We start from the raw sequence: 71,427 nt of genomic DNA, 5'->3' as shown, positions 1-71,427 counted from the left end.
GATCAATAAATACTAAATATATTAAAATAATAAGTCTTTGAGCATCTGCTAAACATTATCGGGACAGTTGGTACAACGGTTTGCCAACCGTAAGGCTTGTTCACGAGTCAGGGTGATACGGTTCGTGAACCGGTTTCGCCAACCCTACTAGGCTACCGATGATAATGATTGTTCAATTTCATCATTTAAATTTTCTGCAATCTGCTCATCTGAATCATCCATTTTTCTATTCCTCTCCATTGGAGCTTTCGAACTTTTGTAGTTTTAAAAGCGATTCCTTTACTTTGAATAGACTATGATTCATGATCAAAGATCTTTATCTTTCCAACGAGTATGCTTCGTGAGAGTGTTGAAAGATCATTTGCTTCTATGATTGCATGCTTCTTAGAATCGTATCTAGATCGCAACGATCTGAGAATTTTGCATACTATATCTTTTTCAGAAATAGTCTTTCCAAGAGAGAAAGAACCATTAATTATCTCAGAGAGTTTAAGATGAAACTCTTCAAAAGTATCGTTGTCATCCATTCGAAGGTTTTCCCAATCGGACGTAAGAGTTTGAAGTCTAGATTCTTTCTCTGATGTGTTTCCTTCGAATACGATCTGAAGATTATCCCAAGCTTCTTTCGACGTTTTACATGTTGATACATGATGTTGTAGATAACGACTTACAACATGTATTATAACATTCAAACCATCTGAATTCTGCTTAGCAAAAGTCTTTTCTTCGTTTGAAAAGTCCACTAAGCGTTTAAACTCGGTTTCCGAATTTTCTACTTCCGGGCGATTATAACCATCGACGACTAATAGCCATGTATTAAAGTCTCGTGATTGAAGAAAATATCTCATAGCATATTTTCACCATAGATAGTTTGTTCCCTCAAATCTTGTAGGTACGTTAATTTAAGTCGATTCATGAGAACTCGAGTTCATTTATTATAGGTTGGATCACACCAAACACAGATTGTTATATCTTTTCACTTTTTCCTGCTTTGATACCAATTGAAAAGACGAGGGTACCCAAATATACCTCAATCTAAAACTTTTCCACCTATAAGTTCTTTCTCCGAAAGTGATTGTCTATGGACTGAGTCGAGACAATACAACTAATCGGTTCACACTTCGTGTGATCGTCTATGGATACGAGATCGAGACAATACAACAACAAGATAACTTGTGTGATTGACTATGGATACAAGATCGAGACAATACAACAACGAAGTATGTTTACTTGATAATAGGTTCAGACTTAACCAAACACAATAGGATTGCTATCAAGTAAATATGAATTAACGTTTGTGTATTTTACTTCTAATTATAATAAAAACAATTATAATTGCGGAAATATAAAAGTAAAAGACACATCAAGATTTTTTTAACGAGGAAACCGCAAATGCAAAAAAATCCCAGGACCTTGTCTAAAATTTAATACTCTCAGGATTAAGCCGCTATACAAAATCTAAACAAACTTCGTATAGTTGAAACCAAGCAACTAAACCTATAGTTCACCTAGTTCTGTCTGTATCCCTGCGCCTCCAACTTGCAATAAGTCACGCACTTGGAAAAATTTCTTTGGTTCGTATTCCAAACAGTAAAGGAACAACAAATTTGTTCGGTGACAACTCTTTTCAAACAATGTGATATGAGTTTGACAAAAGGCTCTTCCGTTTATCCCAATAAACTCATGTGTCAGGTTCTTAGATCTATCCAATAACAATTACAAAAGTAATTGTCAAGACTTTGCAATCAATACTTCGAATCACAAAGAAACGTATTGATGCAAAGAAATGTATTGATGCTGATCTACTCTACTAATCAATCAAGGTTATCACAAAGATAAACCGATTATAGTTGGATCCCCAGCCGATCAAGTTTTGTGCACACCAAAAATTGTGAACCCAAATTAGAAATCTTCTTCGTCTTCAAATGTTCTTAGATCTTCAATAAACACATGCACACAATCAACTTGAATCTATTGTGATCAATCACACACATAACGGAGTCTGTTAACAATGGATTATCACAAGACGTCTTTATATCTAGAAACAGTCTAAATATCCCCGTCGAAACTTCGATCTAGTTTGAGTGAATCTTATATCAGAAGAGAAGATTCTCAAGCATAAACAAACTAGATGCAATCAAAGTTCAACAACCGTTAGTCAATCAAATCAATCGAAAACTAATAATAAACTACAATTATCTAGTTTCCCACCAACGGTACTCGTAGAGCTTCCCAATCCCAAAGAAGTCTTTAAAACGAGCGGTCCTAAGAGATTTCGCCTAATTAGGGTATTTTCCTCTCCGAATAGACGGCTCCACCAGTAACAAAACAAATAGGTAGTTTTGATGGCTCTGAGGATTAGTTTGCTTGAAATGCAAACTTCAATATTTATAGACCAAGGAAGTTTGGACACCAAGGAATTTCCAAAACCGAATATTCTCAAAGATATGCAATAAGGCCAAAATCGGTTTTCATAATTCCTGGAAATGCACTGTCCAAATATTGACCGAAATCTCAGTAGAAAATCTCGAATTAGTAAATGCACATCACTAATTATTATTTTCTAAAGATATGTGTTTTAATTGCTGGAAATTAAAAGCATATAAAACTAAAAACCTTAATTAAAATATTCTCAATTTATTTTGATATGGGATTCTTTCCTTTAGCTATTAAGGAATATCTTTGAACAATAGAAGGTAAGAATTACTGCACATGTTCAAAGTATGTCGACATCTTTACTTTGTAAATCATTTTTCATATTTACAATTTTGGAACCGATTTTCCACACTTCCAAACGAGTTTAGAATTGGTTCATCTGATTTCCAAGAACTATGTGATTGATCAAAAACATCCAATCACCATTCATGGGTTTAACGGTTCTACCAAAACAAGTTTCGGTTCCACCTCCATATGGGTACTAGGATCGGTCACACTAGTTACCAAAAGTTAGTTTACTAGGTACTAGGATCGGTTACCACATATATATGGTATAAACTTGTATTCGGTTGCACAAGTTATAGGATCGGTCACACCAATTACTAAAACTTGTTAACCTACTACAAGGATCAATTACACATCTTGTGATTAGTCCCAACCAAGTTCTAGGATCGGTCACCCAATGACTAGAAACGGTCACACCAATTACAAATATCTATCATATCATCTCAGGTGATTACTTAAGTTCGGTTTCACTAATAAAAGTCACACCAATACAAAAGTCAGGCATTGTGAATAGTTTTACCAAGATACATAAACAAGTTATGAGCGGTTATACTAAACACTATTGGTAATCCAAAGATTTGCAATAAATAACAATACCAATAAGCCTAGCGATTTCCTTTTCGATTTATAAAACAAGTTCATGAATTTACTTCTTTTAAACGAATGTAAAACATTGTTTCCTAGGACGAAATCTTCACCCATACCCATACATAATCACAATAACATTCATATGATTCTGTCGATGTCTTGTATACGAAGTTCAAAAGATAGACGTTATATTTCGTATTGTAATTCCTTAATACTATGTCTAACTAGAGTATAATCATTCACAGCTTCGCAGTTATGTTTTCAATATGCACGACTTGAAAGATACGTTAGGAATGGAACATTTCAAGTCAAATATTACTAACCTCAAGTGGAAGGATGATGTCGTCGTTGTAGTTCTTTACTTACTCACATTCTTCAAGTCTTCACGTAATACTTGTAAGTCTCATATCCTAGTAACTTTCTAGCTAACCTATACGAAGTTGACTCTAGTAAATAATCAAGCGACTCTTTAAATGAGTTTTGATCACTAAAATATGACAACCAAACTTGACATACCAACGCTTGGTGGGTTCAACCGAGCTATGCTCTAACATCAAGATATAGTTTTAATCACCTAACATTGAAAAAAATCTTGAGATAGCAAAATTTGTGGATTCAATCGAGCAATGCTCTAACAATCTCCCCCTTTGTCAATCTTAGTGACAAAAATATTCAATTCATATGGATACAATAAATAAAACTTTTGAACTCAATCCACTATGTTTGATTTCCTTGGTTCTTCAACACATGTCTTGAATTCTTCGTACTTCAAGTTCTTCTAATGTTCTGAATGTGTTCATTCAGCACTTTGTTGTTGAAGATCCGTAGTGATAACAACTTATGATAATACTCGTTAGAGCTTTTATAGAATGAGATAAACACACTCTACTCATTAGTTGTTATACAAAAACATAGTATTGTTGCTTTCCTTAAAATTCAATTGTACCATAATTTTGAAGCAATACTACGGTGATATGTTCTCCTCCTTAGTCAATACATACTACCTTTGGAAATAGGTAAAACCTATAGATAGTAATTCACACCCCCTTACATGATGCTTCGTAAAGCCATATGTATGTAGTAATATAATACTTAATAATTCTAATCTTTTTTCAACAAAATTGGAAAAGATGAAAAATCAGAATAATCATGAATTAATCAAAGAATTCAAGACTATATACCAACCTTTAGTTTAGACGATTTCAACAAAGAAATTTTGGTTTGTGTCAAGGAGACATAAGGCACAAGCATCTCCTATAATTCCATATCCGCACTCCCCACAGAGATATTACCATTAATCACAAGTTCAAAAAGAACTCTCCCCCATTTATATCATTCCCAAATTAAAGAATAACATGAGCGACCTTAATCTAGTCACAAGTGAAGGATTTTCTTGGACTTAATTTAGTAGGCCAATTACGAAAATAAAATAAAAAATCATCCAATATTTTTCGCTCTTCTCATCGGTTATGAACAAAGAAGTTAAAAATGGCGATCTTAATGTTAGAGGCACTAAGATACAATATTTTCGTAAAAAAAAATCTTCAACACAAACTATTTTCTACGCCAGTTATGAACAAGAGAACAATTAATGCGATATGACTCAACATAAGAATTATAACTTCTCTAGTAATGTAAGAATGTAGAGATTCCCAAGTGGAGACACAATCAAGGAAGTAAGTCGATTCCTAAAGAACATCTTACGGAATCTTGTAGCAGTTTATTCACAAAAAGTGTAATCGTATAGAGATCAAAAACTGTCATTCTCAAAATAGTTTACTCCTCTTTTGCAAGAGCTAAAGAGCTTAACCTATGAGAAAATATTGGATATATGTTTTAACCACCAATAATGATAGCAAAGAACAAATCTCACAAAATAAGCAATACATATAAATATAACCATGAAGATTATGATATTGCAAGTCATCCTCCAAAATAAAATTTAATTAATAAACTTTAACCATGCAAGATAATAATATTTGGAATAGCTAATGTACGTAACACATAAAAACTATTCCAAAAACTAGTGTTCCTCCATAAACAATAAAAACTAAATCCCTACAAGGAGTTAACTAGTAAAAAAAATCTTTGACGAAAGCCTGATTATTCTGAACTATTCATCATCAACAGACATTGGAACATAAGGTTTATGAAGAAGAGCATTGGATCCTTCAAACCTGTTAGGCGGTTGTTTGACAAGTGATTCTTGAATCTCCAGAGATTTATGCAGGATACTTTTAAGACCTTGCATTTCCATCTTGGCCTTCTTAATCTCTTCAAGAATATTTGCAAACCTTTGTTGATTGAGCAGTTTTCCGTAGGTTTCTTCACATTCTTCCCTTTTCTCTTAAAAAATAAATATTTCTCCTTAGAAATAGTAATATCAACACCTTTTGTTGTAGAATCAACAACCATAAGTATAGATGGTATATCAGAAGAGATCATACTTGAGGATACCATAACTCAAACTTGAGTATGAAATAAATTGTGTGAAACACAATTATATAGATCTTCAAGTCACCTTAAGTTTTTGAAAAATTTCAATACTAGTGAAAATTTGAATAGAAAGAATAACCATTAGTTCATGAACCGACAGAACATAAGAGGTTCGTTCACGTACCAAAAAAAATCAAACTAAAAAGTAAACTACAATTTTACCCTTTCTTAAGGTTTTGCATGGGTAAGCCTTAATTTTCAAGATATAAAACACTTTGAACATTCCAGGATTTTCCATATGGAAGTGAGATTAAATTTCGACCATTTAATACTGAAAAAGTGGCGGTCTAACAACCACATCCAATATTTCGTTAGGCAATCTGTATGGACTAACTCCAATATAATTCCGAGAGAATCAACTAGACAGTCAGACTCAATCAAGGAAATATATTCAAGAGTTATATCTCTGTTTCTCAATGTAATCAGCAAATAATACAGATAGAATCCGTGAGCCTGCTTATTATGAGAAATAACTTGAACGGTACCAAAGACCAATGTTCAAGTGTCAATCAATTTCAATCAACAACCAAAGGTTGGATTTACCAATTGATTGAACTAAGCACAACCTGTGATATCTCAATTATATAAACAAATATAATGCGGAAGAGAAATAACACATACACCAGAAGTTTTGTTAACGAGGAAACCGCAAATGCATAAAAAACCCGGGACCTAGTCCAGTTTTGAACACCACACTGTATTAAGCCGCTACAAACTCTAGCCTACTACAAGTTAACTTCAGACTAGAATGTAGTTGAGACTTAACCAATCTCACACTGATTAAGGTACAGTTGCATTCCTTACGCCTCTGAATCCCAGCAGGACTCTACGCACTTGATTCCCTTAGCTGATCTCACCCACAACTAACAGTTGCTACGACCCAAAGTCGAAGACTTGATAAACAAATATGTCTCCCACAGAAAAGTCTATTATGATAGGTAAATCTGTCTCCCACAGAAATACCTACGAAGTTTTTGTTCCGTCTTTTGATAAATCAAGGTGAACATGAACCAATTGATAATATGGTCTTATATTCCCGAAAAACATCCTAGAAATATCAATCGCCTCACAATAATCTTAATTGTATGGTCGTGAAACAAAATATTGTGGAATCACAAACGATGAGACGAAGATGTTTGTGACTACTTTTTATCTTGCCTATAGGAGATTAAATCTCGAGCAAATCTTAGAGAAGATAGTACTCAATATGTTAGAATACAACAAGATCAGAACACGCAACTACAGAGAAAATAGTTAGGTCTGGCTTCACAATCCCGATGAAGTCTTCAATCCGTTAACCTACATGGTTTTGGAAAAAACCTAAGGTTAAAGGAGAATCGACTATAGTGGAAACTAGTATCACACATGAGGTGTGGGGATTAGGTTTCACAATTGCTAGAGTTCTCCCTTATATAGTCTTCAAATCAGGGTTTGCAATCAATGTTACCTTGGTAACAAAGAATTCAATATCCATCGTTAGATGAAAACCTGATTAGACTCAAGCTAATATCTTTCAACTATTAGATCGAACTTAGCTTGTTATACACAAATGAAAAGTGACTTCATTTATATATGAGTAACCGTACTAAACGTGTACACCTTGTTGGCTCAACAATAGTTAACCGAAGTTATCCATATGAACACTTTCATATCAACCTTACTCATCTTAACCATAAATAGTTCAAATTACTCAAATGAAACTAGTTCTAGAGTTGTTCAATTGTTTATATTCTCATAGAAGTATATAAGACACAATTGAAGCAAAATCGATTTTGATTCACTCGAATCAATTCATGCACATTATAGCCACGGTTTGCAAAAGATTTCATTCCTTAATATATATATATATAAATGTATTAGTTCATGAACAAACCGATTATAGAACATAACCTACTCAAGTATGCAAACGGGTACGCATACCTAAGTGTCCGAACTTAGTTTGAGTTCGCCAATGTGCAAACGGGTACGCATACCTCCAAACTCAGTTGAATTTCCGGACATGAACTTTACCCCCTTACGCATACGGGTATGCATACTAAGTTCCCGGACTTTTATTAAACCAACCAATACGCATAAGGGTATGCATACTAAGGTTCCCGGACTTGGAATAACTTGGAACAGTTAGCACACAAGTACACATACTATGCTATATCCAATCATTGTTAATTGTCATAAACTCCCATTTCAATCGTTGAAACATTCTTAGAAGACGACAATAGCTGTCTCTCACAAACTATTAGCTTCAAAGCAATTTTCAAGTGATCGAATGATCAATACGAAACATTATGAGTCTACATCAAATGATTGTATCAAACAAATCATGTAAGATGTTACCAGGCGATTTTCACATGATCATCTTTTGACTTTCGTCAAGGATATAAGATGAACTTGGTTAAAGCGAAAGCTTACCAACACATATTTCGAGAAATATGTAAGCGAGTTAAATTCAGCTCGAAATATCAAATGTGTATAATCGAGGTCTATATAGCTATATGACTTTTGTGTCAAATAAGAGATATAGTGGGTAGCATTTTGAGTGATAGATGAGTTCAAGTCTTCATATACCTTTTGTTTATGAAGTTCCACAATCTCCCCTTAGTAATTATTCGTCTTCAATCAATGAACGTCGTGAAGTCTAATGCTCAACTACACTTACTATCCTAATTCGAGACTTAGCTATAAGTAGACTAGAAATCAAGACTTAGAGTTTTGGAAACTAAACTTGAAAAACAAGCTTGAGATAGCAACGCTTGCGAGTTCAACCAAGCAGTTCTCTAACAATCTCCCCCTTTGTCAATTTTAGTGACACCACTATCAATACATATGAATTAAAAAATAAATAAACTTTGTAGTTTCTCATCCAAATGCTTGATTTCCTTGGTTCTTCAACATTACTCGAAATCTTCGTCACTTCCAAGTACTCCAGTGATTATGAACGTGTTCAACTTAGTATCATAGTTGTTGAAGATCCGTAGCTATAACAATATATAAAAACAAGATGTTTTCGTATTGTTATACAATGTCATAGTATTATTACACAACATCAAAGTCCAATTGTATCACAACTTTGACAACAATACTATGGTGATATGTATCACCCCCCTAGTCAATACTTCATCTCACATGAAAACCACCCCCTACATAATGATCGGTAAACCATATGCATTTGTATTGTGAGCTACACACATTAATTCTCCCCATTTTTGTCAATATAAATTGGCAAAGGTACGAAAACTAGTGGGATCATAATGAAATTCTCATAGAGATTCTTCATGACTAAAAGAAAACATATCAACTTTGTTTCAATGATTTCACATAGTCGAAACTTAGTGTATTCATCAAGAAGTTTATAAAGATACAAGAAAACTCCTACATCCACAGCCGCACTCCCCACAAAGATTTCGCAATTAAGCACAAGTTCAATTAAGAACTTTTCCCCATAAAATGTCATTCCCGAAAGAACAACAAGAACGACCTTACTTTTGCAAGAAAAGAAGGATTTCTTTGGGCATTAACAAATTACATGAAACATGAATTTGTATCCGGAAAACTCAATTAAATTAACCACAAGAGAACCTATGATTAATTTAATCGGAAATTCTCAGCATAAGAGAACTTACGGAGCCGCACAATACTTTCACATAGAAGTGGATCAGGGAAAGATCAATACTGCGGAATATTCAAAGATTCATTCTATTTTTGTCAATATTTGCATAATGATATCATAGACTTAATCTTTGTAACCCAAAGTTCATCATATCTTCCATCAATATTTGCATAATAACACAATAGCCTTAACTTTTGACATATATGGGACAATCATAGTTCACGGACGCAAACACACATATCCCATAACAAAATTTTTTATAAATAATATTTGAGTGATTACCAAACGATAATAATGTTAAGAGGTTTTTCAAAGACAAACACAAAATTATCAAAGTTATTACACCCCAAAATGATCAAACAAAATTAATCTATCATGTCATAATAAGCAATATCAATTTCTTCAAACTTTTCAATTCGATTTGGATGTTCTGCTTCAGCATAATCCAACTGCTCTCTCATGCACCCAACTTCATGTTGAAGACGGACAAGTTCAAAGTTTGCAGTTACAGAAGTACTTGTTGAGGCTCTAGTTGAAGGTTGCTTCATCTTTTTGATGCTTGTCATGGTCATGAATTTTGTTCCTCCAAGATCGTGGCCAAAAGGGATGATGCTAAAATGACTGCAAATCCTTGAAATGAGACAAGGAAAGCCTGGAGTTTTCTTCGAAGTCTGTTTCACACATATCATCTGATTAATAATAAGTCCACAAATATCAATGTCTCTCCCTTCAACAATATAACAGACCAATTCAGTAAGATACCTGGTCCATAACATTTTTTCAATAGTGCTTGGCATCATGTTGGCCACAATCAGTTTTCCAGCAACTTTGAGAAACAACTCAATACTATGAATATCAATCTTGCCATCTCTCCGAGAAATGTCTATATTAAGAAGACGATTTGACATCACTTCTGGAGTCAACCTTTCTTTCTCAGGAGGAGGGAAACGGATACTACCAATATGAGTTATTCAACAGGTATGCAATAACATGACGATCCACGGTGAAAATTTTATCTCCTATAATTGTCTTGAACATGCAATTGCCGGGTCTGTATCATGAATGGTTGCATAAAATTGTGCTGTCATATCAATGCGAGCAGTTCCCATTGGTTTGTGAATTAAACCCCATGTGTTATTTTTGAAAAAAATCAGTCAGGTTCTCTACCTCAATTTCAGAATCATTATAATATCTTTCAAAAATATGTTTTTTATTCTTATACTCCAAATAGAGGTCCCGAGCAGCAGGGTTAACAAACCTAGCACGAATACTGGGATCATAATAAGTATTATCACCAACTTGACCATTTGATCTCCCACCATGACTAGTCCTCTTTCTATATGCCATTGTTGAAAAGAGAAACACAAAGGAAGAAGAAGAACTTACTCGGATACCCGAACTGTTAGAAATGGAAATATGCTCCAAGACGATGATTAAATCGTTCTTGACCCTTTGGAACAAAATCTTCTCTTAGTACACGAATTGATGCTAATGGTGAAACTCTGGAACTGCAATGAAAATAGAAAGAAGGACCAACCGTGGAGTAGTTTCTTGTTGTGATTCCAATGATACCAAGAACGCCCAAAAAGATTGAAAATTGAGGTTATGGTGATCGAAGGTACACGAACTTTTGAGTTTCTTTTTCGCACTCGAACTGTGAAGAAGAAGAGGCGAGGTGAATGAAGAGAATTCTTTCTCATTTTAAGTGTCAAACGGTGGAAACCGAACCGGTTAAGTTTGTTTTGGAACGCGGTTGAAATACACAATAGATACGAGTTCAGGATAAGTGAACTGTACGTGTGTGTCAAGGGATCATTTGTTTTATGAACTGTTATTAAACAAGTTGAAAAAAAGATTGGAGCAAAGCTCAAAAATTCTTTACCAAGTAATTCACAAAAACACAACTTTCCACACCGTGACACCAAGAGAGAGTTTCTTTCCAACAACTCTTACGTCTCACAGTAAAGAGAGAAACCCAAGAGAATGTTTTTACAAGTTTTTCAAAGAACATAAAAAAGCACAAAATGATTTGTGTTCTTGATTTCTTCGTTTACAACTTATAACACACAGTCTCTGCAAACAATGTCCAGTACTGCACAGGGAAACTCTTTTGATAAAAAGAGACATCCTGACTTTCTCATAAGAGGGAGAAGTATCATTATCTTGAGGAGGTGTATCGGGGTTTGACTGATGAACATAGTCAAATTCAGAGATGGAACTGACTGATAGATGAGGTTTAGATACTTCTTGTATTATATCCAATTTGTCTGAGACACGGGAAAGAGAATGATTATCCTTACTGATAAGAAGATCAATATCAACCTCAACATGAAAATTATTCATCATAACTTGATTAGGTTATTAAGAGATTCCTGCTCTTTTTGGAGATATAACTCAACATCAAGGGATAAGCTTTCAAGTTTCTTTTCAAGCCCTGAAAACATTTCAAGGGATTTTAAACCTGGTGCAGGCTTAGATAGAATTTCTTCTATAGATTTTATTAAATCAGTCATGGAAGAGAATTCTGCAATCCCTGGATCTGGTGGTGCATTTAGTGAGATAACACTTCTGTCCATAGAGTTAGATTGCTACAAACACAGACTTATAAGGTCTTAAACGTGTTTGTCTGCTCTGATACCGATTGAAAAACGGGGGTCCACAACCACACCCAATATTTCGTTTAGGCAATATGTATGGACTAACTCCAATATAATTCAGAGAGCACCGACTAACAAAGCGAGCTCAATATATCCAAGAGTTATATCTTTATTTCTTAATGTAATCAACAAATCAAACAGTTAGAAATCCGTGAGCTTGATTATTATAAGAAACAACTTGGACGGTGTCAAAAACCAATATATAAGTGTCAATCAATTCTATCAACAACCAAAGGTTGGATTCACAATTGATTGAGCTTACGAACAACCTGTGATATTTCAATTGTATAGAAAATATAATACGGAAAAGAAATAACACAGACACCAGAAGTTTTATTAACGAGGAAACCGCAAATGCAGAAAAACCCCGGGACATGGTCCAGATTTGAACACCACACTGTATTAAGCCGCTACAGCCACTAGCCTAGTCAAGTTAACTTCGGACTGGAATGTAGTTGAGACCTAACCAATCTCACACTGATCAAGGTACAATCGCGTTCCTTACGCCTCTGAATCCCAACAGGACTCGGTGCACTTGATTCCCTTAGCTAATCTCACCCACAACTAAGAGTTTCTAGGACCCAAAGTCGAAGACTTGATAAACCAATATGTCTCACACAGAAAAGTCTATTGAATAGATAAATCTGCCTCCCACAAAAATACCTACAAGTTTTGTTCCATCTTTTGATAAATCAAGGTGAACATGAACCAATTGATACATCGGACTTATATTCCCGAAGAACAACCTAGTAATGTCAATCACCTCACAATAATCTCGTATGGTAGCGAAACAAGATATTGTGGAATCACAAACGATGAGACAAAGATGTTTGTGACTACTTTTTTATATTTCCTATCGGTGATTAAATCTCGAGCAAATCTTATAGAAGATAGTACTCAATACGATAGAATACAGCAAGATCAGAACACGCAACTACATAGAAAATAGTTGGGTCTGGCTTCACAATCAATGAAGTCTTCCAGTTGTTAACCTACATGGCTTTGGAAAAAACCTAAGGTTAAAGGAGAATCGACTCTAGTCGCAACTAGTATCACACAGGAGGTGTGGGGATTAGATTTCCCAGTTGCTAGAGTTCTCCCTTATATAGTATTCAAATCAGGGTTTGCAATCAATGTTACCTTGGTAACAAAGCATTCAATATTCACCGTTAGATGAAAACCTGATTAGACTCAAGCTAATATCTTTCAAATGTTAGATCGAACTTAGCTTCTTACACACAAATGAAAAGTGACTTCATTTAGATATGAGTTACCGTACCTAAACGTGTACACCTTGTTGGCTCAACAATAGTTAACCGAAGTTAGCCATATGAACACTTTCATATCAACCTTACTTATCTTAACCATAACTAGTTCAAATTACTCAAATGAAACTAGTTCTAGAGTTGTTCAATTATTTATATTCTCATAGAAGTATATAAGACACAATTGAAGCAAAATTGATTTTGATTCACTCGAATCAATTCATGAACATTATAGCCACGGTTTGCAAAATATTGCATTCCTTAGTATATAAATGTATTAGTTCATGAACAAACCGATTTTAGAACATAACCTACTCAAGTATGCAAACGGGTACGCATACCTAAGTGGCCGGACTTAGTTTGGGTTCGCCAGTGTGCAAATGGGTATGCATACCTCCAAACTCAGTTGAATTTCCGGACATGAACTTTACGCCAGTACGCATACGAGTATGCATACAAAGTCCCCGGACTTTCATTCAACCAACCAGTACGCATACGGGTATGCATACTAAGTTCCCAGACTTGGAATAACTTGCAACAGTTAGAATACAATTACGCATACTGTGTTATATGCAATCATGGTTAATTGTTTTAAACTCCCATTTCCATCATTGAAACATTCTTAGAAGACGGCAATAGCTGTCTCATACAAACTTTTAGGTTCAAAGCAATTTTCAAGTGATCGAATGATCAATACGAAACATTCTTAGTCTACATCAAATGACTGTCCCACACAAATCATGTAAGATGTTACCATGCGATTTTCACATGATCATCTTTTGACTTTCGTCAAGAATATAAGATGAACTTGGTTAAAGCTAAAGCTTACCAGCACATATTTCGAGAAATATATATAAACTCAGCTCGAAATATTAAATGTGTATAATTGAAGTCTATATAGCTATACGACTTTTGTCTCAAATAGGAGATAGAGTAGATAGACTTTTGAGTGATAGATGAGTTCAAGTCTTCACATACCTTTTGTTGATGAAGTTCCACAAGCTCCCCTTAGTAGTTCTTCGTCTTCAATCGATGAACACCGTCAAGTCTAATTCTCAACTACACTTACTATCCTAATCCGAGACTTAGCTATAAGTAGACTAGAAATCAAGACTTATAGTTTTGGAAACTAAATTTGGAAAACAAGCTTGAGATAGCAACGCTTGCGAGTTCGACCGAGCAGTGCTCTAACTGAAGTTGTGGGGATTAGGTTTCCCAGTTGCTAGAGTTCTCCCTTATATAGTCTTCAAATCAGGGTTTGATAACTTTGTAACAAATCAATTAATATTCATCGTTAGATGAAAACCTGATTTACGATTCAAGCTAAGTTTGCAAAAAACCAAGGCAATATCTCTCCACCATCAGATAGTCTTAGCTTGTTACATACAAACGAAATATACCTTCATTTAGATACGGGTAACCGTACCTAAATGTGTATATTGAGTTGGCTCAATAATAGTTAACCGAAGTTAGCCATATGAACACTTTTGTCTTAACCATGTTCATCTTAACACTTCTAGATCAAATGATAATCAAATGAAACTAATTGTGTTACTCATAAAGTTTTTAAATTATTTATATTCTCATAGAAGTATACAAGACACAATTGAAGCAAAATCGGATTGATTCAAAAGAATCAGATCATGGACACTTTATCCACGGTTTCATAAGATTGCATTCCTTAATATATCAATGTATTTGTTCATGAGTATGAAATCATACTTCACCGATTTTATAACTTAACCACATAAGTTTGCAAACGGGCACACAAACTTAAATTCCGGACTTTGATCTTTTCCGACAGTTCGCAAACAGGGACGCATACTGTTGTTTCAGAATGCATTCAGGTGAAACAGTTTGCAAACGGGTACGCAAACTTAGTTCCCGGAATTCGATAGTTAGAACCGTTGGTATACGGGTATGCATACTTGGTTCCCGGACCTGAATTATTCTTACAACAGTTTGCATACGGGTATGCATACTGCGCTATATCCAGACAATGATGAATTGTACTAAACTCCTATTTTAATCATTGAAACAATCTTAGAAGACGACAATAGCTATCTCACGCAAACTATTAGTTTATAAGCAATTTTCAAGTGATCGAATGATCAATACGAAACATTCTGAGTCTACATCAAATGACTATCTCACACAAATCATGTAGATGTTACAAGGCGATTTTCACATGATCTTTTTTTGACTTTCGTCAAGAATAATGATGAACGTAGTTAAAGTTAAAAGATTTCCAACACATATTTCGAGAAAGATATAAGCGAGTTAAACTCAGCTCGAAATATCAAATGTGTATAATGTAAAGTCTATATAACTATACGACTTAGTCTCAATAGGAGATTGAATAAAATAAACTTTTGAGTGATAGATGAGTTCAAGACTCCACATACCTTATGTTGATGAAGTTCCTCCAAGCTCCCCTTAGTAGATCTTCGTCTTCAATTGATAAACGCCGTGAAGTCTAAAGCTCAGCTACACATTCTATCCTAATCCGAGACATAGCTATAAGTAGACTAGAAATCAAGACTTATAGTTTGGACAACTAAACTTGTCAAACAAGCTTGAGATAGCAACGCTTACGAGTTCGACCGAGCAGTGCTCTAACAAGTATTATAACCAAGTCAAAAACCTGAAAACTGGACAGAACTCAATGGAGCAAGGCTCAACATGAATTAATGTTATTCTTGTTTTAAGCACGAAATATCGAAGAAGGTTTAATCTCGAGTTTGTGAAAAATAGATGGAAATTCAAGTAATAAATTTCAAGACACAGACAAGAGAGTTTGTCCCAAGGTCCTTTGGAGGTGCAAAGTTCTTGTCTCCTTTTAGGGCATATGAGACAACATGACACCATTTTCAACACAATTAATTTGTGTTGGAGTGAGCTTTAATAATCTCACCACTTGGTTCCTGTACTTGTTTGACAATTTTCGTTTTCTTCGACCGTTTAGACCGTTATCTCTTCTTTACCTTTGAAATAACCTTTTCTTCGGGAACAATAACACTTTTAGATAAAGGGTAAACTAAGTTACATACCTTAGCTTGGTTTGGCTTTTGAAAGAATTTAAGCACATTTATCAAACGACTCGCCCTCCATTGTAGTTAATTGACATACCTCACTTTCTGACTGTACTTGAAGCATTGTTGAAGTTCATGACCTTCAATAGTACAATAAGGACAAGATCGTCTGAGAATAGGATCAGAAATACTTCTAGTTTTAGTTGTCGGATATATTAGAGATGTTTTCGAAAGATCAGTAATATGTTTTTCGAAGGAGAAAAATCCATTATATCCTCAAACGTGATAGATGGTGGATCTTCAAACAGCTTGTTAAGATTGATGTAAGTATCACTACTCTCATCAAGATTTCCTGTTTCAGCTAGAAGTGCTTAACTAGAACCTTTTTTTTTTTAGCTATTGAATCATAATGATCAGTAGTTTCATCAAGAGTTGTAGCAAAACCCTTGTTGCCAGTGTATTTCCGTCGATTTGGACACTCATTAGCAAAGTGACCAAAACCTTTACACTTGAAGCACTGAGGCATATCCTCTTCATCACTCTCATCATTATCCTTCTTAAGAGTAATACATTTATGAGGTTTGGCTGATGATGAAGGACGTTCTCTTGAGAACCGCTTATTCCTATTTCTGATAAGATCTCTAAACTATTTTGTAATAAGAGAAACCGAATTTTCAAGATCTTTATATGAAAGTTCAACTAAGTTATCATTCATATAAAACTAAATTGTAAAACTCGTTCATTAACATCCTCATTTGCTGCCCTGCTGGTGGTGGAGCATCCGGGCAAGAGAACGAGTTGTACCTGTGATGTTATCTAAGAATTTTGAAACATGCTTTGAAAGCAAAAGTTTTTCCGTTAGTTGACTGCCGTGTCGTGAGAGTTCTTTGTATCAGTCCAGCTTCAGTTTCACTGTTGCTTCTGTTGAGATTAAACTGCATTACCATTCCTTGGAATTGGTTAACGTCGTGATTTATTACTTGAAAGCGATGTGATAACACAATAGCATCGCACCCACTCGTGTTTCCCGTCTCTAAAACGAACGTTGCAAAAATATCTGCCAAAAATAGAAAAAAAACTCTTATATTTTGATGACCATACAAACTTTCTCTTGTTCTTGAAACATAAGCTATTCAAATATCTAAATCCTCTTCTTGAGAATACTTCGTACCATGAACTTTGGGAGGCACTGGTATTGGTTATATTAAGATTAGTTAGAAATGAAAGAGAAATTATAGGAGATTTAGGGTGAAGAATGTGTGATTTTGGAGTTGAAATTGATTGAATTTATAGGAATTTATATGATAACCGTTGGACTGACCTAACCGATAACGATTCAATTGAGGCCCATCGGCTCACTTTGAAACGATCCTCGTCCCGTCAACCGAGTGTCATCCTTGTTAACACCGATCATCTTATGTTAAGATTATCGGTTCAATTTGAGAATGGATGAGAAAACTCTTATATTTTAGCCTTTGTCCATCCATTTCCTTGGTTTGGCAGTAAAATTATGGGGTAAAAATGGGTAAATCTGGACATTCTATCTACTGAAATTTCCCTAGTATAATAACGGATAAGTTAGCAAAACAAGCAAAAAAATTTGCCTGCACTCTTAATTGGGATGCTATCCCACCTTAATGTATTACTTTTACATTTTCGATAAATAAGTACTAGGAATGACATCCTATCTTCCATATTAGATGACTTTATTACAAATATATCTCATTTTTTTTTGAAGGAACATACAACAAATAATGGAAAAAAAGAAACCAGAAAACCTACAAATGAGGAGAAGCTTCACTCTCAATGAGAGAATGAATACACGAGGGAGGAGAAGATAACTACACATCCGAAGTATTGGCCTCCTTTTTGACAAATCTAAACTCAATAGAGTTAAACTTAGGTAGACAATCTCTGATTCCGCTAACAATATATTGAATACGCTATGGGAAGGAAAAAATGTCTGTACTTTAGAGCATTGATGATGTTCAAAGTGTCTCCTTCTAGCACAACATACTCCAACCCTTGGTAAGATCCAGTTTCTTACCCAACAATGCCCCATAAGCTTCTACCTCTATTACAATGGAGAATTTAAGATCTTGCTTTGACAACCTTGAAACCCTACCTTACTGTCTCTCGCAATAGCACTGCACGCATAGTCTTTGACTCCAGCAGCACCATCAAAATTAATCATAATTAATTTGGCTGTAGGAGGTTCCAAATTATTGTTTTGAGATTCTAAAAACTCTAGCTTCTAAGGCCTATTCCGATGCACGTGCAAAAAAAATCTGTTTGACATATTAGGTGGCATGGCAAACTAGTTGGGCCACTATGGGAAAACCACTGAGTGACAGAGTTTGTAGCGATCGATATTGATAATATCGCCAGCGCTACCTTTCATATCGCTCGACATTGAGTGTAGCGCCAACGGCTAGTTCTTTATTGCCTATAAATAGGTAATTTTCAAACTCAAAACTATTCCCAAATTTTTTGTGTAATTTTTTTCCTCTATTTCTCTCTTTCCCAGTCTAATTTCTCTATTTCTCTCTTTCTCAATCTAATTTATTTTTTCTATTTTTCCAAATGACACAATTTCAAACCCAACTTGATTCGGCAGCGCAACTTGATTTTTCTGGAGTAGTGCTTGAAGGTGCCGTTAAGAAGATACGTGATAGTTATAAAGAAATAGGTAAAAAGCAAAGAAGTCTTCAAGTTTTGGATATTAACCAAGTCAAAACTGTAATCGATATTGGGCAATGGTTGGCCGAATGAAATATAAGTAATGGTTTGTCATTTCCTATCACCGAGGCCTTTTCAGCACAATTGGCTCCAGAGTTGGCAGAAAACTCTGCAGTTAAGCGTGCTCGGGCGGGAGTAATCCAAGGATGGGTGACCATCCGGGAAGTTGATGCTGGATTACCACAGCATTGCCCGTTGAAAACCCCACACTGCCGGATATCCGCAGTGGCTAAGTGGGGACAGTATCGGTAGAGGGACGGGTCATTACAAATGGTATCAGAGCCGACGACGGGTCACCTGCCGAGGGTGAGAGAGTACGCTGGACGCGATAGGTCAGGTACTGGTCTCATGAGGGGCAGGGAACGTCGGAGATCTGGGCTTGTGTACATATTTCGGAGCCGAGGACGGCTCCCATTTAAGGTGGTGGTATTGTAATACCCCGATATTGGGCAATGGTTGCCGAATGGAATATAAGTAATGGTTTGTCATTTCCTATCACCGAGGCCTTTTCAGCACAATTGGCTCCAGAGTTGGCAGAAAACTCTGCAGTTAAGCGTGCTCGGGCGGGAGTAATCCAGGGATGGGTGACCATCCGGGAATTTGATGCTGGATTACCACAGCGTTGCTTGTTGAAAACCCCACACTGCCGGATATCCGCAGTGGCTAAGTGAGGACATTATCGATGGAGGTATTACAAAAACCGCAACTAAGAAAAGGCAAAGAAAAGTTCAAGGCAAAGAAAATCAAGGCAAAACAAATTTGAAGCCAAAGAAGAAGATAAACAAAGAAAACTCTGTTCATGAGCACATGGATTGGAAGTTTTGTGAAATGAAGAAGATTAACAAGATGAAGAACATTGTCCCAAAATTTAATTTTTAAAGTATATATTTCAAATTATTATTGTCTAGTTTTATGTCTTGTAAAATGACTATTAATGATTATATCGAAATTTAATGAATTTGAAAATTTGACGAGTATGGTTGAAAATTAAGCTTAATTCTATTCTTAATCCAATCTTGCATTTTAAAACAAATATTAAAACTTAATACTTAGACTTAAGTGGACAGTTAAGAAATTAAAACATAAATACTGGATTATACTTGGGCAACCCTATTAAAATCTCGAAACAACTTCCAAATTCGAAGTCTTTTTCGTAGATGCAACGATATTCCGCACGACACCTTCTTCATAGTTCCATCATGGTTTCACCATCCCTCATGTTTGGAGCTTCTTGTTGAAGTAAAGCAACATACCTAATAGCTTCCTTATGGTTGTAGTGAAGCGATGACTCAGCCCTAAAACATCACGATTGTTGGGGTTCATTGTTTGTTCTTGAAATTTCCCAAAAATCATTTCCCAAAATGTTTGGGGACTAAATTCATCTGCGAATAAAGTCCCGGTAAAAGAAACAAAACTCCTGCAAATACATTCATCTTCCTCAGTAGTAAATTTTGGTACTCGCCTCCTAAATCGACTTCGCACATTGGAACGATTAACAACTCTTTGATTTTCGGCAGCATGTTGGTTTGCTACGAACTCAACCATGTTCGTATTATCGGCCATGCTCTTTGAGGAATTGGAAGAGTGATGAAAAGAATTGGAGATTGAGAAATTCTAGAGAGATTTAGAAATTCTGGTGTAAGTTGGAATAAGTTTGAAATTGGGTATTTATAGACGGGAAAAATTGTAACCGTTGGATGAGGAAATGATAAGCGATGATCAAGTCAGCGAGCGACATAGTGACCATCGCTGGCGCTGGAATGACCAACAAGCGTTTGTTTGACCATCTAGCGATGGACACTTTATCGCTCCCTGGAAAGTCTGTCGTGTATTGTTATACCTAACATATAGGCACAGGGACGGAGCCAGAAATTCCATATAAGAGGGGCGAATTTAAAATAAAATTTATTTAGGAGGGACTTATTAAGAGATTTTTTTTTAATTAGTAAGAATTATAAGGGATCACCAATGAATTAACCAGAAATAGGGGGGACGGGGACCACCCCTAAGCTCTACTTAGCTTCGTCCCTATATAGTCATATATGTTTGGCACTTTCACATATACCCATAGGGAATGCATATATGGCAAAATCTAATGTCTGACATGTGCCCAAAGGATGATAGAAACGAGGTACGGATGAGACCTGGCATCACCTGTAACAAGATGTGTTTCTTGCTGACTCATTGAGTTTTAGTTGGGATTGGTTAGTAGTACACAATGCTGGTTTCAAAAAGTTTCTCAATTAAATCGCCAAATCCAACCTTTCTCAAGTCTAAAAATTCGAACTACTTCACACCCAACACAATAAACAGTCACTGACGAAAAACAAACTAACCTCAGTTTCTCCGCCTTCTTCTTCTCTCTCATCTCCCACATCAATAAAACTATCTCTCTCATCTTTTCTCACATTACTCTCTTCTTTCTTTCTCATTCTGAATCTCCCGAGTAGAAGAAAATGGCGACGATTTTACAAGGAATTGGAACCACAACTTCATTATCTTCCACTTCTTTGGATTCCAAAAGATTTGAGTCTTCTTCAGGTAAAATAATGATCCTAATTTTTTGGTGTTTTATTTGAGTTTGGGATCTGATTTTGATTTTGTTGGTGTTTGAATTTACAGGAAAGGTTTTGGGAGGTATCAGATCTGATTCAAGAGACATTTCTTTTGGATCATCTAATAATAACAAAGCTCGTAAATTAGTAGCTACTAATGCACTTACAGTTACGCATCTCTCAACCTATTCTTTTGAATCTCTATGTAATTTTGTATTGTTTATGTCTTTAATCTTTACTTGAAAAGTTCATTTGGCTTTATACTTGATTCTTGACCTAGTTGGTAGAGTAGATAATGCAAAATTCTTGAGAATTTGACTCAATGGTGGTCTGGTTTGAGCAATTTGGAATCTAATAATCACTTTGGTTTTGCCCAAGTAAGACTGGAAATGGTACCTCAATTATGTGGTGTAATTCATGATTTGCGAGAAACTACCTTAGTTAGTATCAATAAAAGGATTATGTGGGGTGTCTTTTATGGTAGTTGAGTTAGGCGTGTGGTTGTTAACTAATATCAAGATGGTTTGGAATTTACCTTTTTATTTTATTTTATTTCTTCTAGAGTTTAAAGAGCTCACAATGTGGCTTCATGGTTGGAAGTGGGGCGATTCTTAGTCAGAAAGTACAAGCCAGTCATTTAAGCAGAAAGTCAAGAAGACGTGCAGGAGCATTGAGTGTGACATGTCGCGGTGAAAAGATTCTTGTGGCAAATAGAGGTGAAATTGCTGTTCGTGTCATTCGAACTGCTCATGAAATGGGCATACCATGTGTTGCAGTTTATTCAACGATAGACAAAGATGCACTGCACGTCAAGCTTGCAGACGAGGCTGTTTGCATTGGAGAAGCACCTAGTAACCAATCGTGAGTGACCTCAGTATTCGTCTCTTATTCTACTCCATTATCCTGAAGTTCATATTTGTAGCCAGTAAATTCTCTATTGCATTTCAGATAGATACATCTACCTAGTATTAGGCACTCTGATGTTCTGAATTTGATTTATTTATCTGCTCCGTGGTAAAATTTCCTTATTTTATTTTTGTTGGGATATGATCCATTTTAATGCTTAGGTCGACACCATCGTGACATTTTGATGCTATTTTCTGGAAAGTGCCCAAATGAAAAGTAGTTAGGAGCTAGTGTTTTTGTAGAATGTTTTTTTTTTCAGTACACTCGCACCAAAGAAAAATTCAGCGCGTTTCATATTGTATAACCTTACAGTCTATCTGCTTGAATATAGCAACTAATTATGAGCAGGTTAAGATTCAAACCGTTAGATGGTAAGGTTACATATAATGTATCTCCTGATTAGTTTTTATTTGGGTGTTATGAAGAAAATAGTGTCTAAATGTTAAGATTTAGTGTAAATATAAGCATTTCAATGGATCTTACCTCCGTATTTTATCACTTTTTAATTCTTTTGTCGTATTATTACTAGAATAGTAGAATGACATGTTTTCTCTAGCACATTGAATTATGTAGGTCAGCCTTGTTAGATTTTTCTTCAACACTGCACTCACTTAACAGTTTTATCATTTTCTAGCTCGAGTTTGTGTTTATTGGAGGAGATATTGGTGCATGTATTTTTTTTCTTAAGGTTTTGTTTTAATTCTCATACCCAGTGTGCTGCAATTTATGTACCTTCTTACATGTTCTTACAGGTATTTGGTGATCCCAAATGTTCTCTCTGCAGCTATAAGCCGTGGATGTACCATGCTGCATCCTGGATATGGATTCCTTGCTGAGAATGCTGTTTTTGTGGAAATGTGCAGAGAACACGGAATCAACTTTATTGGACCTAATGTAAGTACAATTGATCAATATGTAGAAATTGCTGAAAATGTTAGCCTCTCATGAGTAAAGCATTAAATGGAGGAACAAATTTACTTTCACCATCACCTTCATTCTCTGTTCTCTCACTTGCTTTAACTGTGTGCTGTTTTGGATGGATATTAACATCTCATTAACTATGTTCATTAAAGACTTGATATCTCATGTTATTCACAGCCGGACAGCATTCGTGTTATGGGTGACAAATCTACTGCCAGAGAAACAATGAAGAAAGCTGGTGTTCCAACTGTGCCTGGAAGTGATGGATTGTTACAGGTATCAGATGAGATGCTACTTTTATTCATCCATATGCTTATTGTTGGAGAGTGATAAAGTAAACCTTTGCATTTTAAGATCAGGATATTTTATTGGCAAATCTTAGGATCCATTATGCTTTATTTATTAAAAGTTATGGTACTTCTTTTCTGACTGGCCGATGCGTTAATTGATTACAGAGCACAGAGGAGGGAATCAGACTTGCTCATGAAATTGGTTTTCCTGTGATGATCAAGGTATAGTCACATCTCTTTTCTTGTTTTGTAATCTCCATTTTAATGATTATCAGGAAAGAACAAGTTTCCATCTTTCAACTAATATAGAGCCGTATCTTTAGAGAGAGAGGCACTTTCAATCTTCAAATCTGCATTTTTCTTATTTGTTAAATAGAATGTCAATAGCTTGCCCGAATCTTTGTTGATAACTTGCCATGTTAAATGTAAAGACTATAAGACTACTGTTCGCAAATTTCTGTGAATCTTTTATCGTAATTTGGAGAGTTATCAGTGCTTAAAACTTATCCATATTACCCTTCGTTTTGATTTGTTTAGGCAACTGCTGGTGGTGGTGGACGTGGTATGCGTCTCGCAAAAGAACCCGAGGAGTTTGTCAAGTTATTACAGGTACTTTCTGGAGCTTAGTACTGTTTATTACTAAATCGGTCACTGGAGCTTGGTGTTGTTACTTCTTCTCTATTTTAATACTCCTACTAACTTTGCTTCAACTTTGCATGAAAAAGAAATGAAGCTACATCGATGCATCTTATCTTTTGCTTCGTATTAAGGACCTATTTTTTTGTATTTCTGTAAAAGATACATTATACTTCACTAACACATGCACGTTTTTCTCCGCGATAACAAGATATACATGTTGCAAGGCATAAATTTCTGACAATTCAGTCATTATCTGAATTTGACCTTCAAACCCACCAACAATATAGGTCCTTCAAACATATTTCACTTAGTTTTCCTTCAACACAATTCTGTCTTCAGGAAAAGCATTTTGCCTAAAATTATAAAATCTCGATTTTGCATTAAGGTTGTTGTTCGACCAATCAACCTTTATTCCGTTTGAACCCATTGAACGGTTCTGTGGTGAATTGTAGAGATTTCCTGAATAATGCAATCTAATGAGATTGGTCAGAATACAAGATATAATTTGTTATTTTGCTTGCAAGATTATAGTTTTATTTGGTTCATATTGCTAATCTATTTAACTTTGCGTGCACTGTGTGTTATTTGAACAGCAAGCAAAAAGTGAAGCTGGTGCAGCATTTGGAAATGATGGAGTTTATTTGGAGAAGTATGTTCAAAATCCACGACACATAGAGTTCCAGGTAACTAATTAAGAAATGTTTATTTTGAGGTTGATGTCATCCGTTCTTTACAACTTGAAAATTCAGTGTTTAAGCTTGTGTTTTACCCATGAATACCTTGCATCACAGGTTCTTGCGGATATGTTCGGTAACGTTGTTCACTTCGGGGAGCGTGATTGCAGCATTCAGGTAAAATCAGTCTTTGTTTCTTTACTTGGTTTGTCAAATCCAGAAACCTTATTGACTTAGTTTGTGTTCCAGGTAAAAGTTATTCCTTGCCATTTTGTAGTTTCTTCTTGATAAAAAAAAAGTTAGGTAACTTGAGGTTTTATGAGGCTAACTTAAACAAAGATTTATTACTAAAATTCTTATGGTTAAATAGTTGTTTTCTTAAATATCATGACACCCTCAGAGGTATTCGAAACCCTAATGATGTGGCTCTGAGCATGCTGTGGTGAAAATGTCTAGTTATTAACGAATACATAAGAAGCTAGATTTTGTGGCAAAAGTTATACTGACAGTCATAAATCTATTTAACAGCGAAGGAATCAAAAGCTATTAGAAGAAGCCCCATCACCGGCGTTGACCCCAGAGCTTAGAAAAGCCATGGGTGACGCAGCTGTTGCAGCTGCTGCTTCTATAGGTTACATTGGTGTTGGAACTGTTGAATTCTTGCTGGACGAAAGAGGTGATTTCTACTTCATGGAAATGAACACTAGAATCCAGGTAATGGATAAATCACACATGTGATTCCTTGTAAAAAAATATATAAAAATGATAAGTTTTCCTTGCCATTTTTATGAGTCAAAAAAGTTATTTCTTGGTATAACAGGTGGAGCATCCTGTGACAGAAATGATTTCTTCTGTTGATTTGATTGAGGAACAAATCCGTGTGGCCATGGGAGAGAAACTCCGTTACACACAGGTAATTTTTTTTTTTAAATATTATCTTCAGTCTACACTTCAAAAACCTTTTCTCTATTCTGAATTTGCCACAGTTCATGACCTTTAATGATTTTTGTCTACAGGAAGAGATTGTACTCAGAGGACATTCAATAGAATGCCGTATTAATGCTGAAGATGCATTTAAAGGATTCAGACCAGGACCTGGTATGTTTCAGTTGTTTAATACATGTTTACACAGTAGAGATGAAAATAGCAAAAAGAGTTTTATTTGTTTCAATCTTGCTTCTAGTGTGTCACGAGGTGTAACCAGTGCCTTGCTGCACAGAAATACCTCTGACATTTCCTCCATCTGATGATTAAATGGAAAGTAGACTTTATCTCAACTGCCAACGGAAAGCTCAAACATGAAATATACGATTGTAACCTTCTTTTCGTTTTATTTTAAGATGCCATAGTACTCTGATTCTCTCTTTCCTTTGTCTATCGAGAGATTAATATAATATATTTTCTCTCGTTTAAAATTGAAACAGCTCCCTTGTTAGGGGATATATGTGCATGGGTTTCTGTGTGGGTTGTTTTATTGGTTTGATAGCTTAAAATTAGCCGCACCAGAGTTTTGATTACCTTTCTCATGGAGCTAATATTGTTTTTAATTCATTTTGAGCAGGCAGGATAACAGCATACTTGCCATCTGGAGGGCCATTCGTGAGAATGGATAGCCATGTCTATCCTGATTATGTGGTTCCCCCGAGCTATGACTCCTTACTCGGAAAGGTTATTGAATTTCTTTTTGAATAATTACTTGTCAATTGTTTTTAAACTCTATTTACCCTTGACCATTGCCATCGTATTTGAGGTGTACTTGTTATCTATGCAAGTTCAATGAGTTTCTACATCCTTGCGAAAATTACTAGACATTTTTTCCACTGATTCTCACTTTTGTTCATATGTTTTCCTTTATTTCAGCTTATTGTTTGGGCTCCAACTAGGGAGAGGGCCATTGAACGTATGAAGAGGGCTCTCAATGACACTATTATTACAGGTAAACAGTCCCTTCCTTAAGTCAAAATATGGTCAAACCAAGACAAAACGCTAAATCATTTGACGATCCAGTAGTGCCCTCCTTTCTGTTTTGTTGATTATTTCAACATTTTCTTCCTTTTGCAGGGGTTCCTACAACCATCGAATATCACAAACTAATATTGGAGATTGAGGTATGTAACTGCTCTTTCAGATAAATATATGTTGCATCTCTACATAACCTGAAAATTAGATGACCTAAAGACTCTTCCATTCTGTGTAACAGGACTTTAAAAATGGCAAAGTTGATACCGCATTCATACCAAAGCATGAAGAAGAGTTGGCCGCTGTAAGATGCTGGAGCTTATCATTTTCTTTGGTCTTTTTTTTTGTTGTTCTTTTTCATTAACTTGATTTTGGTATCACTTCTTTCTTGTTTGCAGCCACAACAAAAACTGGTGCTGTCAATGCAGCCAAAAGAGGCAGTGAACACAACTTCCTAGAGAAATATTTGCCGATCCCAACTTGATTGTCACCTACATATTTGGCGGCCACAGTTTTCCCCGTGAGATTTCTCCTTGATTTCATGAAAGAGTTAAATTATGTCTGTCCCCTCATTTGTTCTTGGTTTAAGTACTTCTCTTCTTTATTTTTGTTAGTTTGTTGTTATTATTATTTTAGGAGATGTAATTTAAGAACAATAAGCAGTATTGGTATTTACTCCAGAGATTTCATTGCAAACAATTTGATTTGAAGTCTAGCAAAAGATGAAGACCCTCCTAATTAGATTTCGTCATTCAAGTTAAACCGTCTTTCATGAATCCAATTTATGTAGGAATCTTACAATCACATAAAACTAACAATGACTGGCTATTTTTATGGCGCTCAATTGCCATTTCCAGGACTCGCAGAAGCCATTCCACAAATGTCTTCCAATCTGAATTGCACATACTGTATCAACCACTTCAGCTCTCGTGTCTCTACAGTGCGGTTTATTCTGATATAAAACTGGCTAGGATAGCGCTGTACTAAAGCGGCTTATTCTGATACAAAATTCTTTGACGATTACAAGAGCAGGCCTTTGGCCGAAGTTGCCTAAATTCTTTGAAGTCAATTACAAGAGCTAGGCCTTTGGCCAAAGTTGCCTGTCCCTAGGTGGTGGTTGAGATCTCAAAGAATTTACAGTTCCTGTCATATGCACGTTTGAGAAGTCAAGTCAGACCAAGTTTCAGTAAGCATGGAAGTTGTTACCAAGTGCAATATAAATGAGGAACATCGAACATGTTAATTAGGTGAAAACGATGTTGTTAGTTTGAACTACTACATATTGAATGTGTACCTCATATGTAAAACTGGTTGTTCATATGGACCTATCTAACAAAATCTAAGAAGGGTAGCTATCTAACAATTTTTCACCTTTCTCTATAAATTTCTACCTTCACTCCCCTTAGTGATAGGATAGTGTATACATGCAAGGTAACAGTTAGATTGAGTTCAAGAAGTTGATACAAAGAAATAACCATGAATAGTACTGGTGGTGGTGGTGAAAATGAACCATTGTTGCCTGATGTTGAATTCCGGCTCGACAACATCTGTGGCTCAACAGAATCCATCGAAGAGTTTCTTGAACATCAAGAGAGGGTACCATTGAGGTTATGGGTTAGACTTTTCTGTTGGGAATCTAAAACTATCTGGTTACTTTCATGGGCATCAATTACTGTTTCAATTTTCAACTACATGCTCAGTTTTGTCAACTTAATGTTCGTTGGAAATATTGGATTTATTGAACTTGCTGGTGCTTCTCTTACTAACTTGGGGATTCAAGGTTTTGCTTATGGTGTCATGGTGAGTTTTCATTTGGGTCACTCTTTTCCTCTGTTCCTTCTATTAACAACACAGTAAATGCTTTATAGGCTTTAAATGTGCAACTATCTTCTGTTTCCTTTCAGTTGGGTATGGCTAGTGCAGTCCAAACAGTATGCGGTCAAGCCTACGGAGCAAAAAAATACTCTTCCCTTGGTATAATCTGCCAAAAGGCTATCATTTTGCACCTAGGAGCAGCCATTCTTCTCTCTTTTCTCTACTGGTATGCTGGTGACATTTTCCGAGCACTGGGCCAAACAACTGAGATTGCGAAACAAGGGGAGATTTTCGCAAGAGGGTTACTACTTCAGCTTTATGCATTTGCACTATATTGTCCCATGCAAAGATTTTTGCAATCACAAAACATAGTTAACCCTTTAGCTTACATTTCCATTGGGGCTTTCTTGTTCAACATATTGTTCAATTGGTTGGCTGTTTATGTGCTGGATTCCGGGGTTTTTGGTGCAGCTATTGCATTGGGTCTATCCTGGTGGATTTTAGTTTTATTAACTGGAATGTATATTGTTTTAAGTCCATCTTGCAGTCAAGCTTGGACTGGCTTCTCTGTTCATGCTTTTAGGGGTTTATGGCCTTACTTCAAACTCACTGTTGCATCTGCTGTCATGTTGTGGTATGCCCCGCTCTCTCTGTAGAAAAATAGTGAACAATTCTAAGTTTGGTCCTAAATGAATGATTTGTTTTTTTTTTTTGTTTTTTTGTTTTTTTTTTTGTATCAGTTTGGAGATATGGTACAATCAAGGACTTGGACTAATATCAGGATTTCTTCCTAATCCTGCAATTGCACTTGATTCTATTTCTATAAGGTATAGTCTGTTTTAACTCCCATTTTCTCCTTAATTTGATATTTGATATGGTGAAAAAAAAAGGTATAGGTGACTAATAACTTTCCTGTGACACATTTCAGCTTGAATTACTTGAACTGGGATTTGCAGTTTATGCTAGGCTTCTGCACAACAGCAAGGTGAGTAATCTTCAGAGAAGCATTTGTGTTATGTGCTTTTCTAGTCATTCTTTGTGCGTCATTTGCTTAACTTATGATTTTTAAGAAAAATCTGATTTTATGGTACGTGCATTTGCAGTATACGAGTCGGGAACGAGCTTGGAGCAGCTCATCCAAGGATTGCAAGGTTCTCAGTTATAGTCATTAACTTGACCAGCATTTTAATCAGCATAGTGTTTAGTGCAATTGTCATGATATTCAAAACCATATTAAGCAAGGCTTTCACTAGCAATGAAGAAGTTATCAAGGCAGTATCAAATTTGACTCCATTGCTTGCAATCTCAGTCTTGTTAAATGGTATCCAACCCATTCTTTCAGGTGAAAAACTAACATAGCCTCCGTTTATTCTACGTGTCGTCGTTTTTTTACCGTCACGAGTAACAAGGGTTTTTTGGGGTTGGCAATTCATAGGTGTGGCAATTGGGAGTGGATGGCAAGCTTTGGTTGCATATGTTAACTTGACTACTTACTATATCATTGGTCTTCCTATTGGATGTCTTCTGGGTTTCAAAACTGGTTTGGGAGTTGCTGTAAGTATTACTCTCTCTCTCATTTGCATCTCCAGATAATTTTTTGATATCTTTTACTGTGGTTGGCACAGGTAATAACAGACATTTTGGGTTCTGATACAGGGGATATGGTGGGGTATGATAATTGGAGTTCTACTACAAACCATAACCCTCATTATACTAACTGCAAGGACTGATTGGAATAAAGAGGTAAACATCATTTATCTTCTTCAATTTACAAAAACTACAAATGCACATAGGTCAACTAGTTAAGCTAATTTTTAGTCTGAGATACAGCTGTGCAAGTTACTTCAATGGCATTAGCGTCACCGCAGTTTGTTTCATTGAACTAGTCCGAGTAATATAAAACTATCATCCTTTTGCAGGTAGATAAAGCTGTTGAGCGCCTACGGAAATCGTCCAACGCAGAAGCAAGTTGGCCAACAGTGATGCCACATTGACAGCCACACAGCGCATATTAAAACTGAGTGGTTTTTATTTTGTCAGTGAACAGAGATTGTAGTGAATTTAGGAATTTACATAAGTTAGTAAGAATGGACACCAGTTCTTCAATTGTTCCCTGCTTGTTATGGTTTGCACTTTGGAATCTGATAGCCATTTAACTGGGACTATGGATTGTGCTTCCAAGCATGAACCATATAACATGTAATTTTATGAAAATAAAGCACCAAATACTATGGTGTGTGTTCAACCATAAAACAGCTAAAAATGAAAAAGATATCTACCCTTATATTTGTGCACAAGAAGTAATACCTTCTAAAAATAATCTTGTATAATTTGGAGGCAACTATATAGCTTCCAACAGTAGTTACAGATTACAAGTAGGATCATTATGGAACTAGATAAACTAACAGTTGAGGTTTAATACATAGTCGAGATAACCAAATGGCATTAATAATCGACAACAACAACAACAGCAGCAGCAGCAACAATGACAACACATGTTATGCTGGATACACGATTAAAAAACTGCTCAGACTACGGAGCGAGCCAAATTTTAAGCTTGTTTCGCGAAGTTGTTTCCTTACTTCCTGAAATTGACTTGTGGAGTTGCAGAGGAGTTTTTTGATGACATTTTCTCCAGAACATTCAGCAATTTCATTCGATGCAATTCCTTTCCTGCGAAGAAAAGGAAAAAGTTGGAACTGAAACAAATTGTTCTCCATATAACCGAATTGGCATACTGATTTTTGTAACATGTAGAATTAAAGCTAAGGCGTTAAATCTAAAATTCTTAACCATGTACCCAATGAAGACATCCAGATAAATGTCCTTTTGGGGTTTTTTGAATGAGAATAGATGGACTCTCAATGAATTACCTTCTTCACATAAGAGTTGGATTGCTCTTTTTTCCAATTCAACAGCATGTCTGCTTCTACCGACTGAAGATAAGGATTTAAGCACTGGATACATCAGAAATGAAGACAGAAGTTCAGAACGACGACAATTAAAAAAAAAATGGTGAACCAGCAATCCTACAAAAGAGCTACTAACATGGAGAGATGACTTACTCTGGATGTATTCTTCCTGACTTGAATGGTCACAGTTTCGCAAGAACATCTGCAGGTGAGGGAAGCGCTCTTTCCAATTTTGATCACTTGTTCTCTGGGGATTAGTTGGGAGAACATCAGTAGTAACATCAGTAGTTGAAGCGGGTCGCATTGTTGATGACGTATTAACAGGCATCCCGAGAGAGTGGGGAACAGAAGGCCCTCCACAAGGGACTGTAATAGGCATAGAAGGAGCTGCTGGAAAGCTAGAATTCTTTTGCCCTTGAACCTGAATTTGTTGCTTAGTTGTCTCCTTTTCGCCGTGAATATTTTGACTTAACTGTGAATTGTTGATAGCTTTGTTTGGTTCAGTTTCGCAGTTGCTACCCTTTGCTACTTCTTGGTCAGATTTTCTTCGGATGTACACAAAAGTCCCATTTGCACTATTTGGAGACAGGTGGCGGACGGGACTTGTGGGACACTCAGGTGTCGGTCTCTTTGTACCAGTAACCTTGGTAACATCTGAAGTTGGTGCTGGATCCTTTATTAAAGGAGGGGCTGTCAAAGACTTGGGCACCACAATCCTGTTATCATTCTGCAGATCCCTTAATGCAATCTTCTTTGCTGCTATGGGTTGTTGTTTATCACCAACAGGAGAGCCACTTCCAGCATTGTCATGACCATTGCATTTGGGATCAATCATTTGTCGTATAATCAAGAATGCTCAACTTCTGGGGGAAATGTCTAAAAGCTTGCCTGGAGACACATGAATGCAAATATGGAGCTCAGACACAGGCCGACAGCATTTCCTTTGCACTTGGAACTATGCTTGTCTAACATACATGAAATTCATTAATAATTTATCAGTACAAAAATCTAATCCTTTATTCACTTCACTAATTATCTCACCCAAGGATATGGATAGTTACCTATGCTACAACAAGTAGGACACAATGTCGATGCCTTGTGTCCAATATGCTACTTTGACACGACAACTTAAAAAACTAAAATACAGGGATACGGCATACACAACATAAATATCATCAAATTTAGTAGTTTAACATAGGAATATAAGGTGGTGAACTTGCAATAAATATGCATATATATGTATGATTAATACAAAAGGCATTACATACACTTCATTGGCAAGAAGAAGTCAAGATAAGAATAAAGAAAGTCTAGAGGAAGATGGGTGACAAGATTCGGAACTAATATTTTGTTACTGAAGTTAAAACCTAAAATATCTAAGCTTCCTAATATTAAGGTATTGATTTATCTTGACAGCTGTTGATAACTAATTATTCAGAAAACGTTTTCTAGGAGTACATTAATACACATGTTCGTGCCAATACGTATTGACACGGCTCGATTTTTTTTTTAGGCGTGTCATATTACCGCTGGACTCGTATACTTATGCTACGAGGAATTGAAGGTGGACTTGTATATTAAGCAAGTTGCATAGACAAAATTAGATTCAGTTGAGCTATTGCATCACATACTTAAAGAACTATAGAAATACAGAACCAAAAACTTATCACAGCTACAAAGATTTAAAAAGACAAGAATTGAAGATCGCCCAGAAACCTGAACGATAAAACACACATATGATTGGGATAAAGGCTTGGAAGTTTAGAAAAGTTATACCCTCATATCTACCAACTAAATAGGTAAGAAAATGCTTGATTATCAAAACTACAAAATCAGCCAAGACAAGCACTAAACTACTAGCATATTGACATGAAATGCTTATCATGCTAAAACAAATAAAGAAAATTCAAACCATAAAGAAAATTAAGCAGTAAGACTAAAATCTAGGTGATATGGTGACCCTTAGCTTGCAACTTTTAAATACTAACTAGATGACTGTCAGTCTGTCAGTTATAAGCAAAAATTAAAAATAAATAAAAATCAAGCATATAAAGGTAGTGCCATTTTAACAATACTTCAAGAATGTTCAAAGGAGTTATTAACAGCTAAAGGAAATAATTTAATGAGAGGTATTAAAAGGGGCAGCAAGCTTATTAAGTTCATACTGGAACGCTGGATTTCACACTTACTATTAGAATCCTTAAAAGCATGCTTTTGATGGACACTGTAACAGGGAGAGGAAATCAAATCATTAGTGTGTGATCCAATTACAAATTAGACACAAGTAGATATATAACGAAATAAAATAGAAAGATTACCCATGCAGTACATCATTTTAATCCAATGAACCTTCCTTTTTTTATTTGCTTTCAAACTAGCATTCAAATCACAAGGATAATTTGCAGTGAGAAACGGGAACACAAACATGAAATCAGAGTGGATCCATATATGTCTCACTTCCCAGAATATATTAAAAAAAAATATACATCCACCAAATAAAATTCTAACTAAATGATTGTAGTTGAAACAGTAGAAACAATCCAAATCAGATTTCCAACAAAAAACACTCAACACAAAGAGAAGATACTTCATGTAAAGAAAAAGGTGAGGAGTGAAGAAATAACCTGAATCAACAACTCTTGATGATGAAATCCTAACAGCGCTGATCTTGAATTGAAACCCTGCAAGAAAAATAAAAAAATGAAAATCAGACTCGCATCTGAAAATCATCATCATCTTGAAAATCAGTTCAGAACCCTAACTTGAAAGTCTTGCATAAATGTGATTCTCCAGTAACTCCTGAACTTACACTTATGCAGAGCTTAAATGAAGGAAATCAGTGTAATGAATTCTTTGGCTAAGCTCTTCTCCTGTTAATCCATAGAAAATTCGACCGGAATCCTAAGATTTCCCTCTAAAGTGAATTTTCCAATTGATACTAGTTGATCTTGAGAGATTTCTGGTTCGCTAGGGTTTCAATTTTGGGTGAAGTTTAAGCATAAGGCTAACCAGAACGGCTAATCATTTTATATTCGATCTGACCAAGGCACTGTAATTACCAAAATATCCGTATTCGTAATTACCAAAACGTCCTGTATTTTTGGGGGGAAACCAAGATATTTAGCGCGCCCATTTTTGACCTTCGATTTGCCGTAACTGGAATCTACCGATGGCCGATACAACGGTATAGACACTCAATGCCGCTAAAAAAGAATAAGTGGGAATTAAGTGTGGGATCCTCCCTCACTCTCTCTTATTCAAATGGTATTTGACTTAAAATTCATTTTTAAGAAAATTAACCCATTTTATTGAAATGATCCTTAAAAAAAGGAGGGTCATTTGGATAAAGATGTTTGATGATGTTATCAAATAAATTATATCCTTAATTAAGGATATAATCATCATGCCAACTTTAACATAACATGTCTCACGAATCCTACGTAAGAATTCGACAAATTTTATATATTTGGAAAGCTTTTTGAAAGAACAATTAATTGGGGGATAAAAAAAGGAATTGGGGGATATTGATTACTTCCCCCAACCCATGGTGTGTGCTAAGGGGTGATTTTTGTGCATGAAAATACTAAAATACCCTTTGATTAATTAAAAAACATTATGAAAAGACTATTATACCCTTTCCCCTAAAACTTAAAATCTAAAAACCAAACACATATCCCTCATTCTTCTCAGTACCGGCATTGACCTAGGTTTAGGTTTTTGAAAAAAAAAATCATATTTTTTCATCGTTCTTCATCCGTTCTTCGTCGATTAATCGTCGATTCAAAAATTTCTTCGTCGATTAACCTACCCGAATCATAAACAATGCCTCCACGAAATAAAACGAATGCCCAATCGAATTCAAAATCGATTGCTCAACAAAAACAGGAACAAAGAATTGCTAAGATTGCTCAAGAGCAAGAAGAAGAACAAGCAGCGGATTCTGACAATCAACCTCTCGCAACCATGGCTTCTGTGAGAAGGTAAGTGATTTTAAACTATTTTATGAGTGTTTTAATCGATTTATAGCAATGGGTTTAGGTTAGAATCGCAAACCCTAACTGAAACAGTTGAGTTTCAATGATTACCGGTACTGAAATATGTATGAATACAAAGCCGGTTTTACCTTCCGGCATTCAATCTAGGATGAATGCAATGCCGGTTTCACTCCGCAGATTCACCAGAAACTGAATTTTCGATACCGGCATAGAATTTGGATCGAATTCCCTACCGGTTCTTGGTACCGTCAGTCATTCATAACTATTCGTGTATGCCGGTAGTGGTCTAAAAACATACAGGAGAGTTTATGAATTTGTCACTAGTACCGGCATACACATTTGGTTGCATTGTATGCCGGTTTATAGTACCAGCATTCTTTTGTAAAAATTCGAGCATGCCGGTAGTGGACTTAAACCATATAGGAGAGTTTATGAATTTATCACCAGTACCGGCATATATTTTTAGGTTGATTTGAATGTCGGCACCAGGTTACGACATGGAATTGATTTATTTCGAGCATGCCGGTAGTGGACTTAAAACATACAGGAAAACTTAAGAATTTGTCACCTAAACCGGCATAGATTTTTAGGTTGATTCGAATGTCGACACCAGGTTACGGCATGGAATTGATTTATTTCGAGCATGCCGGTAGTGGACTTAAAACATACAGGAGAATTACATATGATTACCGGCATTGTCGACAGTCATTGTTTAATGCCGGAACAGACAACCGGCGTGCTTTGTTTCAGTAAGTCAATGCCGGTAGAAAAATTGAAAGTGAGTTGTCTCACATTCATTTCGTGTGATTTTATGATATAGGTCAAAAGCCAAGGAGGCTAACAAAAGAAAAACTAAAGATGCTGTCACTAAGAGAAGAAGGAAGGACGGTCTTCATACTCCTCAATCTCTCCCTCCTCGAGGGAAAGATGAAGGTCGTAAAAAGCGTTTGGGGGCTGAGACAAGAGGGATAATTTGGGAGAGTGGTGGTGACCGTAGTCGAGCTGTAATCCGTGACCACGATGATCAAGATGAGCAAGATGAAGAGGAAAGTGAGGATGAAGATAATGTGGTTCCTCCAAGTCAATTAGCAAGCCAAAGCGAAGTTGGTGGGCCAAGTCAACAACCAACACAAGGCAATGGCAAGAAGGGAAATGACAAAGTGAAAGTTAAAGGTTCCTACCTTCCTCATATTAATGACATGATACCTGACCTTGAACGTGGTAGAATTTGGGGTGAAGCTCTGGAACCAAAAACACTATTTGGATACAAGCACTCGTGGGCTCGTACTATCTATCAAACCTATGTAAGTATTTTTTTTATCTTTTGCATATGTATTGTTGTGTATTTATGTAAAATATCTTAATTGTATTCTCTCCTAATTGTAGGATCATACGAAGGCTGTGCGTGTTTGCCGAAACCAAGCCGCGGATTGTTGGAAATTGTCCGATGAATGTGAAGAGATCCAACAAATAGTAATGCAATCTGGTCTATAGGCTTTGGTTGAAAATTATGTGAAGCCTGATTCCGTGACTGTCAATTGCTTCATCGAAAGGTATCATGGTGAAACCGATACCATGCACTTCCCTTTTGGGGAGATGACCTTCATCCCTGATGATGCTCAGAACATTCTAGGCTTGAATGTTACCGGCAAATCAATTGCAGAAGGATTTGAGTCTCTGGACCTAGAATGGTCGAAGTTGCACGCTCTGACTAACAAGTTGTTGGGTTGGGACTACAAAACTTCTATGGAGAGCTTTTATGAATCCAAGTCTGGTAGGACAAAGACAATCAAGTTGACGCTGCTTAAGAAGAAGTTTGAAAACACAAAGAAAAGAAGTTTGGAGGGTGGATGAGACCATGAAGAAATTCGTTATACTGCAGCTGCATACCTGTTATACATCTTGGGCACTAGGGTATTCCCTGACACTAATGGCAACAGGGTTAGTGCGAACTACCTTCAGTACTTGGATCCATTGGAAGATGTCTATGGGTATTCTTGGGGCACCGCGATAATGGAACATTTGATGATGGAGATAAGAAGGGCCTCTAGGCTAAAACCAACCAATTTGTCGGGAATTTCACTCTACTGTAGGTAATTTTTTTTTTAAACTTATGTTATTATGTATATTGTTCACATGTACCCTTATCTTGAACTTAGAAGCAAAACTTATTGCTTCACTTTGGAATAGATGTGGGCTTATGTACACTTCCCCACCTTGTTCAAGGACTGGACCTCCTTGAAGATCAAAGACCTTCCCGAACCCGATACGCCTATAGTTAGGAGATACGAGTTCAACAACACTCCGAAGCCCGATAACATAGGTCGACTGATCGATATGAGATTGGCTTTGGACGCGATGAGTACCCAAGATGTTGTCTTCGACCTTTACAAGGAGGTTAGAGGAAACCGCCAAGTTTTGAGGTATGCTAACGTTGCATTCTACCATGGGCCGTTGTTCTACCCAAAAGGATACGTTATGGCCAATCCAACACGTGTGATGCGCCAACTTGGATTCAAGAAATTATCACATATCAAGACGAACTTTTTTCAATGTTTTGTTCTTGACCTTTCTCGGTGCTTTTCAACTCCTAATCGGTTGCATGTAGAGTATGATCCAAAACCGGATCCAACATATTGGAGGGATAGGGAACCACGTCGTTTGGTAGATATTAGTCAGTGGGATAAGTGGGAGCTTGCGGAAAACGGTGATGAGGTTGATGCCAACTACATGGAAGATTACCTGCAATGGTCACATCCTTTTGTCGTCCGCTCGGATGACGTCCAAGTTCCACTCCAGAAACACCCTCCCGTTCCAACTCCCGCACCGCCACCACCTACGATCACCCAACATAATAAGACCGTTGGATTGCTAGTAAGTATTGTTAATTACTTAGTCGTTTAATGTACACATAATCTTATATTACCATATATATACTAATTATGTGTTGTATGTATGAAACTAGCGGCGTCGGCTTGGCAAGTTGAGGAAGCAGTCATGTTGCAAGTACGATGAAGGAGCGGGGCTATCCAATGAAGAAGTGAAGGAAGTCGCGGAGAAGTTTGATAAAATTGAAGAAACTGACCCTAGTGCAAAGGATTTTTTCGGTGAAATTAAGGAGAAACCGGCACAAAAGAAGCAAAAGACCAATTGATTAACTATTTAGTTGTGTTTCTTTTTCTGGATGGTGGTTGTTACGTCTTTAACAATTACGAACTTGTTTTCGTTTGTACCTCATGGTTAACTCTTTAGTTGTTTGGTTTGCTTTTAGTTTATGTTACCTGGATTAAGAACATTTAAGCAGAATCCAGTTGTTTGGTTTGTGTTGAACATGTTTAGGTTTCGAGTGATTGCTTTATGTTGAACATGTTTATATTTATAGTGAAATGTTATTTTTGCAAGATTTATTTACTACTGCTTCCGGCATGGAAAAGCTTTGGTTCAATAACGCCGGTACAGGTTCCGGCATGCGAGAAAATTACAGTTCATTGCCGGTTTCTTGTGCCGGCAAGGAAATGTTTCATAAAACCATACCGGAACTAGAAGATTAAAAATTTCATGTTCCTGTATAGAAATTGGAAGGTACCGGCATAGTCATTTTTCTACAATCTATGCCGGTTTTATGATTTTTTCCCAAATTTTCATAGTCGACAGAAAACCGGCACTGTAATATTGGTCGTTTTTATGCCGGCAGTCTGCTAGTTTTAAGTATAAATCCATTTCGAATGTTCTTTTATTTCATTCCTAAGAAGTCTATTACATTGGATTTGATACTTTAAATTAAAACATGCTAAAAAAACATAGAATGGATTACATTTGGATAAAGATTAACTATTTTCAACAATTGAGCGTTTCCCGAATCTGTTCGAAGACATCGTCCGGGATGGGGGTGTCAAGGATCATCTTCATTGGTTCTTCTTCTCTTTCAACATATTCCTTTCCCTTTATATAACACCCATCACACCCATCGATAGGCTTGCATTGGCCCTTGTGGTTTTCTCTTGACTCTGCTAGTTCAACAGCTTTGTCAAACCATTGAAACTCATCGCACTTTGGGTGATTCAAACACCTTACAAACATTCTTCCATTTTCAGCATCATCAGTTTTTGCAATCCAAAACCGGCGTGTCCCGTCACAACTTCTACACTTTGAACAAATAAAAGGACGGTCCTTGGCTAGATGAGAAGGTGACTTGCAAATTTGACACTTGCAATGATGACTCTGTAAAAGAATATTATATTAGTTATGCGTCATAGTAATGAAGATTATATTGTTAGTAATGTTTATTCTACTTACTTTGCAAATAGAGCTAGATGATGAATCTCCCATCCCTTGTGAAGCTTTAACCGTGCTTGCTTTCTTGAGAGAAGGATTTTTGTTATTTGGTGGGTGGTTTGTGTAGATTTTTCCCAAGGAATGGGGGGTATTATATACAAATGAATCACCAACGGTCTTATTTTTAAAAAAACTAGCCGTTTTTTTTTTAATTTCACAAACACCGGCATAGTCACTATTATAGATCCAATGCCGGTTCTTTGTAACGGCATTGAATGTTGTTGTACAAACATGCCGGTAATGGTTGCATATTTGGCACAATCTCTGTGAAGTAATTCCCTTGTACCGGCATGGTTAGCTTATGGCAAAACTGTACCGGTACTTGGTGCCGGCAGCTTATGTCACAATTACCTCAATGCCGGGTTTGGTGATTTTCAAAAAAAATAGTCGTTGAGGTTTTTCTCTATATAAAGTGAGCTAATACTTGGACCCAAAAGTCCAAAACTCGTGTGTTCTTATATATTTCCTTGAGCCTCTTAACTTAGAAACCCTAAACCCTAGAATAATTATCTATAAATAGCTTAGTATAGTACCTAATCTCATATACAACAAATGGCATCGTTCGACTCGGAGGAAGATTTAGCAATCACCCAAGCATGGTACGCCGAAACTCGTCCTTCAATTATAGATAACAGCACGCGGGATTCCATGTGGTTGAAGATTTTTAACAAATTTATTCACGATTACGGTAACCCGAAAGGAAGAACTGCCAAACAAATCGAGGAACGACACGACATTATCCTAAATGCAGTGGTTGAGTATCTAAAAATGAAACACCTGATCAATCACGCTACCCGCAATACATTGTCCCCTCAACAAATCGTAAGTATCTTTATGATTAATTCGACATAATCTACTCGTTTGCAAATTTTATGAAACAAACAAAGTTTGTGTGTTGTTGTTGTAGCATCAAGCCGTGAAAACGCGTTACTTACAAGAAAAGGGGGAAGCATTCATGTTTGAATCCAACGTCAACCATATTGTAACCAAAGTCACGGAGTACCACCAGCTGGGTGAATCGGAGACGGATTCTTCTTAAGAAGATTGATAGTTTAGTGGTGTTTGTTTAGGTTTTTAGGGCATTTGGTTAGGTATTTCGTAAGGTTTTGTGGGTATATCTCTATGTAAACCCTCACGAGACTATAACTCGTCCACTAGGGGTTTAAAGGCTTGATGCACGTGCTAAGTGCATTCGTTGTTCCGTCGACAAGGATTACATTTGAAATAAATTACATTTCCGGCATTCTATGTTTACATAATTCCATGCCGGTACCAAAAACCGGCATGGATTTTATATATTTATTACATGCCGGTATAAAGTGTCAAGCACTATATTATTTATGTGTATAATAAACCAGGTACCGACATTGATGATATATACGAAACAACGCCGGCTCCAACTTCCGGCGCGTCGTTTATCCTTATTACTATGCCGGCAAATTCAAAATTCAAATTTTTGCAAGTACAACTTCATTGATTGAGTACAATAACGGTCATATTTGGGCACCATCCTATAAATACACCTTTTCTCCCTACAAAACAACACAAACTTGGTTCCATATACTCTAAAAAGCTGATATCATTATATAATATTTCTAACTCTACCAATACCTCAACATACAAAGCAATGGCATCCTTTGATTCAAATGAAGATTTGGCGATTACCAAAGCTTGGTACGCGGAAACTCGATCTAGGAGCCAATCCTCCGTAACGGTGGATTCCGTGACCTTTTGGGGTAAGGTATACAACAAATATATGCAAGAGTTTGGGAATCCGAATAGAAGAAGTGTTCAACAGATTCATGATAGGCACCAAGTCATCGAAAGTGCGATACTTGCTTATTTAGAAATCCAAAAACCAATTTTCAATCATCCCCACTTTAACTTGTCCATTGAAAAATTTGTAAGTATTTTTGTGGTTTATTTTACGTGATCCATATTGTTTGATCTTCATACTAAACACCACTAACCAAGTAAGTTTGTGTTATGTTTTTGTAGCATGAAGTCGTCAAAGCGCGCTACTTGGAGGAAAAGGGGGAAACATTCACATTCGATTCAAGCTACCAATTCATGGAATCCAAAATCCCGGAGTATGCCCCGGAGATAATGGAGGGTGTATCGTCCTCGGACGAAGATTGATGGCTTTAGAAGGGGGAGGGTCGAAAGATAGTTGCTTCCAAAACGGATCTCCCGAAGGGGGAGGGTCGAAATATAGTTGCTTCCAAAACGGATCAATAACCTCAATAGGTATCACTTATTCATACTAGCATATGACGACACGGAAGCCCCAACAAGGACATGTCGGGACGAATACACACATCACCCGGTTTTTCGTAATTTTTCTCATATTCCATTTGTCTCATCATATGTTTTATTTCCCAATGAGAGACGTTGAATTCTATTCCTTGGAGCAACTTACGATAACGAAGAAATTGAGTCATCCTTTCCATTGAGCTTTTCTCAAAAGGCACCTTGATCCTATTGATATCAGCCTTAAAGTATTGCTCCATTGCCTCGATGACCGTAACCACATTGCCTTGACCGGAATGGATGAGATTTTTAAATCTCCCATGAGCGGACTCCGCTGCACTAGTTGCTTCAGTCTTGAAGTGTCTATACCAGTTTGTCCATGCACGCACAAATTTTTCCTTGAACTTATCCAACCATTGAGTCCGAAAATACCAGACGGCAGACGGATAAACTTCGTTCCAATCGGCAATAAACTTCTCCAATCTCTTTTCGTACATAACCTCGGTAATAGACCAATAAACTTTCTCCCAATCTCTTAGAAATTCCAACCACTTTTTATGATTTTCCGCATGTTCTTTGTCCACTCGCTCCTTTATCTTGCCTCTCTCATCTTCTTCTTCTTCGGGGGATAGTTTGTTCTTTCGAACATCTTCCTCTAGTTGAACAATCATTCTCTTCTTAATATCCGCCTTAGTGGGTTCAAACAAGGCATGTCAAGTTTTTATGATATTTTGACGTATATGATATGTACATAGGAAATTTTGTGCGTCCGGGAAGACGTGGATATTGCTTTTATTAATGCATCATCTTGATCGGTTACGAACACCCTCGGAAGTTGATTTTCCCGAAAGAATAATTTCAATTGTAGTAATGCCCAATGATAATTATAGTCCCTCTCGTTTTCCATTAAACACCAATCCAATGTGAATGTTACCTTGTCCGAGGTTTTCCCCACGATGTTGAACAATGACATATTGTATTTGTTTGTATTGTAGGTACAATCCATCATAAGAACACCACAACATGTATTTGCCAATTGTGAAAGCAAAGGATGCGAAATGAATATTTTAAGGGGATTCTCGTCCGGCCCTCTTTTAATGATACGCGTGTAGTTGTAATCCCAAGCCATCTTCTCAAATTCTTGCATAACGGACCTCCCTTCCCATTCCACCCTTCTAATAGTTGCTTGTGCGCTATAAATTGTACGTATAGAAGACACGTTGGACTCATCCTTTTCCTTAAAGCCTCTGAGAATTTGTCTCGGTTTGATAAGTGCTTTAGTCAATCTCTTTACATCCTCGAACTCATGAGGTTTCAGCTTCGCAACTAGGGAGTGACCAACAAAATCTTTCAGATCCCGGTGGTTATGACAGCCACACAAAACCTCACAATCCCAATTGTTCATGTCATTTAAACGGAAAACAAGCTTAAACGGGCAATCATTCTTCCTCGTACGAGTCTTGTATACCCTATTAGTCTTCTTTAGATATACATAATCCTTTCTCTTGTGGCTATTCTTCTCCTTGTATTTCCCACTTCTCTCGCAAGCCATCTCAAAACGCCTCTTTGAACGTTCGGTATTCCTCACCAACACACACATGTTCTTAAGAGCCGTCTCTTTATCCCAAGCGATTGCTTCATTTCGATCTATTATTCCCTACATAAGATCAATTTCACATTCATTAGAAGGTTCATCACTAGCAATCCATTAGTAAAGTATTCTTTGGTCACATACCGAAGGTATTTTATAGTATTCCGACGTATCCCGATAAAGCGGCTTTGCATTTGTTGGATCAATATATGTCACCACCTAAAGATAGAACGAAAATTATTTCCAAACGAAATTAAAACACTATGCCGGAAACAAGTACCGGCATGCTCGACCAATGTTCCGGCATTGTCGAACTTAGCCAAAACTGAAGACCAAATTTGAAACATATTCCGGCATACATTATTCATTAGACAGCAACGCCGGAAAACAAGGTGCCGACACTGTCGTAATTTATTGTCCCAAGCCGGTACACGCTACCGGCATTCCAATTAATTGATATGTAATGCCGGTATTTAGCTCTGGAAAACATTTATTCCTGTATGTTTTTTTGTAGGTACCGACATTGTAAAATTGAAACTCAACAACGCCGGTTCCACTGCCGGCATTCTCGAAATTGATGGTACCACGCCGATAACTGATTCCGGCGTTGATGGTTATTAATTTTCCATGCCGGTTTTTGGGTTTACATGGAAATGTTTCCTGTATGTTTTTCATGCAGTTCCGGCATGGTAACCTATCAATGAACCCATGCCGGTTTAATATTCTGTAGTATATTCCTTGGTAGGTAAAAAAGTTAACTGCGTACCGGCATAATTTTTTGGTAGAATACTATGCCGGATCAATATTCAAATTTGGGGATATCGCTTTACCGGCATGGTCGTAGTATGAATACCATGCCGGTAACGCGTCTGTCGGCATGGTATTCATACTTCGACCATGCCGGCACCGAGGTTTTACAGTTGAAAAAATGGCGGTTTTAAAGAAAAAAATCGATTTTTCAACCTCCTAGCAGCTTTACCTGTGTATTGGGGATGCTTGCATGTTGTGCAAGTTTACTTTCTTGTGTAGCTTCTTCGAAAAACTCTCCATACTCGTCAAAATCATCATTCAAGGGTGTTGGCTTAACAAAGAGTTGCAATTGAGAGTTGTTGTCGTTAGCTCCTTGTTGTAATAGAGCTAAAGATTCAGCAGCTGCAATTCTCTCCTCACAATCATCTTCCATTTTCACAAAAAAATTTCCACTCAAATTTTTTTCCCTACTTCTACTCTCACCTCACTCACCCAAATTCAAATAAAACATACACTAATCATTTATCAAAAATCTTAAGATTTTACTAATTATTATTAATCACTAATCCTGATTAGTGAGGGGTAGATTAGGTAATATGTAAAATACTTAGATAAGGGGTGACCCCGAATTGATATCTGGAACCAGTTTTTGTCCTTTTCTTATATCTCCCAATTCCTTTTTTTATCCCCCAATTAATGGTCTTTTGAAAGACCTACACAACGAGCGTAAATACAACTATCAAATTTTTATTTCACATAATTTTTTATTCTTTAAATATTTTTAAAAAAATTTCTTCATATTTTCCCTATTTTATAGTGTGCAGACAATATGCACACTGCTTTTATGTGCAGGAAATATGCACACAGATTTCTGTACATAATTTTTATAATTTTCTTCATATTTTATTGTGTGCAGGCAATATGCACACTGATTTTATGTGCAGACAATATGCACACTGGTTATTTTGTTAATAAAATATTTCAGGGTCACTAGAATAATTTGCAAATTTTATTAAATAACCATGGGGTCAAGAGAGTAAAACCCATAATTTCTAGGGTCATGAGAATAAATTACTCAAAGAATAATTTGATAAACGAAAGGAAATTACCTTGTTATTTTCACAGCGCTTCTCTATCCAAACCGCCTTCGTATTGCAGGGCTAGTTTAAAGTGTCTATGCACATATCTTTGGACTTGATGAAGTACTTCCTAATCCATCCGCTATTCTACCAATTTTATATTATTTTCGGAAAAAAGACGAACCTCACATATATTGATAGTAATTTCCCGATTGATGGTTGGTATCGACTACATGACTAGCTCGGTAGTTTTTAGCAATTACAGAGATTTCAATCAGATAACAAAAATATTCAAAGCACTTAACAACATTGTTATATAACCAAATCTGATATGGAGATCCTATTATTTCTAACTGATTCCACGATAACAGAGCAAGTTTAAATGGTCTAGGTTGGATAAAAAATAACACATGCACACCATACAACAACACTTTAATCAGTAAAGACTTTAGGATAAAAAGATCCAACAATTTCTCAAGGTTTTTCCCCCAAATCATTATGAAACGTGGGACATAGGTATAATAGTATCCATAGATTCAATCATTTGTCCATGATTTTTTCAAAGTAGCACTAACATGAGTAACCGATATAACTTAACTCGGTTTTCATGAAATGACATCGATCGGTCTTCATCTGAATCTCTACTATAAAATTGTTTGTTGTTGGTGTCTTTTGTGTCTTTGTAGTCTTCTGTATCTTTGTAGCGACTTGTGTTGTCTTTGCAAGTTTTATTGTTAATGGTGTTCGAATTAGAATCAAAGACATAAAATTAGATGGATCTGCTGTTTAGGGAGACTCAAATATTGTTGTTAGTTAGTTTGTTTGTTTAAGTTGATGAAGTTGTCATTGTTGTGAGAAGCTTGAGCTACTAGATTGAGAAATCAACAAGAACTTAACCATGAAACTTCATTAAAGATCCCAACCCTAGACATAAAGTACCATTTCAATCAACAAACACTTAAGATTTGAACCTCAACAAGAAAAAGGAAATTTCCCAAACAACAAAAACCAATGTTAAAATAGACAAAAATTGAGCAAATAGATTAAAGAAAAGAGGAAAACAAGCATATAACGATAAAAACCAGAAACCTAGATGTAAACCCTAATAACTAAACTAAATAATAAATAAATATACTCAAAATCAAACTTGTTTGAGAAGAATCTAAAACAAGGAGGATTTGAATTCAAGACAACAGAAAATCGATTGAAACGAGAAATTAAAGCAAATGAAGAAGATGAGTTGAGATTCTTCTGCCCGGAGCTTCTCCTTAGGCGTTTAGGGTTTTGTTTAGTTTTTCAGAGATAAAGGTTTTTTTCTAGGGAGAAAAATAGTTACGTTTAGACCCTTCCGCTATTATGTTATAATCTATCTTGATATAGCTGAAAGAAGAATTAGCAAAAGAATTACTTGTTAGAGTACCGCTCGGTCGAACTCGCAAGTTTTGTTATCTCAAGTTTGTTGTCAATTTTAGTTGCAAAAAACTATATCTTGATTTCTAGTCTACTAAAATCAAGTCTCGGACTAGGATTAAATTACGGTAGTTCAGTATCAAACATCACTGAATAGCCCTCGAAGATCGAAGACTGGAGATCAAACGAAGACATTTGAAGAATTTCATCAACAAAGAGGGATGTGAAACCGAACCATCTTATTTACTCATGGCATTTGCCATTTTATCTTTATGAGACTATGTCATATGATTTTAGTAGATTTAATATTGCAAATAAGAAATGTCGAGTTAAGCGTGTCTTGATAAATCTCTCGAAATATGATTCAAGCAATGGTTGTTCATAGATCCTTAACAATCTTGGTTAGGAATAATTTATTGTCCCTGAACTATTTTGTTTCAAGTTGATCATTTGAAAATTGTGGAAGCAATGATATTCATTATTTATGGAGATTAGGAATATTTCAAATTGTTTAAAGATAGTTTTCAGAATTACTGAAATTCTGAACACAAGGTAGGTATGCATACCCAGTACGCGTACCTTAGACATCTAAGTTCCAAAATGGAGGGTTAAAACGCATAACCTGTACGCGTACCCCAAGGTTTTGAGTTTGTGAAATAGTGAGGAACGCATACCTAGTATGTGTACCCCAAGGGCATGAGTTCGGGAACGGCTAAGGGTACATATATCTAGTATGCGTACCCTAGCAGTTTGAGTTCACAGACTAGTCCATAGGTATCTGTAATCCTGCACATACCTACCAAGTACAAACTAAGCAGATGCTCATAAACTATTTTCACAAATATGTTTGACATTGATACAACTCTCTGTTAGAGCATTGCTCGGTCGAACTCACAAGTGTTGCTATCTCAAGCTTGTTGTCAAATTTAGTTTTCAAATCTATATCTTGATTTTTATTCTACAATCAGTTAAGTCTCAGATTATGATAGAAGTGTAGTTGAGAAACGGACATCACGGCAGCCATCATTGCATTCCGTTTGAAGGAGAAGATCAACCGAAGCTTTTGGAGAACTTCTTCAACAAAAGGTAAGTGAAGACTGAACCACATATTTCTCAAGTTATATTCATCTTTCTATCTGTAAGACGTTGTCACATAACTAATTAGATTATCATAAGCATATCAAGAACTTCGAGTCAAGTTTATCTTGTAATTAGTCCTCGATATATATGAGTAATGAATATTTCTTCATACTTGATGAATTTCGGTTAAGGATATTTATTGTTCGTAATCTAAATCGTGACTCAAGATTATCATTCGAAAATGGCCTGAAATAGTGATATGTGTTATTGATGTTATTTTGGAATGTTTCGAATAATTTAGAGAGAAATATAGAACTAATGTATTTCTGCCACCACACAATGACAATTACATCATCCATGACATCATCCTAGGACCAAACCATAATTTTTAGGACCAAACTATAATTTATATTTCTAGTAGGACCAAACAGACAGTTGACTGGGTCAACTGGACTAGACTCTCTCTAATATATTATTTCTAGGACCTATAGGTATTTCCTATTTACGAATATCAGCCTATCATTTTGATACGGAAATAAAAATACCGAGATTTTTTTTTTTTTTTTTTTTGTGTGTGTAACGGAACGAGTAGAACATCAGGGTTCGACCATGGGGCTGTTAACAAAAAGAAAAGAAACTTGTGCCTGCCTCCAAAAAGAACTTTGGCAACTCCCCACCAGCCTTTATCCAGATAAAACTTAACAGATTTCTCTCACACTGCTAACAGTCCACGGTGATTTGGTTACAGCCAACCAGTATTTAAAGAAAGTCTACAAAGATTCTTCCAAACATAATAACCTGGAAATCACCCTACAGACTCTTAGAAGAGAAATTCATTTCACAGTTGCAGAAATGTAGAAACCTAAAACACCTCAAATTGATTCAAACCCAAATAATTGTCAATGGGTTTCAGAGAAATGAATACATTGCACCAAAATTGGTTGCAGCTTGTGTAGAGTTGAAGGTCCTTTGGTATGCACGTCGAGTGTTCGATCAAATTACTGAACCAAATGTTTTCCTTTGTAACTCTATACTTAAAGGGTACTCAGAAAACGAATTCTACAAGGAAACGATGCTTGTTTTTAATCAGATGAAGAATAGAGATATTAAACCTAATTGCTTTACCTTCCCATTTGTGATCAAATCTTGTAAGAAGCTTCTGGAATTGGTGGAAAGTAAGAAAGTTCATTGCTTTGTGATTAAAGCTGGGTTTCAAGATAACCCATTTATTAGCATTTCAATGATTGATTTGTATTCAACTCTTGGACAAGTAAAATCAGCACGTACTATGTTTGATGTAATGCCTGAAAGAAATATTGTAGCTTGGACTACGATGATATCCGGCTACATTTTATCAGGTGACATTGAAAATGCACGTTCCCTCTTTGATTTAACACCAGATCGTGATGTAATTATTTGGAACACCATGGTTTCTGGTTATATTGGCGAGGGAGACATGTGTACAGCAAAGAAGTTATTTGATGAGATGCCGTATCCAGATATAATGGCATATAATACTATATTGATTGGGTATTTCAATAATGGTGAATTCGAGAAAGGTGAGAGGTTCTTTAACGAAATGCCTGAGAAAAATGTGTTCTCATGGAATGGGTTAGTCGGTGGATATGCACGTAAAAGTCAGTTTTCTAAGGTTTTGGATGCTTTTGATAGGATGCTAAAGGAATCTTCTGATATTCCACCTAATGATGCAACACTTGTGAGTGTTTTGACGGCCTGTTCGAGATTAGGAGCTCTGGATATGGGGAAATCAGTTCATGTTTATGCAGAGAGTAATGGGTATAAACAGAATGTTTATGTGGGGAATGGGTTGATCGACATGTATTCAAGATGTGGAAGCATAGAAGACGCACTTGATGTTTTCAATGGAATGAACTCGAAAGACCTGATTACTTGGAATTTATTGATTAGTGGGTTGGCTATGCATGGGCGTGGAAGTGATGCTTTAACAATGTTTGATCAGATGATAAATGCCAATGTGAAGCCAGACAAGATAACCTTTGTTGGTGTTTTATGCGCTTGCACTCATATGGGCCTGATTGATGAAGGGTTTTCCTTGCTAAATATGATGATTACGGATTACTCTATCACGCCAGAAATTGAGCACCATGGGTGCATCGTCGATCTTCTAGCAAGAGCAGGATATCTTGAAGAAGCTTTTGCTTACATAAAAGCGATTCCTATGCAAGCAGACGCTGTTATATGGAGTGCTTTACTTGGTGCCTGTAGAACTTACAAGAATATTGAACTTGCAGAGTATTGTCTTGAACAGCTTATCAAGCTTGAACCAAAAAACCCTGCAAATTACGTCATGCTTGCGAATATATGCAAGGATATGAACAGATGGGAAGATGTTTCAAGGTTAAAAGTTGCAATGAAAGACACAGGGGTTCGGAAACCTACTGGATGCAGCTTAATAGAAGTGAATGGTAGTCTTAATGGGTTCTACTCGTTGGATGAGAAGCACCCCAAAAGAGATGAGATTTACAGGGTTCTGAATCAATTGGTGGAGCTGTTAAAATTACCGACTTACAGTTCAAAACTTGGCACACTTGAGGAGTACTATGTATTTTAAAAGACACTTTCTTAAATACGATGTCTTCAAATAAGGCAAAAGGAGATGGCTAGATTATCGAAGGATTCGATGATTTTTAAACAGCCACCACTTGGTTCTGACTTGTCTTAAGGTAAGTTCCAGACCTCTGAAACTCTAAAAGATTTTGGTACCATCATAACTGATTAACCTGCTTCTTTATCATTGCATCAAAATTCAGTTGACTTTGTTGCTTGCTGGTGTACAATATATGGGAACTTCTGAAAACATTTGAGCTAATACAGTCACTCTACAGCTTTTCTATGAACGTCTTGAAGTCTTCTTTTTCCACTTCCATTTTTCCTTTTGTTAAACTGTAATTTTTTTTCATTGTAATGTGGTGATTCTGGTGACTAAACTCTGAAGCAAAATTAGATGGGCTAGGATATCCCATTGTTTTTGCGTTTGGAGAGAAAACGACTTTTTCGACATAATTGATTCCCAGACAAAACTTTGATGAATGGGTGATTCATTATCTTCTGGTAGGGTATAACACATTATCCGACAGTTCCGTGGTTCTTAACAGAATGTGTAAGAGGAGTAAAGACAGTCGAGTGTTTCTTCTCTTCTCAAGAACAGAAGAACGCATCACACATGATAATTGGGTATGACACGATTACTTCTTCTTAGAGCATCCACAGTGGGCGACTAAACCCAAATATTTGGTTTATTAACGAGACGTAGTGGGACGGACTATCGATTAAATCCTGACCATCGACTATATTTCAGACTATATTTGGTCTGGGACCAAGACTAAACCCAAATTTGATCGCGCGGGACCTGAAGGCTACGCCCCACACCAGGCGTACATTTAGATTACGCCCCACACCAGGCGTAAATTTAATCTCCGCGCCATTTTTTTTTTTTCAATTTTGTATGGGGCGGACGTTTACACCTCCGCCCCATAAGATTACTTTGACTCTTTAGTGGGACGGGCAGAGATTTAATCGTCCGCCCCAAATTTTTTTTTTTTTTTTTTTTTTTTTTTTTTTTTTTTTAAAACAACGGCGGATGCATAGTGTTACGCTCGATCAAATTTAGTCTTCCAACGTAGCGTCACACACCAGACTAAACTCAAATTTAGTCGTTTTTTTTGGTCTTTGATCTTTGGTTATACTCGCACCACTGCAGTTGCTCTTAGCCACAATTTCATCCCAATCCTCACCGACCATTTACCCATTTGTCAACAACAGTTGGTAATTGTATGTGTACCTTCTCCAATCCATACGCCTAGAATTTGTGTCTAGCTGATCTAATACACATCTATTGTATGCGTGAAGTTCACCATTGCTGCTCAAATCCATGTCCTATCTTTCAGAAATGTACATTGCTGGTTTTTCGAGATAAGTATCTTCACTCGGAACAACCAGTACTTCCGGCATACTGTACCCTTGAGGGTCTGCCATTTACTGTTTCATGGGTCATTTCATTTGGACATCTCGGTGGGGAAGTCTCTAAGCCTTGGGATGTAAAACTAAAACAGATTGATCCGGACACATATTGGCCATGTACCACAGACAAATATTAATTCTGGAACACACGATGCCACATCCATGTATGGTGACATTTTAATTTCCTTTTAGAAACTGGTTATTAATTCCCACTAATTCTAGTGGTTGATATGAACTAAGAAAAGCACGTATTACCCTTCATTTCTCCGTTCCACTATGAGTGTGTGGTGCTATCACTTCATTACGTGGATGGAGCATATAAGTAACAGAAGAAGTACTCTTCAATCTTCATACCATTGATTATATCTCCTAACTTAATTATACCCGAGATAACAAAGAAAATCCGAACAATGGTGGCTTCAAATGGTAATAATCAAGTTATTTCCACTCAATCTGAATCAAACAACTATGATCGAATGAAGGAATTGAAGGCGTTCGATGAAACCAAAGCCGGGGTAAGAGGATTAGTTGATGCAGGAATTAAAGAGGTCCCAAGGATTTTTATTTCCCCTCCTAGTGATGACATCAAGAAGAATTTGGATTCCAACACCGAGTTAGCAAAAGAATTTAGCATCCCTGTTATAGACCTTGGAGACATTAAGAAAGGGGATGCTCATCAGCGCAGAATGATCATTGATCAAGTCATAAACTCATGTGAGAACTTTGGTTTCTTTCAAGTAGTGAACCATGGTGTTCCCAAAAATCTTACCGATGGAATGCTTGAAAAAGTGCGCTTGTTTCATGAACAACCTGCTGAAGTTAGAGCAGCCTATTATTCACGTAATCTTAAGGTGAATTGTGGTTATGTAAGTAATTTTGATCTTTACCAAGCACCATCTGCTAACTGGAGGGACACTTACTACTGCTCCATGGCTCCCACACCCCCAAAACCAGAAGAAATTCCGACGGTTCTAAGGTAAATTATTGCTTCACCATATTGCAGAAAATTTTGAATTTTGTAACCTGTGGTAGAAAAATTATAAAGATGTTTTTGTGTACCATCTCTTAGGGATACTTTGATGGAGTACTCGGGTCACGTAGAAAAATTAGGATTGGAGTTGTTCGAGTTAATCTCGGAGGGTCTGGGATTGAAGCCGAACTACCTCAAGGATATGGAATGTGCAAAAGGTTGGGCTCTTCTCTGTCACTACTATCCAGAGTGCCCTCAACCAGAACTCACTATTGGCACAGCCAAACATGCCGATTCAGATTTTCTCACTATACTACTACAAGATAACTACATCAGTGGTCTTCAAGTACTTCATGAGAATCAATGGGTTGATGTCCCTCCGGTGCCTGGTGCTCTCATCGTGAACATGGGTGATCTTTTACAGGCCAGTGATTCTAGGCCATTATTGTTATTAAATGTTTTGAAATTAAACAAGTGTTCTACACCAATTGTCCACTTGTTTAATGTCTTGTTGTTTTTGAATGCAGCTTATATCCAATGATCGTCTAAAGAGTGTGGAGCACCGAGTTCTAGCAAACCTTGAGCATCCTCGAGTATCAGTTGCGTGCTTTTTTCATGGTACCCGTCTTGAACAACCATCAAGGAAGTATGGACCGATCAAGGAGTTGTTGTCGGAATCTGATCGTCCTAAATATAGAGAAACAACAGTACACGAGTATATAACACACTTTCATGCAAAAGGACTTGACGGAAAATCTGCCTTAGATGTATTCAAGATTTGAACAACATCTTAATGAATAACTATGTATCTTAGTAACCTGCATTTTAATCTCATTTCGGTAAAATATTAGTGGTTGCCTACGTATTGGAAAATCATTATGCTCGGTTCACAGTCGGTTTCTTTTTCTCTTTCTTGAAATGGAAAATTAATGCAAATATGAGAACAAACAAATTAAACAGAAGAAAGCTTAATTAATTAAAAAATAAAGTCCACCATCAAATTCAACAACTCCTTTTAACATTCATCCATACCTTGGAATTAATAACTCTTATACCATGTATTCAAAGATGCAGCACATACATTTAATAAGTATCAAGAACAAAATACCAACGAGGAATCCAGCAAACGCATACAAGATGATGGAGAGAAAAATGACCAAAGCAACATTATCTGATGACTGATCCATATATGAATATCCTTCCAAGCACCCTGTTAACAGAAGATCGATCTGAAATTATTCAAAGGAAAAAAGAACTCAATCTCTCAACCAGATGTGTCTCCTAAAGCTCTCTTCTTTTCCTTAATTTCTTCCTTGTTGCAGGAGCTACAAGTACTACCAAGTTGTACACCTTAAATAGTTAAGTTTAAGTTGCATTATTATTAATTCTAGTGTAGGTAGCTGAATTTGAGACTTCCTGTGCAGACTCTAGCCGTTTTACTTTTTGTTATACGTCAAACTTGTCAGGATTTTCTTAGGGAATAATCGCTGACAACCGCGAAAATAACGGTTCTTGAGATATTATGATGAATAATAAGTAAACCAAGCACAAGCAACCATAATAATACGAGAAAGATAAATCAACTCACAAGACACAAGATTTATAGTGGTTCGACCAATACATATAACTTGTATATATTGTCTACGTCCACTTTGAGCCGCACCAACTCAAATCCACTATGAAGAAAAACGATTACAACGTCGTGTGAATCCCAACAAACCCTTGGTTACACCGCAACAATTACCCGAGACGATAATCTTGTCTCTTGTTCCTCACCAATATGCTCTCACAACGAAATCCTAACTTTAGCCCTAAAAGATATACAAGAAATCTCTCACCGATCTCTTAATCGTTTTCTACACAATGCACAAATTCTACAAGGCCTAACTACCTATTTATATAGGTTACAAACTTGGCCACCAAGAATTCTAATAGGAAACCCCTTCCCTAAATAACCATGGCTAACTTTAGGAAATAATTAATTAGTCTTCAATAACTAACAATCTCCCACTTTGAAGACTTATTGATTGTCTTCCATTCTTAAACTTTGGATTGACGGTGCTAAAACATCTTCCTTGTTAGTGCGGCTCCCCTCCCAGATCCTCATTCTGAGAGACCAACTAAAGCCTTGCAGAGCTTTAGCTTGTCTGATGTAACTCCCTTGGTAAACATATCCGCCGGATTCTTCGAACCAAGAATCTTCTCGAGCTTCAACTATCCTTCTTCTAAGAGATCCCGAATGAAATGATAACGGATATCTATATGCTTTGTCCTAGCATGATAGGCTGAGTTCTTGGCTAAATGTATAGCACTTTGTCTGTCGTTAAACAGAACATTATCTCCTTGTTCCTTGCCCAACTCATCTAATAATCCTTGTAACCAAATCATCTCCTTGCTCGCTTCCGTCACCGCTACGCACTCCGCTTCCGTAGTAGACAATGTCACCAACTTCTGTAACCTTGAGTTCCAATTCACTGCAGCTGACCCCATAGTATAAACATAACCGGTCGTACTTCGCCTTTTATCTACATCACCTGCGAAGTCTGCATCCACATAACCCCTCAAAATAGAACCACCTTTTCCATAGCACAATGGTACGTTTGTGTTACCTCTCATATACCTGAGAATCCACTTCACAGCTTCCCAATGTTGTTTTCCTGGGTTGCTTGCATATCTATTCACTACTTCCACTGCATGTGCAATATCCGGTCTCGTGCACACCATAGCATACATTAGACTCCCAATAGCCGAAGAATATGGTACGTTAGACATGTACTCATTTTCTTCATCTGTCTTCGCACACTGCATACTCGAAAGACGAATTTGACTTCCAAGTGGAGAACTAACTGGTTTAGCATTCTCCATGTTGAAACTTTTCAACACTCGTTAAATATATTCAGCCTGACTAAGCATAAGTACACCCTTGGCTCTGTCTCTTATGATCCTCATACCAAGAATCTGCTTTGCTTCACCAAGATCTTTCATATCAAACTCACTTGCTAATTGTTTCTTCAAATTATCAACTTCTTGTAGAGATGTTCCGACAACCAACATATCATCCACATACAGTAGTAATATAATGTAGTCAGAACCATTCCTTTTGAATTAACAACAATGATCTGCATTACACCGTGAGTAACCACTTCTATGCATGAAGTTATCAAACTTCTTGTACCACTGTCTCGGGGCTTGTTTTAAACCATACAAACTCTTCTTTAGCTTGCACACCATCTCTTCCTGCCTTTTACTATGAATCCTTCTGGCTGCTTCATGTAAATTTCTTCATCTAGGTCACCATGAAGAAAAGTTGTCTTTACATCCAACTGTTCAAGGTAGAGATCTTCATAAGCCACTAGAATAACACTACTCGAATAGTAGTCATCTTCACAACTAGAGAAAATATGTCGTTGTAATCAACACCAGGTTTTTGCTGGAAACCTTTCACAACCAACCTCGCCTTGTAGCGAATTTCTCAATTTGCTTCAAATTTCATCCGATAAACCCACTTGTTATGCAACGCCTTCTTACCTCTTGGTAATTTTACTAACACCCAAGTGCCATTCTCATCAAGTGAATTTATCTCATCCTCCATAGCAAGTTTCCACTTGCCTGAATCATCAGCCGCTAGTGCTTCCTTAATATCTTCAGGTTCGCCTCCATCCGTAAGTAATAGATAATTCAAAGCATACCTTGGGTTTGGTTTAGGAGTTCTTGACGATCTTCGTACTTCTTGTGAAAATGTAGGAATAACTCCCACTGCAGTAGAAGTCTCTTCAACTTGTACTTCTATGCCATCAACAACATCATGCTCTTCTTGTTCCACACTTCTTCCAAAAATATCATCAATATCGATATACAACTCCTTATCGACGTTGCTTGACCTGACATCTTCAACTTGTGTTGTATTCCTTTCCTTGTACAACTTGTTCTCATTAAAAGTGACATCTCTACTTCTAATAACTTTGTGACCCTCATAGTCCCAAAGTTTATACCCAAAAGCGTCAATTCATAACCAAGGAATATACACTTCTTTGCTTGAGGACCTATCTTGGGACTAAGATGAACATAACCAACACAACCAAAAACTTTCAAATAAGAAAGATTTACCTCTTTGCCAGTTCAAACCTCCTGTGATATCTTCTTATCTAATGGACTACTAGATAAGCAGCCGTCTCTGTTGCATGTGCCCAGAAGGTCTCGGACAAACTAGACTGAAACCTCATGCACCTTGCACGTGCATTCAACGTTAAATTCGTACGTTCTTCTACTCCATTCTCCTGTGATGTCCTTGGAAATGTCTTCTCCAAACGAATTCCATTTGTAGCACATAACTGTAAGAATTCTGTTTTGTCATACTCACCACCATTGTCTGACCTTAGACACTTCAACTTCAGACCAGTTTCTGTTTCAAACAAAGCTTTCCACTTCTTAAACACTTCATACACCTCGAACTTATTCTTCATGAAGTAAAGCCACACCTTCCTTGAGTGATCATCAATAAAGGTGACATAATACTGGAATCCGCTGTCAGATGCAACATCAATTGGTCCCCATACATCCGTGTGAACCAAATCAAGTTTTGCACTTCTCAAGTCTCTTCCTCCTCTCCTGAAACTAACTCGTTTTTGCTTTCGAAGAACACAGTCTTCACAAAAACTCATATCAACAGACTTCACCTTAGGTAGATATCCTCCCGAACATAGAATCTTCATGTTCTTCTCACTTATGTTCCCTAATCTTCTATGCCATAAGTTAGTGTCTTCACCACTACTAGCCACTGCTAATGTAGTTCCATCTGAAGTCCGGTATAGAGTACCGACTCTAACTCCACGAGCTAACACCATAGCCCCTTTCTTTACTTTCCAATTGTGTTTCGTTAACACAACTTCACAGTCATCATCACAAACTTGGCCCACAAACACCAAGTTCTTCTTCAAATTTGGAACGTGTCGTACATCCTTCAATTTCCATGTCGAACCATTGACTTTCAAGATCACATCACCCAAACCGATGATGTCGCATGCTTCACCGTCACCCAAGAATACTTGGCCATAGTATCCTTCTTTATAAGAGATCATAATACTCTTATCACCCGTTGCATGGAAAGAAGCTCCCGAGTCTATAATCCAAGACTCATCTTGCTTGTCCTTAGATAGTAGTAGAAAATCTTCTGTAATCATCTTCTTGTTATCAACAAGGACCTTCACCGGATCCGCAGCTGCAACTACGTTGAACTCTTCTTGATTACCTTTGTTTCCACCATTATTAACACCTTTGTTTTCCGGACAATCGCGCTTGTAGTGTCCTACTTTCTTACACGCCCAACACTCAACAACACCTCTAGTCTGGGATTGAGATCTCCCATAGACTTCCCTCTAGACTTCCATCTGGATTTGTTGTTGTTGTTCCTATTTGAACTCCTTCCTCTATCTTCTTCCTGCAAACTTAAGGCGGAGCTTGAATAACTAGAAATATAACCTTGTTCTATTCTTCTCTCCTCTTCAGCAATTAACCTTTGTTGCACATCATCAAGCTTCAACTTCTCGCTCTCTGCGGAATTGCTAATGGTTGTCCTTGCAGTCTCCCAACTCTTTGGTAATGACGAAAACAACCGTAAAGCTTGAACTTCATCATCAAAAGTAATACTAACTTTTGAAAGCTGAGAAATAATTGATTTAAACTTCCCAAGATGTGCTGAAATTGCTTCGCCTTCTTGCATCTTCAGATTAAATAATTGTTCACACAACATAATCTTTCCCGAGACTGATGACTTTTGATACAACTTTTCAAGTTTATCCATAAGATCCTTCGTACTAGTTTCCTCTTGTACGTTATTGTAGACTTCCTCCGTTAGACATCTACGGATCACAGCTACACACTTGCGATCAAGAGTTTTCCATTCATCGTCTTTATGTGCTCCCTTTTTCGCAACTCCGCCAAATGGATCAGCAATGTCTTTCTCATATAGGTAGTATTCCATCTGAGCTACCGTACTTTCGTTATTATCACCCATAACTCCCACTCCAATCGTACTACGATGAACCCTAAAGATCTAACCCGAGCTCTGATACCAGTTGTCAGGATTTTCTTAGGGAATAATCACTGACAACCGCGGAAATAACGGATCTTGAGATATTATGATGAATAATAAGTAAACCAAGCACAAGCAACCATAATAATACGAGAAAGATAAATCAACTCACAAGACACAAGATTTATATTGGTTCGACCAATACATACAACTTGTATATATTGTCTACGTCCACTTTGAGCCGCACCAACTCAAATCCACTATGAAGAAAAACGATTACAATGTCGTGTGAATCCCAAAAAACCCTTGGTTACACCGCAACAATTACCCGAGAAGATAACCTTGTCTCTTGTTCCTCACCAATATGCTCTCACAACTAAATCCGAGCTTTAGCCCTAAAAGCTATACAAGAAATCTCTCACCGATCTCTTAATCGTTTTCTACACAATGCACAAATTCTACAAGGCCTAACTACCTATTTATATAGGTTACAAACTTGGCCACCAAGAATTCTAACCGATTTAGGAAACCCCTTCCCTAAATAACCGTGGCTAACTTTAGGAAATAATTAATTAGTCTTCAATAACTATCAAAACTCCAATGTTACATTTAGAGACAAAGACGAAGTTTCCTCTGCAGTGGCTTCACCAACATCAAACTTCTAAAATGGAAAAAAAGGAGAGAAAGTGATGTTTACACTTTCTAAGTAGTGCATGAAGTTTTAAGAAAATTAACTCTCTACCTCACCTAACCCTGATGCAGCAGCAAATAAGTTTCCATATATGCTTTTAGGTCTTTAACCTTCTGACATGCGTTTGGTGAAAAATAAAACTGGGTAAAGAATATATTTTTCTCTTCTAGTATGACTTCGGCCCTGCCAAAAAAACAATAAAAGACAGAATCCCCCATGCATGCACCCAGCTGAGTCAGCCAGAGGTAGCGGTCCAAATAAAATACTACCTCCGTTTTAAAAAAAGAGTGAAAAAGTAAAAGTATCTATTTTCTAAAAATGGATTTTTTTCTCTCCTAGTTCTTGACAGGGAATACATTTTTACAACTGCTCGAATTAGAAATATTGCCATGCCTGAGACTGACCAAATTTATTATTACGGTGAAAAACTGCCAATGTAACAACAAACTACTGCTCGAATAAATTTACTGGCAGAAGAGTTTGTGTGTAATACATTTGTCCAGGAAAAACACAGGACAAAATATAATCTTGTGAAGAAAGCGGATTCTGGGGAAACTATCCATGCTTCTCTTGTCCGAGATTCTGGGTCCTTGAAGTAGTTGCAAAAATGTACCATCGTAACCATTAGCCTGTTGCTTCTATTTTTTTTGGTTTTAAATCTAACATGTTCTTGCCCTCATCTGTATGTAGGGCTGCACATGGGGCGGTACAGTCCGGGTTTCTTATGAACCCGGTACCTGTACCTGGAGTTGACCGGGTTTTCATTTTGAGGACCGGTACCTGTACATGTACCTGTACTTGTAACACCGGTCCGGTACAAGTTGGTGCCGGGTTTTTACCCACTGCAGTTATGTCTCCATCTAAACTCATTGATACTCAAAAAAAATGTCCAAAATTCCAAATCCATTACAATGATTAATCAATTTAAGAGATAATTTTGATCAAAGTACTGAATCACAATGAAACAAATTCACACTTTTATGTGTATTCAACAAAATCAAGAGTACAGTAATTAATCAATCCATTAGAGCACAAACCCATCTATCATCATCTCGTGAACACCACAAATCCATCTTCACCTGAATCAAATTTCAATTTCATACACAAACCAACCTGTATTTCCTACTTGACTTTAAATTCGTAGCCAAACCCTTCAATTCCATACACAACAATATCATTATTCTATTGCAGCAACCAGCCAGCATCAACAAACCCCAAATCTCCCAGAAATAGAATCACAAACCCTAACATGCGATTAGAGATGGTGAAGAATAAGAAGTAATCATATATCTAAAATCAATTGAAAAATTTAAATAGACATGCAATTAATTGAACAAACCCTAAATCAGATGAATAAATTTTTACCTTGACTTGTTGTTGATTGATTATTCAAGAGAAGTAAATCAGTAACTGATTTTCTTCGTTGATGGTAACTGGTAAGTGGTGGTGGTGGTGAATAAGAAGGTGGTGTTGATGATCAGATCAACTGCTTCTTTTTAATTCACAACAACAATTTCACTTGGCATAGTAGTGGTGAAAAAGAAGGTGGTGGTGGTGATTCTGGTTAAAAATACGTGAACCATGGATTGTTCTTCATCCTTCAGTTGAGAAAAAAAGAAAAAGAGGCAAGTAGAAAGAGTGAATGAAAGAAAGAACGAGTGAATGCGTTATGTTCGATAGATTATAAGATGCTATGAATACCTAGCATCAGTGGCTAGGATTCTCTAATCTGGACGGTTATTATACATCGGGTTTCTGGGTTTGAAACTGCCTGGAATAAAGTTAGAATCGGTACCTGTACTCGTATACAACCGGTTCTGAAATCCATTCGCAGTCCCTGTCCCGTCTATTCCGGTTCCGGTTCGGTTTTTTCGGTTCCTGACCGGTACAACTAAAATAGACCGGGTCTTGTGCAGCTCTATTTGTATGGGCTGTGTTATTATGGGAGCATATTCTTGAACCATTGACAATTAATTTCCTTTAGACCTCAACATTCAACATAATGATCAATTTTTGTGTGGTGAATTACACAACAAACTTGAAAAGCCCATGTACATTCTGTGGATTCATTGTTGAACATTTTTTTTTATAGATCCATTTTTGTGAATTACATAGCAAACTTGAAAATCCACATTCAGTGTATTCATTGTTGAACATTCTTTTTTTGATAGATCCATTTTTGAACATGAATATTAGATGTAACACTAACTTCATCATATAGCTTGACCGGCTCTCCAAATTCTCGGTTTTATAGCAATCATATGTAAATTTTGTTGAGGTTAGTAAGATTAATAGCTTGTCACTTGAGAAATTACTTATTTTTTTGACTCAAAAGACAATGTATTAAGAAAAAGTAACTATACCACCAAGATGGTGGCAAGCTACAAGAAACAAGGAGTTCTCAAGAGTGAGAAACAGAGAACCAAAGCTTGAACATAAATTTTGTTAACGAGGAAACTGCAACTGCAGAAAACCCCCGGGACCTAGTCCAGATTGAACACCAAACTTTATTAAGCCACTAAACACTCTAGCCTACTATCAAAACTTCGTACTGGAGTGTAGTTGAGACCGAATTTACCGTCAAAACGATTCATTTACAGTTGCGCTCCTTACGCCTTTTGAATATTGTAAGACTCTACGCAAATTATTCCCTTAGCTGACATCCTTTACAGCCTAAGAGTTGCTTCAACTCAATTGAAGACTTTAAACCAATCTTCCTCCCACAAATAATCCTATATATAATTTTCGTTTTGATCAAACATCAAGGTGAGATAGGAAATCGATTGCACTAAGCAAAGTCTAGCAAACCTAAAAATCCGGTACTTACGACTCCGTAAGAGCAGCCTAGATTATTATCCACCTCACAGGTAATTCCTACTCCGATGTCAACAAAGAATCGTTATGAAGGAATATACCCGTGGAATCACAAAATCTGAGACGAATAACTTTGCGTTTTCTATCTATCTTGCCTGTTGGAGCTAAAGGCTCAACAATCAGTACCAAGATCAGAATACACGAGCTATCAAAATAAAGATAGTTGGACCTGGCTTCACGAATCCCTAGGTGAAGTCTTTTTAGTCTAAACCTAAAAAGGTTTAAAGGAGATGACGACTCTAGTTTACAACTAGGACACACAAGAATAGTGTTAGAGATTTAAAAATCCCAATTGTTTGAGGTTCTCCTTATATGGACTTTTAAGATCAAGGTTCCTTTATATTTAAGCTAAGGTAGATTTGGAATCAAGCAATCAATAATCATCGTTAGACGAAAACTTGAATTGAGATTAACATAACAGAATATACACAGGTTAGGATGAACCGTAACCGAACCGTGTACGATAACTTGTGCATGAAAGGTTAGCCTATCCAAACGAACTGTAAGATTAACCTTTTTCATATAACACTTTAAGACTTTAATCTTGAGTCACAACCATAGGTTATCATGTGATCAAATATGTCTAGATAGTCTTTTTAGAGAGTTGTTCAAATACCGATTATCTCATAGAAATAATTCAGATGCATCTGAAAATATTAAACATGGTAAGTATGTTTACTTGGTACATGTACCGTATTCCTGTCTGTGAGTATTTTTTTCATAGTACGTGTACCAGGTTTGTATACCCTTAAGACAAAAATGGGTTCAGGAGTCAACAAATCTTTTCTGGTTTGCATACTGGGTATGTGTACCATCCTGGTTAAGGAATCAACAGACCGGTTTGCATACCATCCTGGTTCACGAATCAACCGACTTTTTAAGGTGTGCATACCGGGTATGCATACCAAAAGTCATTGTAGAACTATAGCTACGTCGGTACGTGTACTGGGTGCATCTACTGTGGCTCCGGACCTATAACAGTTGTGCCAGTAAGTGAACTGGTATGCATAATGTCATATATCCAGATTTACAGTAGTTCTATATCTTTATAATAATTAATCAATTTGAAATATTCCCGAATAACATCAATGAAACATATCACTGTTCCAGGCTATTTTTCAAATGATTAAATCTTGAATCATGATTTAGGTCATAAACAATAAATTGTTCTTAACCAAATTCATCAAGTATGAATAAATGTTCTTAAGCTTATTCAACATATTTCGAGAATGATTAACAAGATATACTTGACTCAAAATTTCTGTTATGCATGTAATGTCATAAAGGTGAAAACTTGAGTAATAGGTGGTTCAAGTCTTCACTTACCTTTTGTTGATGAAGTTCTCCAAAAGCTTCCGTTGTTCTTCTCCTTCAAACGGTAGAACATAGTGATGTCTGGTACTCAACTACGTACTTCTATCATAATCCGGGACTTGACTAAATGTAGATTAGAAATCAAGATATAGTTTTGATCAACTAAATTTGACAACAATCTTGAAATAACAACACTTATGAGTTCGACCGAGCAGTGCTCTAACATGACCTACTTGTGATTATATTAATTAGGTTTTGTTCATACAGGTTGCCGAATGAAAAAGTTGGTGGTGTTTTTAGTACCCTCTCATTTTCAATGTCCGAGAACCCAAACCTATATATTTCGCTCTCACAAGTTTTGGAATGTTATGATTGTTTTCAAATTTAGTTGATCAAAACTATATCTTGATTTATAGTCTACCAAAGTAAGTCTCAGACTAGGAATAAAGCGTGGTAGTTGAATATTAGAATGAACTGATTGACCTTTAAGATTGAAGATTGAAAAATGAATGAAGACATATACGAGGATTTCATCAACAGTTTGGTCAGGAAACTAATTTGGTCAGTACGTGAACTGGTCTATTTTAAGTGGTTTCTGGACGCTTTTTATAATTCAAGTACACGAACTGATATGGACAGTTCACGAAATCTTAGATATAAAAATTTCCTGTTCCGAGAAGACATTTTGTTCACAAACTGTTTTGGCAAGTTTACGAAATGATTTTGTCTTTGAGAGTTATATAATAACTTCATTATTGGATGGTTCACGTACAACTTAACAATTGCTCTTAGGCTAACGTTTTGGTGCATAAAGCTTATATCGATAAATAAACGAGTTCACATTCTTCTTTGTAATTCAAGGAAAACTCCTTACATCCTTACACGAAACAAACTATACTTAGAAATTGAGATTACTTGGTACCAAAGTAATTCGTAAAACAAGAAAACTAGTTCACGAACCTAGCTTTGATTGTAAGCTACATATTCTTGTTCATTATTATAAATACAGGACTCTGATCTGCATACTGGAATCTCAATTCTAGCACTTATATGTCCTAGTTGCGGCTAAAGTGTTCCTCTAAATACCTAGGTTTCCTCGAGAAACTGTTAGGTTAAGACTTTTGAAGTCTTCGTTAAGGGATTCGTGAATCCCGGTCAGACTATCTTTTACCTGATAGTACTTGGCATCCGAGATCTTATCTTTTATCGTAGTTTTTATCTACTCTAAGGTCTATTTATTTTGTTATATTATCATTCGAGAATTATCGATCAGGGAATAAGATTGGTAGAAATTACGAAGTTCTCTCAGTCTCATACTCTGTAATAATCTCACAATTTTTATATCTTTCCTTATATTGATCTTGTGAGGTATAATCGATTAGGCATCTCTATAACCTTTTGAAGAAAGTAAGTTATCATAATTGTTGAGGTTTGCTTGATATCCCATTTATCCTTGAAGATTCCTCATAAGCACACATATTACGATTACCTTGATTGTACATCTTTTTGAGATTGTCTGTTAGTAGCAGAATAATTAAAAGTTTTCATTGCGATTGAAGCAACTCATAGGCCGGTAGGTAAATGATGTTAGGTATGAGAATCAAGTGTCTAGGATCTTGCGGGATCCAAGAGACGTAAGGAGGAGGACTAGAGCTGAGTTGCTCGGTTTAGTCTCAACTATATTCCAGTCTGAAATCTGATAGTAGGTTAGTGTTTTTGGCGGTATAATACAGTGCGGTGTTCAAACTAGACGGGGTCCCGCAATTTTCCTACAAAAATTATAGTTTCCTCGTTAACAAAATTTCTGGTATCTTGTTTTATTTGTTTTCGACATTATATTTTCTATATTTATAAGGATACTCGCACTACATAAAACCTACAATACTCATGAATTCGTGTCTCGAAATATAAATTATAATACTTGCCTTATTGAAATTCGGTTCATAAATAATTCAAGTACATACTTGGTTGACTTTGTTTTATAACAGGGTATAAGAATCTTTTTTATTGAACGAATTTCCCAACGGACGAAAAAGCTGATGATGTATTATGTTCTCTCTCATTTAAAGTATTTCCACTATAATTAATGAGTGACTGCTAGACTATAGGGAATGCCATTTGCCACTCCATAAGAATTGCCTTAACGGGCTTTAAAATGGCAAGCTTTGGAAACCCATAAAGTTTAGCTGACCCCTTAACTAACACAGGTTCCTGACTTTAACAGAATCTTAGGTAACCCCTTAACAGATACAGGTTCCTGTCTTTAACAGAATCCACCCTCATCATCTGCTTCCAGATTTCCTCTCTGAATTCACTTTGAGATTTTCTTTAAGCAGTATGGCTGCCACTGTATCTTTTTCTGCTGCTGCAGTTTTAGCCAGAAATGGGAAACCCTTATGCCGTTCTTTCAACACTTTCTGTTTCCGTCGCACCATTTCCAACTACTTTTCTTCTTCTAGCATCAGAAATGTTAAACCTTTATCAGCAATTGTACATTCTTCTTCCTCCTCCTCTTCGATTTCCTCCTTATTGGAATCTACACAAAGAAGATTCTGTCGTTCTGCATCATCTGAAACAGCAGCAGGTATCAATACAGCTGCTGAAGATGTAACCCTAGATTCTACTGTGTCATCTCCTTCTGAAGTGGAGGAAGAAAAGGAAGAGGAGGACCCAATTAGGAAATCAGCAGCAGCATTGGATATTAGGGTTGGAAAAATTCTTAAAGCTTGGGTACATCCTGAGGCAGATTCTCTTTATATCGAAGAAGTTGATTGTGGGGAACCAGAACCAAGAACTATTTGCAGTGGACTTGTTAAATATGTCCCTTTAGATCAACTTCAGGTAATAATCAAATCATCTCAATTTTTATTTTATTTTTGGTCTGATACTACCATTACAAGTACTTAGAAATTGAAATTTGTTAATTTCACTGGGTGCCAAATGCATATGTTTTTATGCAACATCATTGGTGCAAAAACTCTTGAATTATGAAATTGAACTTGATTATATGTTTTGCTATGGAGAGAAAGTTGTATCAACTGCAATTTCATTAAAAGAATGAAATCGACTGAAATTACAAGAAAACGAGGTATTATCATTGGTACTTGAGATGAATAATCCTTTTGATATCGGCTTTTAGCAGTTTGACATAATGCATTTTCAGTTTATAAGTAGGCATGCATTTGATTTTAGAGTGGCAAAGATTTAGAATTCTATTTGTCATGAAGTCTTGTAATCTATTACAACTGATGATTCTACAGGGTTTGTGTTCACGGAATCACGGCTTTCTTATAGTCATAGATCCATAAAAGTTTCACTTATAGCTATAGACGACTCTGATGAGGAACTCTGGTTTCAAGTTTACTGCAATGTTTGCTTCTCGCTTATGGTATCTCTCGTACTCTATTAGAGTTGAAAGTACTAATGGTTTCAAGTGGCCGACTCATGTGTCTGCAGGATGCACAAGTAATTGTCCTTGCTAATCTTAAGCCTCGGAACATGTGTGGTGTCAAGTCAAATGGAATGCTTTTGTGTGCCTCTGATGCTTCTCACGAGAATGTCGAGCTTCTTCAGGCTCCAGAAGGTTCAATTCCTGGTGAGAGGATATGGTTCGGCGCAGAAGATGAAAAAAATAGTTCTGAACCTGCCTCTCCTAATCAGGTATTGCAACCAACATTTCAAAGTTCTATCTTTTTTTTTTTCCTTTCTGTTCAATTGGAATCCACAAGTTTTTACTTTTATTTTTCCCTAGACTAATATAAGTTGTTTATAGACTTTTTTGCTCATTAATGCAATATGACCCTTGGACCTTCTAAGTACTGCGCATGAATTATTAGTATTTTGTTGGCAAAGGCCAAAAGTCAGTGGTTGAGTGGGTTTTCTCTGTTAAGCTAATCATTAGATACCCTAAGCACAGCTACATAGTCTGCAGAGAAGTATTTATGTTCGCAGTTAGCTTAGGACTATCTGTGATATCGGGAGTACATGTATTCGAAATTTATCCATGATAACATTCTTGATTGTAGTTGTCTATTTATTTTTGCTGTTGCTCAACTTACTCTTGTATTTTGTTAGTAATTCTTCTCTTTTATAACCCGCAGATTCAAAAGAAAAAGATTTGGGAAGCGGTGAAGCCTCATATGAAGACTGATAGTAATTGTGTTGCTGCCGTTGGGGTGCATCCTATGAGAACATCTGCTGGCTTAGTTGTATGCAAATCTTTGCGCGACGGGAATGTATCTTGATAAACTAAGATTGGACTCCAAAATGCACGGTTTCTTTATTTGACGCTATCGAGGTGTTTTATATGTGGCACCATGGTGGTAAGTGTTCTACATTGTGAAAGGTTAATAATGTTTTCAAACATTTTACGACAGGTTGTACCTATTTTTGCTTTCGGGTAGTCTATTGCTTACTTGTTGCATGTGGTGCAAGTGCCCAGAGTTGTTCAACCCGGCACTTGCATCTCATACTGAATGCGAAGGTGACTTGTGTTCATGTCAGATTGGAGACAGTTTCATATACATTTGATTCAGATTATTAAGCTGGATTTTCTAGCATGTCATTCGCTGAATCTATGTTACCTGCACATCAATTGAATTATAAACGGAAGATCATTATATATTGTTTAACCATTTGAACTTTCTTCCTCAAAAAACAGACAAAAAAAACTAGTCATGACATGTTCCACTACAACATTTGCAAAATCTGAAAGCAATCCCCAGAATAGGAATCGCTGTTCAATTCTCTGTTAGCTTGCTTGATGGTTCAAATGATAAAAGAAAGATTGTTTTTCTAAAATAACTTAATTCCCCCGCGAACACGAATAGTCTTTCCTGATGCAGAAGATGAGGAGGAGGACTTGTCATTTGCACGTTGTTTTGGTTCAATCTCCATTCTCTGAATCCAACTAAGAATTTGGTGATTCTTCATCAGAGACATCATACCATGAAACCACATCTGAATGAACAATAGAACGGAAGAAAAGAAAAGATGAAATAAAAGATTTCTTCGCTTTCGCTGCGTGTCTGAAGAATGAGCGTCGCAGGTGTTGTCTGATCCTTCTTCGAAGATCGTCTCGAGCTTTGATGATAAAGTTGAAGGCTTTTGTGGAGAAATGAGCAATGCTGGTGCAACTTCAATCCAAGGACTCACCCTCCTTTCCATTTCTATAAACAAACGACAAGAAGATTACTTCTGAGAATTGGATTTGCGATCTTAACGTAAGGTTAGAGAAGGACAGTTCAAACTCCTCCTCTTGCTTACCTTAATCAAGGCTTTTAAAAATTGTGAAATGCAGAGAACGGGAAATGATTATGATATTTTGTTAATGTTTTGCTGATGGGTTTTAATGGAAAGAAATGAATGAAATTTAAAGTGTTTATATAGGAATTAGGAAGTGGGAAGGGAGGGAAAGAGGGAAATTCGAACCTAAGAAAAGCAAATGAGAGGTTACAAATTTAAGGGTGTCAATTGGAACACGCTGTCAAAATGAAAATTAGCTGATTCTGCAATGAGATTTTTATGGTTGACCTAACAATTTTGTTCTATGGTGTGTTGGTTGGGGGGCTGTCCACGCAGACCGGAGGAATAATGAGCGCACAAATGTGGGGAGGAGCTGAGGGTTGAAAATTGGACTGCTAATGTTGACTTACACTAAGAGCATCTCCAACCGAGGGTAAATCTAGTTTTTTAAGTGACACGTAGGATTTTAGGGAAAAGATTTTGCTCTAGCGGTGCTAGATCATATTTGATCTAGCAGCACCGTAGTTGGGCATGTGGCATTTTGTGATGTCATCTGACCCAATATCTAACTATAGTTATATGTTTGGTTGGATCGAAAAAAAAATTTATACCTCTTTTTCATTCTCTCTTTTGTAGTGCTCAACAAGATATGAATTTTTCATTGGCAATAGTTGTCAATTGTTTGTTATATTTCAAAATTTTATTTTGTATCCAATAGTTCTGCAAGGGTATGTCAAGACTTGTACAACTGTGATCACGTTCCTTGTAGTTTTCTGAAATTCAGAAGTACAAATACAGAGCTGTCCATATGATAAAACAGCTGTGGGAACTTAGTAATGATATGTAGTCAAGGTTGAACTTGTCATAGGCATGATAATGAAGGAGAGTGGATGCACTTAAACCAATGAAACATTCATCTTGATTAAGGAACTCTAGGTCAATAAAAGAAAAGTAAAATGAGCAAGATGGGTTGTGCCAATAAAACAGAAACCAAAGACAGTATGCGTCAGTTAAACTTAAAATTCAGGAACTTATTAGAAATACGGCTAAACCTGTTTACATATATATCTGTGGTTAAACAGTGGTTAAATAATGGATTAAGTGACATCATAAAATGACACACGTACAATTATTGTGCTGCTAGAGCGATTTTTTTTTCCGGATTTTAACCCCGATTCGTATAAATCCATCTTCAATGGTAAGGTCCTATAAATTATGAGAGACTAATTACTAAATATGAAGGTGTTCAAGAAAGTGTTATTTACACCTTTGGCTCCATCTCCACGTCATATTTTTCACTATATTTCTTTAAAAAATCTTTACTGTTGGAGATAGTTTTCTAAATGTGAGGTCATATATTTACTCTATGTGTATACCCCATAAATAACCTCGTTTAATTGGGGGTCCAAAAAAATAATTAGGGACCCCTGACCAACTTATACCCACACCATAAATCATAGGAGGTTTCCAAAATTCAATAAAAGGTGTATTTTTCCCTTCCCTAATAATAAAAACAAAAAACCTATTAATCCTTAACTTTAAGCCCCAATTCATTTTCATTTCTAAACCAAAAAAAAATCAGTTATATCTTCTTTTTCGCCTCTCCATCACGACTCCATTAATGACTCCAAGATTATTTTTTTCTTTACCCGATTAGAATTTTTTTCTTCACCCAATTAGAAAGTAAGTGAACTAAAACTTACTAATCTACTTCCTATTTGCGTTTAATTTGAAGTTTTGTTTGTAAAATTCGGTTTCTAACTGAAAAATAACAGTTACCGAATAAGGGTCGTCAACCTCGATAGTTATATACCCTAACGATTTTTCATCTGCATGTTACTTGTATGAAAAATCGTTGATGTCTAAGGTGTAGGAGATAACGACCTTTTTTCTGGGTTTTAAGATTTTTTTCCCTAGAATAGAGTCGTCAATGTATTATAGAACCAATTGACGATCCTACTCTGACGACCCTTTTTATACACTAACGACTCTATATGACCAAAAACTACCTTTCTGTCTAAAAAAAATGGAAGGA

At 36.6% G+C, this 71,427-nt stretch overlaps 6 protein-coding genes across 11 annotated transcripts; 5 read left to right on the top strand and 1 right to left on the bottom strand.

Moving 5' to 3' along the window:
* The first annotated feature begins 21,255 nt into the window (after positions 1–21,255).
* Positions 21,256–27,805, top strand: LOC113290096 (biotin carboxylase 2, chloroplastic-like). Its single transcript, XM_026539626.1, has 17 exons — positions 21,256–21,646; positions 21,728–21,828; positions 22,223–22,521; positions 23,319–23,460; positions 23,665–23,763; positions 23,943–23,999; positions 24,315–24,386; positions 25,010–25,099; positions 25,208–25,267; positions 25,619–25,804; positions 25,911–26,003; positions 26,107–26,188; positions 26,652–26,758; positions 26,951–27,026; positions 27,152–27,198; positions 27,291–27,353; positions 27,448–27,805. The coding sequence occupies exons 1-17, from the start codon at positions 21,562–21,564 to the stop codon at positions 27,505–27,507; spliced, it is 1,719 nt and encodes a 572-aa protein (XP_026395411.1). The 5' UTR covers positions 21,256–21,561; the 3' UTR covers positions 27,508–27,805.
* Positions 27,806–28,472: 667 nt separating this feature from the next.
* LOC113290097 (protein DETOXIFICATION 41-like) lies at positions 28,473–31,148 on the top strand. The gene is made up of 8 exons (XM_026539627.1): positions 28,473–28,849; positions 28,954–29,498; positions 29,605–29,691; positions 29,793–29,849; positions 29,968–30,206; positions 30,300–30,418; positions 30,521–30,607; positions 30,784–31,148. The coding sequence occupies exons 1-8, from the start codon at positions 28,526–28,528 to the stop codon at positions 30,856–30,858; spliced, it is 1,533 nt and encodes a 510-aa protein (XP_026395412.1). The 5' UTR covers positions 28,473–28,525; the 3' UTR covers positions 30,859–31,148.
* A 17-nt stretch (positions 31,149–31,165) lies between these two features.
* On the bottom strand, positions 31,166–34,779 carry LOC113290098. Of its 5 annotated transcripts, none has more exons than XM_026539630.1 (7): positions 34,586–34,779; positions 34,401–34,457; positions 34,095–34,150; positions 33,966–34,000; positions 31,930–32,741; positions 31,738–31,821; positions 31,166–31,537 (listed from the first exon to the last, which is right to left on the bottom strand). In XM_026539630.1, the coding sequence occupies exons 5-7, from the start codon at positions 32,609–32,611 to the stop codon at positions 31,443–31,445; spliced, it is 861 nt and encodes a 286-aa protein (XP_026395415.1). In that variant the 5' UTR covers positions 32,612–32,741; positions 33,966–34,000; positions 34,095–34,150; positions 34,401–34,457; positions 34,586–34,779; the 3' UTR covers positions 31,166–31,442. The 5 variants fall into 5 exon arrangements, with proteins under 5 accessions (XP_026395415.1, XP_026395414.1, XP_026395417.1 ...); XM_026539629.1 differs by having other exon boundaries at positions 31,930–32,664; XM_026539632.1 differs by lacking the exon at positions 34,095–34,150.
* A 14,418-nt stretch (positions 34,780–49,197) lies between these two features.
* Positions 49,198–51,329, top strand: LOC113290095 (pentatricopeptide repeat-containing protein At3g29230-like). Its single transcript, XM_026539625.1, has 2 exons — positions 49,198–50,971; positions 51,059–51,329. Exon 1 carries the CDS (start codon positions 49,339–49,341, stop codon positions 50,857–50,859), a length of 1,521 nt encoding a protein of 506 aa, XP_026395410.1. The 5' UTR covers positions 49,198–49,338; the 3' UTR covers positions 50,860–50,971; positions 51,059–51,329.
* Positions 51,330–52,538: 1,209 nt separating this feature from the next.
* On the top strand, positions 52,539–54,195 carry LOC113290094 (1-aminocyclopropane-1-carboxylate oxidase homolog 1-like). The gene is made up of 3 exons (XM_026539624.1): positions 52,539–53,244; positions 53,338–53,662; positions 53,766–54,195. Exons 1-3 carry the CDS (start codon positions 52,679–52,681, stop codon positions 54,018–54,020), a joined length of 1,146 nt encoding a protein of 381 aa, XP_026395409.1. The 5' UTR covers positions 52,539–52,678; the 3' UTR covers positions 54,021–54,195.
* A 12,199-nt stretch (positions 54,196–66,394) lies between these two features.
* On the top strand, positions 66,395–68,769 carry LOC113290093 (tyrosine--tRNA ligase, cytoplasmic-like). Of its 2 annotated transcripts, XR_003331385.1 has the most exons (4): positions 66,395–66,989; positions 67,605–67,808; positions 68,249–68,572; positions 68,614–68,769. XR_003331385.1 is itself a non-coding variant. In XM_026539623.1 (3 exons), exons 1-3 carry the CDS (start codon positions 66,486–66,488, stop codon positions 68,390–68,392), a joined length of 852 nt encoding a protein of 283 aa, XP_026395408.1. In that variant the 5' UTR covers positions 66,395–66,485; the 3' UTR covers positions 68,393–68,769. The 2 variants fall into 2 exon arrangements, 1 of the variants encoding a protein (XP_026395408.1); XM_026539623.1 differs by having other exon boundaries at positions 68,249–68,769.
* The last annotated feature ends 2,658 nt before the right edge of the window (positions 68,770–71,427 follow it).

Source organism: Papaver somniferum, chromosome 6, assembly GCF_003573695.1.
Source record: "Papaver somniferum cultivar HN1 chromosome 6, ASM357369v1, whole genome shotgun sequence".
In the NCBI taxonomy this organism is placed as follows: Eukaryota; Viridiplantae; Streptophyta; class Magnoliopsida; order Ranunculales; family Papaveraceae; genus Papaver; species Papaver somniferum.
This window is presented reverse-complemented; position numbering and strand designations above follow the sequence as displayed.

What these genes read in the sequence shown, in the direction of transcription:
- LOC113290096 (XM_026539626.1), top strand. Translation starts at nt 21,562, where the DNA reads ATGGCGACGATTTTACAAGGAATTGGAACCACAACTTCATTATCTTCC. An exon ending in GTTTTCCTGTGATGATCAAG is followed by an intron (nt 24,000 to 24,314) that starts GTATAGTCACAT and finishes TGATTTGTTTAG; the next exon opens with GCAACTGCTGGTGGTGGTGG. An exon ending in AACTAATATTGGAGATTGAG is followed by an intron (nt 27,199 to 27,290) that starts GTATGTAACTGC and finishes TCTGTGTAACAG; the next exon opens with GACTTTAAAAATGGCAAAGT.
- LOC113290097 (XM_026539627.1), top strand. Translation starts at nt 28,526, where the DNA reads ATGAATAGTACTGGTGGTGGTGGTGAAAATGAACCATTGTTGCCTGAT. An exon ending in CTTGATTCTATTTCTATAAG is followed by an intron (nt 29,692 to 29,792) that starts GTATAGTCTGTT and finishes GACACATTTCAG; the next exon opens with CTTGAATTACTTGAACTGGG. An exon ending in TATCCAACCCATTCTTTCAG is followed by an intron (nt 30,207 to 30,299) that starts GTGAAAAACTAA and finishes GGCAATTCATAG; the next exon opens with GTGTGGCAATTGGGAGTGGA.
- LOC113290098 (XM_026539630.1), bottom strand. Translation starts at nt 32,611, where the DNA reads ATGATTGATCCCAAATGCAATGGTCATGACAATGCTGGAAGTGGCTCT. An exon ending in TCAGGAAGAATACATCCAGA is followed by an intron (nt 31,822 to 31,929) that starts GTAAGTCATCTC and finishes TGATGTATCCAG; the next exon opens with TGCTTAAATCCTTATCTTCA. An exon ending in CCAACTCTTATGTGAAGAAG is followed by an intron (nt 31,538 to 31,737) that starts GTAATTCATTGA and finishes TTTTCTTCGCAG; the next exon opens with GAAAGGAATTGCATCGAATG.
- LOC113290095 (XM_026539625.1), top strand. Translation starts at nt 49,339, where the DNA reads ATGCTTGTTTTTAATCAGATGAAGAATAGAGATATTAAACCTAATTGC.
- LOC113290094 (XM_026539624.1), top strand. Translation starts at nt 52,679, where the DNA reads ATGGTGGCTTCAAATGGTAATAATCAAGTTATTTCCACTCAATCTGAA. An exon ending in GAAATTCCGACGGTTCTAAG is followed by an intron (nt 53,245 to 53,337) that starts GTAAATTATTGC and finishes ACCATCTCTTAG; the next exon opens with GGATACTTTGATGGAGTACT. An exon ending in ACATGGGTGATCTTTTACAG is followed by an intron (nt 53,663 to 53,765) that starts GCCAGTGATTCT and finishes TTTTGAATGCAG; the next exon opens with CTTATATCCAATGATCGTCT.
- LOC113290093 (XM_026539623.1), top strand. Translation starts at nt 66,486, where the DNA reads ATGGCTGCCACTGTATCTTTTTCTGCTGCTGCAGTTTTAGCCAGAAAT. An exon ending in TCCCTTTAGATCAACTTCAG is followed by an intron (nt 66,990 to 67,604) that starts GTAATAATCAAA and finishes ATGTGTCTGCAG; the next exon opens with GATGCACAAGTAATTGTCCT. An exon ending in AACCTGCCTCTCCTAATCAG is followed by an intron (nt 67,809 to 68,248) that starts GTATTGCAACCA and finishes TATAACCCGCAG; the next exon opens with ATTCAAAAGAAAAAGATTTG.